The sequence below is a fragment of the Lonchura striata genome, chromosome Z (genome assembly GCF_050655825.1).
Source record: "Lonchura striata isolate lonStrDom1 chromosome Z, ASM5065582v1, whole genome shotgun sequence".
Classification (NCBI taxonomy): Eukaryota; Metazoa; Chordata; class Aves; order Passeriformes; family Estrildidae; genus Lonchura; species Lonchura striata.
The window spans coordinates 39,148,653-39,220,741 of record NC_140740.1 but is presented as its reverse complement, the minus strand read 5'-3'; positions in this window follow the sequence as shown (position 1 = coordinate 39,220,741).

The following is a 72,089-nucleotide window of genomic DNA, read 5'->3' as shown; positions in this document are numbered from 1 at the left end:
CGGCCAAGAACCCCGGCAGGTCGGTGTGTGACCTGATATGCATCACATAAAATGGTTGCTCTCGGTGGGAGACTAGCCTTATCAGCTTTGCGAGCAACTTGCTAAGGGCATCGTTGGAGACACCTTGCAGGATTGCATCCTGTGCTCTAGACACTACACCCGCTACATAGGCCGAATCGGTTACCAAATTAAAAGGTTCAGAGAACCGCTCAAAAGCTCTAACGACTGCGGCCAACTCAGCTACTTGAGGGGATCCTTCCACCTCAACAACATCCGCCTCCCACTGCTGAGTTTGAGGATCTTTCCAAGTCACTACTGACTTGTGGGACCCTCCGGACGCGTCTGTAAAAACTGTTAGAGCCTTTAAGGGTTTTTTTCTCTGAATCTGTTTTGTTGACAAAGTGAATTGGATTTCCGAATTGAAAATTTTGTGGGCCGGTCTCAAAACAGAAATTTTTCCGGTGTAGCTGTCCAGTGCAAACTGCAATGATTCATTCTCTTGCAGCAGGTGTTCCAACATTGCCTTTGTGAATTGGCCCGATTCCAATTTCAAAGGAATGTGGATGTGATCAAAGTCACACCCCGCCAGCTCCCGAATCCGCGTTCTTGCCTTGCGGATTAGTTCCGCCACCAGCTCTTGTGGCCGTGTCAACCTTTTGGATCGTGAATGACTCAGGAATACCCACTCTATGATGGAGAGTGGGTCCCTTTTGTCCTGATCCTTGCCCTTTCCTAGGGTGTCTGCCCACTGGAAGATGACACCGTGGAGGTGTGGCAGTCTGCCCAATATGATGAATCGGAAGGGCAGGCCCGGGTCATACCTGTGGGCCTGCCTGGCAGACATTGCCTCCTGAACCTTCTGCAAAGCAGCTTTGGCCTCTGGAGTGAGTTCCCTGGGAGAACTAGGCTCTTCCCCCCCTTTCAATAAATTGAAAAGAGGGGCTAGGTCTTCGTTGTTAATACCTAACCAGGGTCTCACCCAATTTAAAGACCCACACAGCTGCTGCACGTCGGCTAGAGTCTTAATTGAATTTTTTATTGCCAATTTCTGCGGAACAATGGTCCGCTTGTTTATCTCCAAACCCAGGTACTTCCAAGGTGGCATTCTTTGAATCTTATCTTCTTGCAGCTCGAACCCTACAGCAACCAACGCACTGGTTGTCAGTTCAAGCGCGTGTGTAAGGAGATCGCTGTTGGGGGCACAAATAAAAATATCATCCATATAGTGCTGGATGATCACGCCCTCGGTGGCTGCACGCACAGGGGACAGCAATGAAGAGACGTACCACTGGCAGATGGTTGGGCTGACTTTCATGCCTTGGGGAAGAACTTTCCAGTGGTATCTCTCCATTGGGGCTTCTCGGTTGATGGAAGGAACTGAGAAGGCGAACCGTGGCGCGTCATCAGGGTGTAGGGGAATTTGGAAAAAACAATTTTTGATGTCAATGACAGCTAATTCCCAATTTTCTGGTAACATTGTGGGGGACGGCATCCCTGGCTGGAGAGGACCCATGTCTTTGATTACGTTGTTTATGGCATGAAGGTCGTGGAGGAGGTGCCACTCGTCTTTGCCAGGTTTTTTCAGGACAAAGACGGGGGAATTCCAGGGGGATGTTGTTTCCTGGATATTCCCTTTGGCGAGTTGCTCCTTCACGAGCTCCCGAAGCGCTTTTAATTTCTGTTTATTGAGCGGCCATTGCTCTACCCACACTGGTGTGTCTGTGAGCCAATTAAGTTTCCGGGTAGGACGCTCCTCAGTGACCGTTGCCCGAAAAACCTGAGGGGTCGGGATGTCAATTGTGACCCCCCACTGGGCCATCAGGTCTCTCCCCCACAGGGGCTCTGTATAGTCTAAAACGAACGGGCGTAAATAAGCTGATTGCCCGTTCGGCCCCTCAAATTTTACGATGTTTTTTGACTGTCTTGCCAATTGACAACCCCCTACACCTTGAATTTTCCCCGCCACGTTTTGCAGCTCCCAGCGTGACGGCCAATCCCATGCGGGGATGACCGTCACGTCTGCCCCTGTGTCCAGGAGACCGCTTAGGTGTTTGTACTCCCCATCCTTCCGCATATAGCAGGAGAGCTTTGGTCTTTCCTTCCCTATGACCTGGGCCTGGCACACCTGGTAGCTCTTCTTAGCTGACTTCTTCCAAAGATCCTCAGGGTGTGGGAGGGGACTTGGGAAACTGTCCCCCCGAATTACCCTGGGAGGTGACAGGTGTGTAGTTCCCCGCCTCCCCTGTTATCAATCAGTATGTCTGTCATCCCTTGGTGCTAGAAAATTCTTTATTCTTCATACCCCCATTGGTTCCTTCCCTGAAGCCGCTCTTTCCCCTTACCCTCATTGGTTATAACCCTGTCACTCGACCCTGACTCTGCCCCCGAAGCCTTCCTTCACTGAACGCTTCATGCCTGGACCCTCCCTCTCTTGTCCCAGTTATAATCCCGATTCCGCCCCCTGTTCGGCGCTCTCAGAGCGAGCTCCCTCCCGGAGAGGTTGTTTTCCCTTCGCTCCCTGAATTGCTGTTCCTCAATAAACCCTCCTGGAATTAAAGCCGCCTGTGAGTCGTCCCGCCTTCATAGAGGAAGATTTCATTACGCTATCCGGCTTCTGAGGACTCGGCTCTCTGACAAGCAGAGTGGTCAGAGACCAAGAAGCCCTCAACTGGCGCCCGAACAGACTGGCCCCTCTCAGGAGTCAGCCGCAGAGCGTCTCCTCGGCTGCCTCGGCTCTGTGATCCGGCTGCCCGAGGACTGAAAGCGCCGTTCGCCGCCAGTTCCACGAGCGGCTGCTCTTCGTTGAAGAAGATCGCCTACCTCGCGGGCTGCAGACACCTCGTACTGGTTCGACTTCGAGTTTGGGAGCAGACTCCGAACGGGACGAGACCTGCAGCGCTTCCTCTCCCCCTCAGAGGCTTTTTCGTTTTGACAGCGGTCTTTTTTGTGGTGAGTTCCTGGTGCCCTGTCTGGCACCCGACCCTGTCTCTTTTCCTTTTCGTTTCTCTCTTTGTCTCTTTGGGGATTTCCTTTTTTCTGCAGTGAGAATGGGCAATCGCCTGTCTCCTGCCCGGCGGGATTTTTACCTCCACGTTAAATCCTCCCTTGTTTCGGGGAACATTTCTTTTAAAAAGAGGGGCCTTAAGGCTTTTGTTAATCTTATTTTCGATAACTTCCCTGACACCTCCAGGGATGATTTTTCTTCTCTTATTTTCTGGGGAAATATTGGGAAACTGTTATACGCATTACAAGTAAAGGCGAATTTTTCTGTGGGGCATTTTTTTCCACTTTTTCATTCTATTTACACTTTATTTAAACAAAAGGGTGAGAGTTGGGTCCCCGGTTCTCCTAACCTTCATCCCGCCCCCCCCACTCCTAACTCGGTTTCCCCTAAGGGTGGGTCGGGCAGCAGACCCTGCCATAACCAGGCACAGGGCTGCCACCGTCTCCCTGCTGCTCCCCGCCCCACTCTGTCCTCTCCTCGTCCTGGGACTGGCCATCCCAGTGCGACTCTTTCCTCTCCCCAAAGCCCTCAAACCCCTGTACCCAGTTTAAAACCATGTTATTCGATTCCTGATCTCTGTCACCACACCTCACAAAATGGCGCCGGCCACATGGCCGAGCAGCCCGCCACCGAGGGACAAAATGGCGCCTCCTCTCCACCTCCTCACTCCCTTCGGGCCCCTGCCAGTCCCCCTCAGGCTCCACCTCCGTCGGGTGCCGCCCCTGCGTCGGGTCCCGCCCCTACCACCGCGTCGATTGTTACGTCGTCGGGACCCGCCCCTCCAGCCCCCATGGCCACACCCCTGGGTGGGCCCCCGGTGGGAGGGACCGGCCTGCAGGAAGGGCACGCCCCTGTGGGAGGGAACCCCCTGCCGGAATGCCACACCCCGGTGGGTGAGCCTGGCCACGCCTCCCCTCAGGCCTCTTCTGGTTCCCACGCCACCGGAACCGGAAGTCGGCCTGGCCGGAAGCAGGCCATCTTGGCCTGCCGGGCTTCATGCCACCGAAGCCCACTGGCCAAGGGGAAGGTCCGAGCCCTTGCTCGTCCTGCCTCGTCCTCCGATGAGGATGAGGACAGCGACAGCCCCCGGCCCACACCTAGGCCGGGAGGTGGGTGGGCCCGGATCACGGCAGAGGCAATTAAGGATGGGGATTTGGAATTCGCAAGAGATCTGGGGCCGTTCGCAGCACCTGTGGTGAGGACCAGGGGGCAGCGGCCACACTGGGAGCAACTCCCATATGTGGAGATTAAAGAACTGAGGAAGGCTGCCAAAGACTATGGTCGAGACTCTCCTTTCTTTAAGAATGTATTAGACCTCACTTTCTCGGGCCATACATTGGTCCAGCATGACGTTAAATATATTGCCAAGTCCCTGCTCACTCCCACCGAGCTTTTATTATGGGACATTCAATGGAGAAAGCTCCTCAAGCCTCTTCTGAAAAAACACAATTTAGCAGAGGCAATTGGAGAGGGAGAGGAAGCCATAGAAGCCCTGGCAGGGGAGGGGGAGTTCAGCCAGCCAGAGGACCAAATACTGTTACCCACGGAGGTCCTAGATGACATCAAGGAGGCTGGCCGAGCGGCACTGTTAAAAATCCCCGATGGGAAAACCCCGCTCCAGAACTTTTCAGCTATTACCCAGGGCCCAGAGGAATCTTTCATAAAATTCGTGGACCGGCTGAGGGAGGCCATCGACCGGCAGATAGACCATCCTGCAGCGAGGGAAGAGCTCCTGAGAAAGATGGCCATGACCAACGCGACAGCCGAGACAAAGAAGATATTAAGGACTTTACCTCAGGACCCCGAACCCACCATCGCACAGATGGTGGAGGCCTGCACGAAAGCCGCCTCCACCGAGACCACTGTCGCCCTTGCAGTAAGTAAGGGGATTGGGGAGGCGATGTTGACGATGAACACCATCCGGTGCTTCAGGTGTGGCCAGATGGGCCACATACAAGCCAACTGCCCATACTGGCCCCCGGAGCAACCACACTACTCGTACACACCCTCCCCAAGACCAATACCCAGGAACCCGATGCCCTACCATCAGCAGGCGGGAAACGGGTCGCGGAGCGCGGGGAGGGGCCGCGCGAGGACAACAAGTGGCCCCTCACAGCGCCCAGGCCTCCCCACCATCCGGGAGGACCGGTGGCCCAGCGGACAGTTCCGGAGGGTTGGCGGAGCCACGACGACGGGCTCCGCCTCTTCCGTAGAATCCGCAACTTAGATTCAGACACTCACCGGGTCCTCAAAAGCTCCATCACTGTGACTCTCCAGGATGAGGACCTGGTGAGAGTTCCCGCTGGGTTCCTGGAACCCCCTTACCGCAATTGTGAGGTGACAGTGTTAATACTCGGAGATTGCAGGCTCACACCAGACCGTGTTACCGTCGTTCCTGAAGTGGTGTGTTTTCAGCCGGGGTCCGAGGTCACCGTCTCGGTCGTCTGCCATCAACCACCTTGCACCATCACCAAGGGGCTCCCCTTCGCTGCCATGTACCTCCTCGACGTGACCGACCTCACCGATCCACCAGTACAGGACTATTTCGCTGGACATGACTCCGGGGAAGACAATTTTGTCTTCCTCACACAAAATGTTTGCAAATCCAGACCAATGATTGAGACTGTTTTATCGCTTCAGGGAAAGTCCATCAAACTGGACCTGATGGCAGACACCGGGGCAGACGTCACCATCATACCCCGGTCAAAGTGGCCCCGCGACTGGGAGTTGGTGCCCCCTTGTGGCACAATCTCCGGAGTGGGAGGAGCTGTCAACTCCATGCGCAGCAAACATCTGGTAAGTGTGGAGGGCCCTGAGGGACAGATTGCCACCATTCGGCCTTTTGTTGTTTCATCTAACATCATGTTATTAGGCAGGGACGTTTTGTCCCAATGGGGTGCCCGCCTCGATATCCCTAGCCCTGCATGGGATTTTTAGTATGGGCCACTGCGGAGCGCACCTCCCCACCGCTGAATTGGAAGACCGATGTTCCAGTGTGGGTGGACCAGTGGCCCCTTGTGGAGGAGAAATTAAAAGCGCTCCATGAATTAGTAGAGGAGCAGGTCCGCCTGGGGCATTTAATACCCTCCACCAGCCCCTGGAACACTCCTGTCTTTGTTATTAAAAAACCTGGCAAAGACAAATGGCGCCTGCTCCAAGACCTGCGCAGGGTCAATGAGATAATCGAGGACATGGGCCCCCTGCAGCCTGGCCTTCCCTCACCCTCCATGCTTCCCCGGGATTGGCAGCTCGCAGTCATTGACATCAAGGACTGCTTTTTCAACATCCCATTGTATCCCGGAGATGCCCCCAGATTCGCGTTCTCCGTCCCTTCCATCAATAGGGCGGAGCCTTATAAGAGGTACCAATGGACCACTTTGCCCCAGGGAATAAAAAATTCTCCAGTGCTCTGCCAAACTTTTGTGGCCCAGGTGCTTTCGCCGATCAGGAAGCTGTTCCCTGAAGCGATCATCCTGCATTATATGGATGATGTCTTGATCTGCGCTGAAACACAAGCTTATCTGCAGATCACACTTTCCAAGACTGTTAAGGCCATTAAAGCTGCAGGGTTTGAAATTGCTGAAGAAAAGATCCAGCTGTCAGCGCCATGGAAGTATTTGGGCTTTCACATTACGGGAAGGACTGTCGCGTCCAATCTGTCACCGTCAAAGACGACCCACGGACCCTGCGGGATCTCCAGCAGATCTGCGGTACCATCACGTGGATCCAACCTCTCCTGGGACTCACCACGGAGGAGCTAGCGCCGCTCTTCAACCTGCTACGAGGAGATGGCGACCTAGCTTCCCCTCGCGAGCTAACACCTGCCGCCAAAGGAGCCCTGGAGAGAGTCGCTGAGGCCATACGATCCCGTCAGGCCCACCGTGTGGATCGGCTCCTTCCCGTCACCCTTGCCATACTGGGTAAGTGCCCAAACTTCCATGGTCTGCTTTTTCAATGGGACGCTGGGCGGAAGGACCCACTCCTTATCATTGAGTGGCTGTTTCTCCCGCACCAGCCAGCGAAAACTATTTCAACTCCTGCAGAGTTGATGGCTAGAATAATAATAAAGGCCAGACAACGCCTCCGGACCCTCGCAGGGTGTGACCCGGCGTGCATTTACTTACCTCTTAATTTGGAACAATTGGAATCCCTGCTTCAGACAAACGAAAGTTTGCAAATTGCTTTAGACAGTTACCCTGGACAGATTTCCATTCATTACCCTAAACATAAAATATTCAAAGACACGTTATATTTGGCCCCAAAGTCATTCAAAAATAAAACACCTATTAAAGGTGCTCTCACGGTGTTCACCGATGGGTCGGGAAAATCCCACAAATCGGTGATCACTTGGAAGGACCCGGAGAGTCAGAAGTGGGAGTCTGACATCCAACTGGTTGAGGGTTCCCCTCAGATCGCAGAACTTGCTGCGGTCGTGAGAGCATTCAAAAAATTTCAGCAACCTTTCAATCTGGTAACAGATTCGGCTTATGTTGCCGGGGTAGCAGAACGGGCAGAACACGCCCTGCTCAAAGAAGTTCAAAACAAACAGTTATTCGATGTGCTCACGGAATTAATCTGGCTGATCTCCCACCGAGAGCAACTCTATTATATTATGCACGTCCGGGCTCACACAGACCTGCCAGGAGCTATTGCAGAGGGGAACCGGATGGCCGACCTCCTTGCAATGACATCTCATTACTCTGCACCTGCACTCTCATTAACCTTACCAGACATCTTTGCACAGGCAAGGCTCAGCCATGCGTTTTTCCATCAAAATGCACCTGCCCTTGCCCGACAATTTAAAATATCAAAAGAACAAGCCAAAGCCATACTAGCCACATGCCCAAGCTGTCAGTCCTTCGCCCTTCCACCGCTGCCAACGGGGATAAACCCCCGAGGGTTGGCAGCATTGGAGCTGTGGCAAACAGACATCACTCACTATAATCCTTTTGGCCGCCTGAAATACCTGCATGTGTCCATAGACACATTTTCTGGGGCCGTGTTCGCGTCACTCCACACTGGTGAGAAAACAAAAGATATCATCAAACATCTATTCATGGCATTTGCCACATTAGGAGTCCCAAAAGCCATCAAAACGGACAATGGGCCTGGATTCACCTCGACAAGATTCGCACAATTTCTACAACAATGGGGAATTGCCCATTCCACCGGCATTCCCCATAACCCCACAGGACAGGCAATAGTGGAACGCTCCCACAAAGAGTTAAAAAGGCTGCTAGAACAACAACACGATTCGGCTCTGGCCATGACACCAGTTGAAAGATTATGCAAGGCACTTTATGTTCTTAATTTCTTAAATTGTTCTGACCGGGAGCCGAATCCCCCTGCACTCAGACACTTTTGCAATAACACCAGGGCAGTTTTGAAAGAGCGTCCGCCAGTCCTCATCAGAGACCCAGAATCAAAAATCATCTCAGGGCCGTACCCTCTGATAACGTGGGGGAGAGGGTACGCTTGTGTTTCCACAGCCCAGGGTCCCAAATGGATTCCTGGAAAATACGTCAAACCGTACCTGGAGAGCACTACCGCGGACCCCCCAGCGAGGAGCAACCCAGCGACCCCATCACAATCACCACCAGATAATGCAGTGGCGTGGCGACGGAGAAAAAAGAAGAGGACCGGAAGACCACCCAACATCGTCTCCCGGGTCCTCATCACAAGGACATACCTACCTCTGCAGGACTTAACAACTTCCGCCACCCCATCCCCTCCTGTGCCGTTCCCTCTACCCTCATACCTAACCCGTCATCCCTTTACCCCTCCGTCCTGAAATTTATTTTTATTTTAACCCAAAAGGGGGAGCTGGGGGAGGGGAGGGAACCAAATGTATGTTGGTAATATTGTTTTGTTTAATTTTAGTACTAGGATGGCTGCCAGAACATCATTCACCCAAAAGAAACAACAGAAGATGTCCCACTGCGCCCAGCTGGTTGCAGCCACGCTTTCCATCCTCCTGTGGCTGCATGTAGCAGATGGCTGGGTGGTACCATAGCCGAAAGAAAACATCTGGATCACGCTGGCAAAGTCCTTGCAGCAGGATAACCTATGTCTGGCCATGGGCAACGTGGACAATCCCCTGTCCACTTGCCTGGTGGGGGTCCCCTTGGTAGCTGATGATTGGCCGGTATCCAATTCCGACCTGCTCCGAACCACGGGTAGGAGGCCTAACCCGGTCGATACTTGGGATGAGTGGACCAAAATTTTGCCCAACAGCAAAGAGGAACCCCAAGAATTGGACTTACTGGGGTCCTCCACAGCTAGATATTGTGTCAAATTCTATTATAGGAGGCCAAGTCAAAATTGGCACGGAATTGACTTGGCCAAAGACACATACCGGAAAGATGTAACACCTATCAGTAAAAAATATAACAGCCAAACCTGGTGCAATTATACTAGCCAGGTGATTTCGGTTTCATCCACTCATCCCAAGACATTGCCCAGGGGGATGTTTCTTATCTGTGGGGACAGAGTATGGTCGGGAATTCCATCTCGGCTCCAGGGAGGCCCATGCAGCCTTGGCAAGCTTGCTACCCTCACTCCAAACAGAACTCAAATTCTAGATTGGAAAAAAGAAAGACAATTGGCACGCACCAAAAGATCATATGCTCAATTCGACGAAAATTGTGACTCCGAAATTTACGATTGGGGAAAAACAAAGAGGGTCGCTGTATCCATCTTTTTACCATGGTATGCAGCAGCTAAGGCCCTCGGGGAGCTTTCTCACCTGGAGTGTTGGATAAGCAAGCATGCCAACGCCTCGTCTGCCGCCCTCTCCGATCTTCTGGCAGACCAGCAAACCACCAGGCAAGCCACATTACAAAACAGAGCGGCTATTGATTTCCTGCTGCTCGCCCATGGCCACAGCTGCGAGGACTTCGAAGGATTGTGTTGCTTCAATTTAACATCACGGAGCACTTCCATCCAAGCCAACATCCAGCGGATCCGGACCGAAGTACAGGACATCAAAACGAAAACTTCGGCTGTGGACCCCGTCCACAAACTATTGATGCAGTGGGGCATTCCCGGGTAGGCAGCCTCCATTTTAAAAGAACTCTTTTGGATTTTCATAATTGTCCTTCTCATTTCAGTTGCCTTAACCATCTTCGAAAAGACGCTTACCAAGACTTTGGCAAATATTTATTTAATTAACAAGAACGGGGGAGATGTGGGAGGGGACTTGGGAAACTGTCCCCCCGAATTACCCTGGGAGGTGACAGGTGTGTAGTTCCCCGCCTCCCCTGTTATCAATCAGTATGTCTGTCATCCCTTGGTGCTAGAAAATTCTTTATTCTTCATACCCCCATTGGTTCCTTCCCTGAAGCCGCTCTTTCCCCTTACCCTCATTGGTTATAACCCTGTCACTCGACCCTGACTCTGCCCCCGAAGCCTTCCTTCACTGAACGCTTCATGCCTGGACCCTCCCTCTCTTGTCCCAGTTATAATCCCGATTCCGCCCCCTGTTCGGGGCTCTCAGAGCGAGCTCCCTCCCGGAGAGGTTGTTTTCCCTTCGCTCCCTGAATTGCTGTTCCTCAATAAACCCTCCTGGAATTAAAGCCGCCTGTGAGTCGTCCCGCCTTCATAGAGGAAGATTTCATTACGCTATCCGGCTTCCGAGGACTCGGCTCTCTGACAAGCAGAGTGGTCAGAGACCCAGAAGCCCTCATCAGGGTGTGCCAGAGGCCCAGATGCTGGAATGGCCTGGGCGATGATTTGGCCCTTGGGAAGGAAGACCGGAGGATGGGGGCAGTGCAGCCACACCACTAATTGCTCGGTGTTCCTGGATGTCAGGGATGGTGCAATGGTGACTTTGAGAGGCGTGAATTTTGTGTCCCCAAGAACGATATACTTACTGTGGAGGTTCTTCCAGGTTCCCGGGTCCTCTGTGTCGACGGCGACGGAGTGCCAGTCGCTGTCCCTTAGATGTAGAGCCTCAGTCAGGGCCAACCTATATGGGGAGAAGTCAGATGGGGTGTTAAGTACCGGCTTGGGCTGGTTCGGGCCTTGACCCAGCCAGGCAGTGGGAATGAAATCTACATCCTCCCTCATATAGGCTGGTTTGTCAGCCATAGTCCGGTGTGTCAAGTCCAGTGAAATGTCCTCAGGTGGGCATTGCAGGTAGTCGTCCCTCCCCTCCTCTGATGTTATAGAGCCCACCATATTTATGTCCTCGCGCAGGGAGGGACTGCGCTGATGACTCAGTTTTTTTGTTTTCCCCCCGAGTTGGGGGCACTCTTTTCTTGTCGCTGCTGTTTAAACCTAAAAAACTCGTCCCTCAGTGGGCATTGGGAAGCCCAATGTCCCTTTTGCCTACATAAATTGCAGGCCTGATGGTGTTGTTGTCCCCTCGGGGGTGCTCCTGTGGGGCGGCGATCTGGAGAAGGGGTGGCTGGCGGTGTCACGGCTTCAACGAAGGCTACACTCCTAGTAGGTGGTTTAGGAGTCCTTGGAGTGTCCCCAGCAGGAACCGTCACCTTTCGCGCGCAGACCTGAAGCATACTTTGAAGGGTAGGCTCAGGATCCAGGGGCAGGCTGAGGATGGCTTGCCGGCACGTGTCGTTAGCGTTCTGCCTCGCAACTGTGGCAAGCATCCCCTCTCGCAGCCTCTCGTCCGGGACCTGAGCCTCCATCGCGTAATGCAAGCAATCCACGAACGTGACAAAAGGTTCTAGGGGTTCCTGCTTTAGGGACAAGAAGTTAATCGCCGTACTGCTGGGTCTTAACTTAAAAAACGCCTTTTCTGCCGCCCTAGTGCTGACCTGCAGTGCCTCTCTTGGGATTTTTTCTGCCTGCTTGGTCCCCATTTTCCAATCCCCCTCCCCGCACAAGTGGTCTAGCAATATTACAGCCCCATCCTCATCCCTAGAGCTATCTACATTGGCCCAGAGGTCAGGTAACACCTCCCTGATCTCCCGCTTCCACTCGGACTCCCAGATGAGGAATTCTCCGTGGGTAATTAAACAGGAGAAGAGAGTTCGAATGTCCGTGGGGACATATTCTTTGGAGGAAAGGGTTGCTTTTAATAAGCCTCGGAAGTATTCACTTTCCATCCCGAACTCCTTCTTGGCCTTGCAGAGCTCTTTGATGGTCTGCTGGGGGATGGGGGACCACTGTGCAAGGGGCCTACCCCCCCGCCGCGGGGTACAGGTGACAGGTGCGGCCGAGAAGGCAGGCAGGGATTGGGGTGGATCGGGGTTCCCACGCTCCCCCCCCTGGAACCGAAAGCGTGGGAACTGGAAGTGGGGTCGTGGGAACCAGGGGACGAGGCGTGGTCTGGAGCAGGGGGAGTGGTATGGTGGGGACTCCCCTCCCCGGGGGTGGAGCTGAGGGGTGGGGTGTTGAATAATTCAAGGGAGGGGGAGTTGACGGGGGGGTGGAGGAGGGAGGTGGGCGGAGAAATCCGGGGAGCAGAAGGGGTTGGTTTGTCGGAAGGGATTATGGGAGGGGGGAGGACAGGGATCATGGGAAGAAGGAGCACAAGTGGCGGGAAAAGCCATGCGGTCACCGCCATCTTGTGTCCTGGGGAAGGGGGGAGAAGGGAAGCCATTTTGTGGGGTTTGGGGATGGAGGATAGGGGATGAGGGATCTTTGGGGGTCTGTGACAATTTAAAACGAACTGAACTCTTACGGGACGGGGCTGTACAGAGCAGGGAAGAAGGGGAACGGGTAGAAGCAGAGACAGTGCCTGCACCGTCCTGCGGGGAGTCAAGGATATTCTCAGAGGGGCCAGAATCTGCCTGCGGGCAACACCGGGATGCCTGTCTGAGAATACCCGACTTCGGGAGAGAGGGAGAGGAAAGCGGAGTAGGGTTATTCGAACTAACAGCCGAACTGGGGATCGGTTTGTTTGCAGCTGGCTGTGGAAGACTTTCGTAATGATTTTTAATAATATCCTGAATTTGGAGAGCCAAATGGGTGAATTTGGAGAGAGAGAGATCCGACTGTCGCAGGATCTTTTTCCCTACCTGGTTCCAAAAGGGCACTTGGTATAATTTAGCTGCCGAAATGTCAGGGAAGGTCTGCGACAACCACTGAACAAACTTCTTAACTTCAGATTTTTTAACCTTAATTCCCCCCACTAAAAGGATACCCACAACTTGGGAATAAATGCTCTTCTGCAGCACAGACAGCTTTGCACCCATGGCTGTTAGATGTTAAATCGTGCCGCAGCGCCTATGATTGGGAAAACACGAACGAAAAACAAAAGACCACACTTCCAGCTTTGCCGCAGTCCTTAAGCTTCCCACCTGGGAAGGGAAGCACCAAAACCAGGAATTTTTTCCCCGAACCCCGGGGAAAAAGAAACCCACCAAAAAGGGATCCTTTCCCTAAACCCTAGGGGAAAGGAACCAACCAAAAAAGGACCGGGAAAGCCCCAGGGACCCCTATACTCACAAACCAAAGGGGTCCGAGAGGGAAGGGTGGAAAAGAAAATCCAATCGTAGAACTCCTCCGCGAGAGGACCGACTCCGGAGGTGCGTTCCAGAGCTGCCGGTCCTGTCCCCGAGAGTGCCACCCACTAGAACGTGGGTCTGCTGCTACCGGGGTAGCTGACGGCCAGGGAGGACGATTCTTCAGGTCCGCACGACCCTACAATCCTCAAACGAGGGGTCCAACACCGCAAAAACGGGGCCGCTCGTTGGGCGCCAGCTGCCGCGCTCCCGCCCCAAATCCCTGATCTCAGCCCCGGCTAGCTCTCGTCCTGGGGCGAGGGCGGGCGATGGAGGCACCCTCCGCCGCTCCCAGCTGGGGTTTGGAGAGTGCCTTTGTGGGTTCCGGGCAGCGCTAGCAAGCCTCGCGGTGATAAATGAAGAGCGGATCCTGCTGGGGGCTAAGTCCAAGTTTATTGTGGCCAACGGGGCCAAATATCCTAGAACGGTGCCAGCCAACAGGAACAAGCACAAGGTGCTTGCACTGGCTTATAAACTGTAAGGGAGGGGTAACCGACAACTGATGGGGATAGGGATAGGGAGTGGCTCCGGGATGGGGTGATACAACGTGGTCCAATGGGGGAAGGATATGGGGGGAGCCCCAGGTCCTCGCCCAATCACCCGGTGCCCAAGGTGGAAGCTTCTGGATGGATGGGAAGGGACACTGAGTGACAGACAAGGCACCAGGGAGGGGTAAAATGCCTCTTTCAGGGTGATGGATAGATACTGGAAAGGCGGGAAGGGAGGACAAGGCGGGAAAACTGGGGATAAACCAAGTTGTACATGGGGGTACAAAGGAATAAACCAATACATAATACAGGGATAATAAAACATACAAATAACACAACTCCACAGCAGATTCTCTCTGGGTGGTTGCCGTGTGTGACATGGAAACACAAGAAGTGGCAACTGTGTTTTGCGGAGGTCTGTGGTGCAAGGGAGACTCCTCACTCCCTCGATGGACTCAGTATTGATTATCTGAAGGGTGATAACTGGATTGAGGGTCCGAGTTGTGTCTCATGGTGGCTTGTTGGAGTTTGGGTGGAGGAGGAGGAATGTTTTGGAAGGCTTTCATTCTGGATTTAGTGTGTCTTTTGTCATAATACTAGCTTAATAAAGTTCTTTCTCCTTTATTTCTCAGCTCGGCATGCTCTGCTCTGTTCCTGATCACATCTCACAGCATTTATTTGGGAAGGTGTATTTTCATGGGGACACTGGCATTGCGCTAGTGTCAAACCATAACAATGTGGGACATAGCAGAGGAGGACCAGAAGCACAAAATCCTAGGGCTGTTGAGGAAAAATTATGTCATAGCAGAAGATTGGCAAGGAAGACAGACAAAGATACCAGACAAAGAAAAGTCAGAAATTAAGATGAACTGAGACAGTCTGGTGGCACAGGAGTAGGGATGGCTTTGAGCAATGTGCTTATTCCTAGAGACCATAAAAAACCTCAGAGTCCCAGCATCCCTGTTGTGTCAAGCAACAGTTAAACACCCTGGTGTCTTACACAGCCAGCTGATTTTGATGGCAGAGTCTGCTACAGACACCATCTTCTGTTTTATCAAAGTGAGTATGGGCAATGACTCTCCAGACCTTCACACTTCTTGTAATGCTGCTACTGGGGGCCTCTGTAGCAACCGAGTGAACGACTGTGAAATTAAATCATACTTTTCCTTCTTACCAGGATACTTTGCAGCTAGTGGCAGGAAGTTAGGGCTAATCGTCTGACCTTATTCTGGCATGTATTTTGTCTCTACAGCCTTCTAAGTTAGTTTAAAGTAGTCATTACAGCACCATTTCCTGTCTAAGAAGAAAAAAAATTATCTTCCTGGTTGCTTGACTCAACTTTCCTGCAGACCATGCAGCTTTGGATCAACACAGTGCCAGCCCCAACCCTTCAGTGTCTGGCTCGACTAACAGTGTCTCATTAATTAATACACAAGCTGTGAAACGGGATTGGAGCCAGGTAGCTTGAAATTCTGCAGCCTTTGAGGGGAAATTCTACATTGTGTAAGGCTGAATATCCTGATGATCCCAGCAGAAGAGAAAGTGAATGTGTCTGTCTACAGTTGAAACTATGCCTGGGATGAAACTCTTCTGTTTGAGCCAGGGAGGTGATTTAAGAGCGCCATTACCTGAAGTGCAATTTAGTCAGGAAACAAACCTCCACTTACAAAAAGCACTTGATGATCTTTAATTATCACAGCAGGCCTGGACCTCAGCTTTCAATCTCATCAGATAAGTGTTTGCCCTCTGATATCAGGCTGAGTCAATGGCTGAATGAAGAGGTCAGAAGAAGGAGAAGGTTTGTGCAATGCCAAAAGACAGAACCTCTTACAGAGATTCTCTGTCTGAAGGGAGACTGGGACCATTCACAATTAGTAGTCTGCATCCCTTGAAAGCAATTTCACTGGTCCTGTAGGATCACTTGTAGCATTTGTAATGCTTTAAAAGTATTCAATAATTGCTTATTTGTTCACCAAGGAAATATATACTGGACATTGTTCTGTATTGTTTCTTTGTTAAGTCCTGTGTTACAACACAGATTTTTATTTGTAAAATGTTAATAAAGCTCTTGTTTTCCTCAGTGCATAGAAGCAGTTTCTTGCATACCAATACCTTGTGTAATAAATTCATGAGTAAATGAAAAAAGGAAGCAAGGTCACCTTTGGGCTTGCTGTGATATCTAGAGTGAGCACTGTGCAGAATTTGTGTTGCAGGGCCTTTGCTGAGGTGGTGTGATCTTTTGCCAGATGGGTTATAGTGTGACAAAGGCCCAGGCTCTTTAGATCACATGTAGTCTGAGTCTTGCTGGTACAGTAGAGCAGGCTTAAGGTTAACAGATTTGTTTTGCAGAAGGAGCAAGAGCCTCAGGTGTCAGCCTGGCCAAATAGATATCTTGTGCTCACAGCTATCCTCATAGTCTAAATTACACATGCATTCCACAAACCCACATATTCTGGGAATTATGTCAGCTGCAGATAAAGCAATTAGGCTAATTTTCTCAGTGCATATGGCATGTCAGCAGCTGGCAAACTGTTTGCAGGAGGGATCCTAAAAGTGCTACCATTAGCCAAATTATTGTCATGGATAATAAGAGATCAGTTTCCTTACATTGCCAATGTAATGCATTGTTTTGTGCAGCTTTGAGATGGGGAATTTAATTGCAGCAAGAAACCTTTTTCATTTTACAGGGATACAGTGATAAAATAGTTTATCTATGAGTGGTAAAGGACTCCCTTACCTGTGTTAAATCTGATATTTGGAAATAATAGCCAGAATTTATTTTACTGGTAGCAGTTGTCTTACCCCCTCATTTCTTCTACAAAATACAATTTGCTCACCGTTTTGTCACCTAAACTGTGTGACTAATGTTCTAAATTAAAACACTGCCCTGCTATCCTAACAGCCAAAAATTTCATTACAGTTATAAGTGTGATGCCAGAGGACTAAAGTTAAAAGTATCTCTTTCTTTCTCTTTCCTCTGAGATCTTCAATCCACAGGGATCAGATCCCATATGACAAAAGGTGCTGGGCTCAGCCTTGTTAAACCAAAAGGGAGGGAAAGCGAAACGTGGATGGGAGGCATAGCTGCACGTGTTATGTGGGTTGTGCTATTAACTTCGAAAGGCATTGCTGTGGAAAAGAGGAAGTTTGTTACTTAGAACACAAGTCTTGGTCAGTTAATGATGTGACTGGGGTCGAGGGAGCAGTGAAGAGCACTCCTGGAAGGATGCTGAGCAGCACTGAGTCACAGGAGCAAGGAGTGAAGAGAGAGTTCTACCTTGCTTCAAGGATCCATCCAGAAATGCTTTTTGGGTGCTACCTTTGGGTCAGGCCTTCATCAGTTGGCTTTCAAATGTGGTGTCCAGTGCTGCAGCTGTGAGTCAGTCCAAGCAGCAAACAGCTCTCGCCTGGTGCTGTGTCTTTACTAGTATTGATAATTGCAGACCTGTTCATTCACAATACAGAATAGGCAGGCTGAATTCCTCAGTATCTGTTTGATGGCATAACACTCCATACATTTTGGGTGATGACTTGCTAGTCAGCTTGCCACTTCTTGTGCAGTGTTGTGTAACATTCTCACATGTGGGATCTTGTTAGATGATGGGGTGACATACAGTGAGGCATCCTGCAAGCCCCAGCCAAAGAAGGCTGCATAAATTATTGCTTTGAGTCCAGGCAGGGAGAGATAGTAAAACGCAAGCTCAGAAAATACAAGACTTTAGGTTGTGCCTGTAAGGGCAAGATAACATTGATAGAATAGGATTTGTGCATAGTTTTAAAGGACTTTGGAATTTTACACACTGGGCCAAATTCAGCTCTGTCATGCCATTGATCTCAGTGCCACTATTACATGATAATAATTGCTTGGGCTCTTTGAAACGGATTTGGGGCAGAAAATAAAAATGCTGTCAGGTTCAGCAGGTATACATTCAGCTACAACACTCTATTTGAAAAGGTCTGTTTGTCATCCTGGCCCCTAGTTTTCTCATGGCTATTTTGATCTTCAAAGGACTTTACATGTATTGATTAATCTCTGGGTGGGCCTGTAAAATAGTTGCAGTGAGTAACTATCATGTATGCTGCAGAGGCTGCAAAACTGAAACAAAGGAGTTTTGACTGCACAAGCAGCTGAAGTGGCCACTGTGAGATCTTGGCTATCCACCCTGGCCTCAGACCTCTTGATCATACCTGTGTCAAATAAGTATTCTACTCTTCCCTCCCCTAGCAAGTATTTATTTTGGATTAATTGTTGATCCCATGGGGCACTGAATCCAATATCAATCTACTTTTAGTAGAAGAAATACCATCTGGAATTAACTCAGAGTGACTGGCTAAGTTACTTGAACCAGATTGCATTGCTCCTTCTCTGTTTACAGGAAGAAGTGTGGGAGAGCACATACACAACCAAACAGAAAGTGATGAGGCTCATTTGGATTGCCATATAAAATGATCTGCCAGCACCTTCTTTGCTGGATATACAATAAAACTTTGTACAAAGGAGGGAAATATACACAGAATGATCTCTCTCTACTGAACTGTGCAAGCAGTTGTGTTAGGACAGATAATGAGAAACACTATGAAGCACTATGATATGTGATTTGGTAAAGAACCACAAAAAATATGCAGACAGCTGTCTTTTGCTGAGAAGCAGTTTTGCAGTGACCTCAACTGATTCAAAATCTTCCATGTGGATGAAGATATGGGGAAGTGAAAAAAACTAGAAAAAGGAGCAGAAATATCAGTGTTTGGAATTGACATTTTGGAAGAGGTGCTGGTCTCAAAACATAACTAGATTTTACTTAGAAGAGGAAAACCCAGTCAAAATGACTCATCTGTGGCTTTTTTATTGTTTCCTGGAGAATTCTGCTATCTATGTGTTAGCATTTCTGCTGTGGGGAAGACATGAGGACATCTCACTTTGGAAGTTTTGACGTTAAAGAATGAATAATATGAAGATGCCAAGATGTATCTTCCAAGAAGAACTTTTAGCTAGTAACAAATTTAGTTCATTTGACAAATAACAAAAGTTACCAATCCAGCTCCAAAGAATGGCAGTTCTGGTGTAGATAGTATTTAAAAGTGATATTTCTTAAACTGAAGCACCCTACAGATGTTTATAATTTCATCTTTCATCTAAGCTAATGCCCAGAGAAAGCTAGTGCAAACTTTTCCTTTGAGTTCCCTTTTCAGGATTCAGATAAGTAGTTTGCATTAGGTGATGATGAGTGATCTTTTGCAGCCAGCATACTACATTGAGTATATCATCTGTGTTTCAAGGATCCATGCTAATTATGGCACTACAGAATTACTTAAAACTAATTTTAAGGAAACACGTATATTTTTAAATAATTGGGGTAAATCCTGTTGGTCTAATAGTGGTGGAGAAATCTCTCAATAAGTGAGATTTGGTGATTTGATTAAAAAAAGTTTTCTATAATCCATGAAAGCCTTTGAAGTCAGAATGATAAAAATCTAGATTTAAGCTACAAGTAATCCTCTAAGTCTTTTCAGGTTTTATAACTCACAGTAGTCTGTGAGGTTTTTGACCACATTTACAGAAACTGATTTTGTTGGCAGGATATTATAAAACTAAAAATATTTAAAGCTGGCAGCCTAATACTTTCATTCAGATATGGTGATGAGATCTCTGGATTTAATAATTACATTCCCAGCAATCACAATTATAAAAGTTATGCTTAGAGATAATAATGTGAGGCAGATACCTGAATTTCAGCTCACTCTGTATCATTAAAGTTGAAAAATATTAATTAAATGCCTTTCCCTAACATTAATTTCTCTGAATACATTTTTGTCTCCATTTTTGTTCTACTTTTTAGGAAGTATCAAATGAAATATATTAATAAATTCAGAAACAGATGTTTTATTAAGGGTATTAATAATATAGAGTATAGCTGAACATAGTACCACAGGGGGAAAAAAAAATGAAAACCAGGTTTTGATTTTAGAAAAAGAAAAGAACATTTTTCATTTATTTTTTTTTTTCCTAGAAAAATAATATTTTTTCCCTCAAGGGAAATAATGTCAAAGGATCCATGCATTAAAATAAGCTTTTTAGATTATGAAAAGGAAAAACTACTCAGTGAGCTCCTTAAAAAAGATGATGATATATTGGTAAAACAGAATTAACTTTTTCTTTTAGTGCCTATTCTTTTGTTTCTCAACAGAGTAAGAGATATGTGGATCTTCAAAAATGGTGATATGCACTTGAATCAGAGCACATGCATCAGCTTTCTTCAAGGACCTAGTGAACTAAAAGGGTCACTCTGCAGCAATAGCATCTCATTTTTTTTTGCAGAGCTGTCTGATTCATCCAGGGTGCCACAAAAAGCTAGTGCTAGAGTCCACTTGCTGTAACCATTTGTAGGCAATTATGGAAGTGTAAACAAACAGCATATTAAAACAACCTTTCAGTGTGATTGAGCAACCTCTGGTGTTGCGTCCCTCTCAGCAGCGCCACTCACACACTTCACTTGATATTAAGTGAATTGCTAATGCTGAAATTTCAGTGGGTAGAGATGTTAATTAACAACAAAACCAGGATTGCAGTGATGGGTAAAGACCTGTATCTCTTGGAGCTCACAGGAGCTCCTTTGAGTGACATCTTTCTTGCACAATGTTTCTAACTTCTTCTACTATCCATCTTACTAACCATACTTGTTTTCTCTTTTTTTTTTTCTTTTTTTTCCCCTCCAGTCAGAGGCTGCACTTGTGAGCCCAAAATGACAAGATTAAGAGCAAATACTGTGACTCTCAGAAAAAAAGACCTTAATCCAAACTCCCCAGCCATTACAACCAGCAGAAATTTCCTGTTGGTATAGAAACCTCTTTATTTGATAGCATTTTTTTCTTTCTGCTGGGGCTCATTTCAGCATCTAACTCAAGTTTAAAGTAAAGAAGAAGCTTCCCCCATTCATCGCAGGAAAACACTGCAACATTTTTTTACCAAAACTACCACAAATTTGAAAGGATATTTCTCTCTATGTTCCTTTGACACCTGGTGTTTGGTCCCATATGGAAACTGATTCTGTGCTCACTACTTGGTTGCTAAGTGACCCATGCAAAATCTCTGAGCTGATTTTTCTTCTATTTTGACCATGAATGAGAGAACCACGTAGTCAAAAGATGGATTTCATTCATATGCAAGATTTCACAAAAAACATGAGAATCTTTTGCTATACTGCTTTCAGGGCTGCAAGAGAGACTAGCAGCCTGGCTGCAAGATAGGGCAGATATGTGACAAAGATAAGCAGTGCTCACCTTCAGTGGTCTAACTCCATTTCAGAGGAAAACAAGATAATAAAATTTGGAGGACAGTCAAAGCCCTACATTGTCTTTCTAGGGGGATTGATAAATGGCTGCTGATTTTGCCCATGTGTGTCTGGTTTTTAAATAAAGCCTTGCACTAGGGATACCTACCAAGTAATTTGCTAATTAGGTTCAGTAAATGATTTTATGAATTTGTTTAAGGCAGAAAAAGTGGGTAAGGAAATCAACTGCTATTGTGCAATCTAGTATTTTTCTTCAGAGTTGCTTTGACCTGTCTCTTTCCTGTTTAAAAATTTCATTTGAACAGGAAGGCAGTGACACAGAGAAGGGGTGGCAGAAGGGCAGCAACCTGTAGACACACTTGTAACCAGGAGAAGATGTGTATTCACAGCCTCAAATCATGCTGAGTGGCCTCAAGCCAGCTGTTTGCAATGTTATGCTCCAGTAGGATTTGAGGATTAAAGAATTATCTGCAATGCAGATCAGATTGTCTTTCAGGGAGCAGAAGAAGTCACAAAGTACAAACAGGTGCAAGGTCCAGTCAAGAGGGCTCTTCTGTGATCAGGATATGAGAAACAAGACTGCCACCTGAGTTAACTCACTAAGCAGATCCATCACTACTATTTTACTCTCTATTTTATTAAAAAGGGCAATGAAGCAAAACACTGCCAAAATGCATTGTATTAACAGAACATTGCCACAGCATTACCTTATAATGGGAATCAAAATTGGAGCCAAAGCACTATGTTTTTCTTCAATAATACACTGCCATCAGTACTTTTCCCTGCAGACAAGCTGCATCTTCATGCATCTCATGACAAAGAAGATAGTTTGGCACAGAGACAGTGCCATCCTCTCCCTGAATCACACAGACCCTTTTAACCAACAGGAAAAAAAGCTGGATTATTTTGTTTTTGTTCTTTTTAGATGTGGGGCACAGCTGTGTAGACTGCAGGCAACAACTGCCTGCTCTGATGCAGCATCCTGCACAGCAAGAAAACTAAACACTGTTGCTTCTTTCCTTCATTTTGAGCATTGGCCTGTGCATTGGGAGCATCAGTGTGCATCTGCCTGGTTGTGAAACACTCTCTGGATCACCATACAAGTCTGGTGGCAGCCATGTGAAATGAGTTGGACTCATGATTTACGACGGATATTTTTCACTACCAAATCCCAGGGCACTGCACATCTTTAAATTAAGACACATGCCTCAATGTCTCTGAAAAATAATCACTAGCTCTGGAGGGGAAGTAACTTTTCAGTTTAAAAGGTTTATTTTCACTATGGCTTTGATGCTGCCGTCTGGCAGAGCATGAATGACTATAGATTACTATGAGCCAGTGACTGTCTAACAGCCTTCTCTGAGCAGGTGTCTTGGTGTAAATGTCTGAAGGTGGCAGAATAAGGCAGTGCTGCAGTGTGACAGATCCAGAGTTCATTCAATTTCCTAAGGAAGTATACAGGTGGTGGTCAACAGTATACCAAAAAATACAGTTTCATGTCAAAAGCTGTTCCAAGGAAGCAAAGAAAATTCTGTTGGTTTTCCTTTTTCTTTTTTCCATGCTGCAAATTCTCCAGATGTGTTTCTGATTATATGAGGTCCAGTGAAAGTGGAACCTTCATCCTTACTAGAAAAAGGATTTGACAAAATTTCTAGACTGATAAGAATTTCTAACTTTATCTCAGTGTGTTTTCTTGCATATGGATTATGATTTTCATTTAAATTAATATAACATTTTTTTTTATCTGGACATCTGACACTTCTTCATAAGCATCAACAAATCTTATTTATAACTTCCATACTTGTTATTTTCAAATAGACTCCTGTCTGACCTCCTTTTTAGGATTACTCAGTTGTAATAGATCTAGCAGAGTATGGTAACAACACAGAGCACTGTCAGTGAATACAGGGGTTCTTATGTTAACATAGGCCTGAGTGGAAAGCTGACAGGAGATCCTGCACAAATTACATTTCTAAGTTCACTTTGGCACATTTGAGAAATTTGAACAAGATTTGTAATTTCTCTTGCTTTCATTCAGTCTCTACCTGAGCTGTATCTTACAAGTTTAATAAAAATAACAAACCAAATAGTTAAAAAAAAAAAGGAATGACATGAATCACTTGAAAATTAGTCTGGATTCAAATCAGTACAGTAAGAACCAACATCCCTAAGTATTAATAAAGTATTTTCAAAGAAATAAATGGACGCAAAGAATCTACATACCACTAAGGTTCTGGGTGTTAGATTTTGCCTTGCAGTTTCTTGCGGTGTTTATACAGGTGTGGAACTTCAGAGGAAAAGGCTGATGGCATACTAATTTTCATGTAACATGAACAACAATGAAATAAATAGTTATTATTGAACATCTATTTACAGGCCTCTGAAGTTAAGAATTGAATAACAATGGTAAAATTTTGTATATAAAATACAAAATGGGTTCAGCTGAAGGCAAACTGCATGAGAAATTTCAATAACAGTTGAAATTTCAAATAAATAAAAAAATAAAATTTCCACAATGTTTGTGGATTCCTTCCTCTCTCTCTCTACTTTTGGATCCAGGCTCTATAACACAGGGCTTTTTACAATCAAATAAATATTAGTATTTTATATTTTTATATGCATATATATATTTGTGTGTGTATATAAAATATGAATATAGAAATAATTGCTGTGCTATATCTCAGGCTTGTTTGCATAATTTTGTCTACAGGCAGAATGTACAGCAGTCACAGAAGGCCGCTGAAAGACAGCTGGGTTTAATGTCCAGCCTGAACACACATTTGTTTGGTCTGGCTGAGGATGGCGAAGTGTCCTCCCTGTCATGCTGTTGGGTATGAACTGAGAGCACCCAACAACACACCAGGGAGCCAGAGATGGGGAAAGGAACTGGGACAGCTGTCAACACTGCTCTCTCCTGTTCTAGCAGCAGGATAAGAGTCCTGAAATGGGAATTTTTTTTGCATCCCCTCAATAGTTCCTTTCCATTCTCAAAGTGGGCTCCAGAGGTACTTTTGACAAGAAGAGTAAAATGATCCCACCAGTGGGGCTACTGGATGAAAAGCTGCCTAAACCAGTGCTCCAGCCTGGAAAGATCCAACAAAAGCCCTCTAGTGCTCTTGGGTGTTTACTTGGCAGGAAGCAGTGGAGGATGTTAAGCAATCACCACTGTGCATACATACATTATAAATGCAGAGTATTCAGAGCACTGCCTGTGATGCCAGATGTTCACAGTTCTTCTCTTTATTTTTCAGTAAGGGTTTTCCATGCTTTACAATTGTTTATGGGCTTTGCTCCCTTGGTGTTTGGGGGTTCCTGCTGTGTCTAAATTCTGCTAAGGCATCAGGACAGCAGTTTGTTGGTACCAGCAAATACCTTCCCAGTGTTCATAATAAAGAGAAGGAAAGTTAATTAAAAAAAAAAGTGAATTTAACACTTCCTAAATTCAAAAATCTTTTGATCACAGAAGAATCTGAGATCCTGTGGAATTAGAAAGACTTATTTTCAAAAGAGTAAATAAAATTCTGCAGAGAATTTCTGGTACTAACTGTAAGCAATAGGAATGAGGAGCTTGGAGCTTAACTCACCTCAGCCTTTCCCTTCCTACATTTTGCTCTGTGTAGAGCAGTGTGGATGCTGATTTGGCATAATTTTTATACTCTGCATATGGGTGGGGGCAGCCTTCCACGCATCAGATTGATTCGGCAGGGTCATGCACCTCTTTCTTCTCTTCAGAGACTGAGAAATCCTTAAAGGAGGGTGGGCAGAGAAGGTTGAAGTTCTTTCTGTAGTGAAGTCACTACAGAAAACATACAGCTTCTCTATTGTGTTTTGCTGACTATCAGATTTGTGTCAGCTTCAAAAGCAGCTTCTGCTGAAAGGGACTATTCAGCAGATGGGAAAGACACTGAGAGGGTGTAGGTGTGAGTGATTTGTGCTAAATTTATATTTAGCCCTTTAGCTTAACAAGCTTTCTAGTGTTAATTAAGCCTGTGAATTTTTTTGTGTGACAGGATTCAACAGACATTCTCACTTCATGTGGGGGCAAGTATCATGGGAAGGTAAAGATGTCCAGTCATTAAACTACTGAAGAAAATGATTTTGTTTTCAAGGGTACCATTGCCTGTTGTGTAAAAACCAAGATGTTCTTTCAAAGTTTATGTGCTCATTGTGCTATTTATTTACCTGTCCCTGGCGCCCCCCCCCCCCCCCCCCCCCCCAATATATAAATAAAATCATTATATACTTCCTGACAGCTTTGACAACTCAGCCTGGGATATTGAGGTCAAGCCTGGTACAACGTGGCTTGCATTGTGTGTTCTGTCTTCTGACAGGACACCATATAGGGATAGGTAGATTACACATAAAAGGTCAGAACAAAGCAAAAGTTAAGCTGCTGAACTTTATTTAGCAATTTTCTAGCTTTCCCAAACTATGTTTACTCACTAATGAGACTATTTTATCAGTATTTTAATTTAATTTTAAATATTTTTGTAAAGTCTTACATAAATATTTTATATGAGAATATTTTGAATTCTATGTCTCTATGTCTTAGGTATTTAAGAGGGTAGAAATTCTGTTGTTAGTAAATAAATGCATATCTGGGCAATTCAGAGCAGTTTTATGTTTTCAGAGGTAACAAGTAGAATAAAAAGCTATTGTGATATAATGCAGTCCCAGTTATGTAGCACAAAAACCAGTATTCATATCACTAGGGTGGATGAAAACTCTGGGCATCATTACTACTTGCACCCCTGTAAGGCAGGATTGACTGTGCTGCAGCCAATCAAATCTCATAAAGGTAAAATGGATGTGTTGGGCTGGTAATTTCTGCATAGGCAAATAACTGAGCTCAGCTTGCTATGACACTGCTACCTGGTGTCAGCTCAGAGTGCTCATTTTGATAAAGACAATAATCAATATTTTTCATGATCCATAGACAAACAACTTTACTAGGTGCAGACACAGATATAAAACAGACGTAATTGCAGCTATATACAGTACTTCTACAATACTGCTATTCCTAGACAGGACTGATATTTGTTATAGCTGTGCCTGCAAGAGGTTTCAACACTGTTATCTACTATAAGGAATGAAGCAGATCCACTCTTTCAGAGCTGGGCCCAGAATTTTTCTCTGTGGAACACCATGAAAACTATATCCAGCGTATTGCTGTATCATCTTATCTCTTGCTTCCAACAGACATTAATAGCATAGAGAACGAGGTGGCAGAGAAGCAGACTCAGAGAAGAAGCTGGAACAATAAACACACCTAGAAAAATTATCTGCTTTTCTTCTTTCTTTTTTCTTCTACCCCTCTCTTCATGCCAGCTTGTTTTCTGCCTGCAGTGAGTACTTGTTCTCTAGGGAACTGCGGCAAAAACGGTAATTGCCTGGTTAAATTGCCTGGAACCAGGTAGTTTAAACAGTTTAAATTGTTTCTGAAACCAGGTAAAGTGCTGCCCCAGACATTGTCCCGAGGCATTAAATAGAGGGGGAATATAAGAATAATATGCTTTCTTCGTGTCGTGGTTTGACACAGAAAAAGAATTTTCTTGGAAGGAAGAGGTCAATTTGGATATTGACCAATTGAAGGTGTACACGCCTCTGAGAACAAAGAGGGGTTAAAAGCAGAATTCCCAGGGGAACTCGCTCTCTTTGGTTCCGCTCAGCCGCAGTGCAGCCTCTCCCCTGCCCGGCCGTGGCTGGGTGGGGAGGGGAAGGCCCATGGCCTGACTGAGGTGGTCCCAAGGGGGGAGGGACTGGAACTGGGCTGGCCCCTGCAGATGGAAGGGTGGAGAAATCTGGAATGTCTCCATTCCTCCTGCAGAGTCTCTCTCTCTCTCTCTCTCTCTCTCAAGAGGCAGCGGCGGCTTGTCAGCAATTTCACCACGGGGAAGGAGAAGAGCCGGGGGAGCCACAAGGTGCCCAGCTGCCTGTGGGAGCTGGAGAATCCAGGCAGAAAGCCAGCCAGGGAGTCGGGACTTTTAACCCTTCCTGAGAAATGAAAGCTTTGTGAAATTTTTCTCCTCCTCGGTTTGAAAGAGAGGAAGAGAGACAGCTTGGACCCTGGGATGTTAGAAGGAGAAATTCTAGGTGGAAGGAGATGATGGAGTGGCTTTTGGCTGGACTTTTTCTTGGTAGCCACAAACTGAATCAATTTTTCTCCTTCAAGAGAGACTGTATTTTAGGAGGATGCCGGTGAGCCAAAGAGACCATGCTTCAGCTGGGAAAAGACAGAAGTAGAGTAAACAGAGAAAAGTTAGGGGTTTGTGGTGGTGTCCCCTGTCCTCAAAGAAGGAGAAGAGAAGAAGATCTCTGTTCTTGGACCCTCGGCCCCAGGGGAAAATGGGGGGGGGGGGGGGCTGTGGTCCCAAAAATGAAAAACCGAACTGTTGTTTTCTCCCCTCTTGGCAGGGCATCCTTGAAAGGAAAAATCCTAAAAGCAGTCTGTCCATCCATGCATTGGTGGTGAGAGCACTGTGCATGGAAAGGAGAAGGGTCACCATGGCAAACTTTTTCTCCGGGCGGTGCCATGTGTGACATGGAAACACAGGATGTGGCATCTGTGTTTCTTGGGGGTTCTGTGGCACGGGAGAGACTCCTCTCTCCCTTGATGGACTGAGTATCGATTGTCTGGAGGGTGGAAACCTGATTGGGGTCCAGATTGTGTCTCACTGTGGTTTGTTGGAGTTGGGTGGTGGGAGGAGGAATGCTTTGGAAGGTTTTAATTTTGAATTTTGTGTGTGTTTTTTTCCTTTCTTTTTCCTTTTATAGTAGTATAGTAGTAGTATCTTAATACAGTTTTTTCTTGTTACTAAGCTTGGGCCTGCTTTGCTCTGTTCTCAATTGCATTTCACAGCATTCAATTGAGAGATTGCATTTTCATGGGGGCACTGGCATTGTGCCAGTGTCAAACCATGACACTTCTACTTAAAAGATTTAAAATAGCACAAGATTCTAGCTTGCAGAAGCTTCACTTAGCCAGGCTTAGTGAAGAAAGCTTGTTCTTTAGGGTAAAGGGATTTAGTTCTAACATTACAGAAGCTGGGATGGTTTTGCTCTCTGATTCCTTCATCTTTTACCAAAGGATGCTGGCATGAACTAGATTTTAGAAAGAGTTCTTGCAGATTGCAGAAATTCCAACAAAGAGATATTTCCTTTCAAAGACGCAATATCACAGTTTAGCAGAACAACAAATATATTTTCGGTAATGGGTGTTGTCCTCAACATTAATGTCAGATTTAGAGTTTAGTTTTGATGCTTCTGTTATTCAGCTTGATCCATAACGGATGCTCTGTAGGTGGTGCTATTTTTTTTTTTTTTAATAAATTGTCAGTCTTGTCAGAAGTTTTCTCATCTGTTCTTCAGATAGGAATGCTCTTTGTCAATAGGAAACCCAGGGGTCCTTTCTGACTCCAGGCTTCTGAGCAAAAGAATCCGTTTTCATCCCCTGGGTAAATGAAGTCTGGTGACCCTGCTGCAGTCAAACAATCCTAGGGAGCACTAAATGAAATGCTGAATTGCCTTACCACATTCTTTCATCTTCTTGGATATCTATGTCCATTCACAGTTCATTCCCATGCCCGGAGGTGTACAGGCGGCAGAAGTACGTCAGGGTGTCTCACTCAGGGTCACTCTCTTCATACCCCCAAGAAGAGGAGCAGAAGGTCTTCCAAGTGCTCCTGCAAACATGCCAAACCATGTGTCTTATGGGCTCAGCCTGTCCTGTTCCCAGTAGAGGCCTAATGGCCTAATAGGCTTGAAGTGGTCTTAGAGGTTTTTTAACTGTGAAGGAAAAAATCCAGGATTTTATACTGGCTGGCTGTTTTCTCTCAGGGATCAGGTGGTATGCAGGACTGGATTCAGTTTCGAAGGATAAAGGCTTATTGATACACTCATTGTAGGGGTCAGGACTCCATTTTGGGGTAGCCAGCCCTGATGTCTGGCAACCAGATATCAAGCTGAGAGAAACTGCTGATTGCCAAATAAAACTATTTATTCTGAGAGAAAGCCCATGAACACTGAGAGACAATTAATTACATCCCCTTTTATCTATTGTGAGATTCCTTCATTGCTCTTAGAAGTCTTGAACATATTTTGTTTATGGACAGCCAAGGCCATTGCTGTCATCACCTGATGGAACTCTTAATCATTGGAAAAAAAGGTAAAATTCATTTATACACAACCTTCTAGAGTAAGGAAATTGGAAGATATTACCCTTTAACTAACTAATTTAGTTTTCACTGATGTTTGGAAGCAGATGAAATAGTCCAATTTTTCTCCACTATAATTGTATCTCATTCATTATTGTTACATAATTTATACAAAAAAAAATAGTAAAAAAGCCTCCTTAAAATTAATGCTTCAATTAAAAAAAAACCCAAAAAACCCAAAAACCCCAAAAAAACAGCCAAACAACAAACACCAATAAATTAGGAAGAGTCACAAATCTGCAATTCAAATATCCCAGCATGCCAGAAATGTGATCACCTGCATACAAGGGTTGCATCCACTTCATTCTCACAGATAGCAAGCTGCCCACAGAGAGCACACATCCTCCCACTCCTTCTCCTGTTTAAGTTGATGAAATGCTGCCCAAAACCAACAATACAAAATTTGACTGAAACACTTTTTCAGTGTGGCCCCATTGCTCACTTCAAAAAGGACATTTGTTGCCACCTGAATGTGAATTGCAGGACATCAGCAGCAGTATCTTCAGTTGTTTAACTAGTTTCTTGACTGGACAGAGCATTCCCAAAACAGCATCATCATAGTTTGATCCCTCTCATCCCTGTGATGAATGCAGATTAGAAAGGAATTAAATAACTCCTGCCCAGCTAGGAAAACCACCCTTGTTTATAGGAGGTTTGTTTTCATTGGTCCTGAAAAATCTGTTACTTCTCTCTTTTAATAACCTTTCTGCAGAGATGCAATTTTAACAAAGCTCTGCAAAATGGCTGCAGCTAGAGGGACAAGCATGTATGTGAAGGTGATATGCTTCAAAGGGGTATGCTTTTATTATGAGCCTTCCCTGGTCTCCCTCTGATTTAATTTTCTTTTATGCTCTGGGTCACTCTTGGTTTATTTCTAAATTTATTGTCTTCCCCTTCTCCTCAGTGAAAAATAGATGTAATGCAGAATCCAATTTGTCTTGAAACCTATTGTTTCAGGTGAAATCTGAACACAAATATTTTACACTGATACTTTTTGCTGGAGCCTGTTTTGTGGAGGAAGGTGAATGCACATGGGATAAGACTTTGCCAGTGTGAAGCAACATCACACAGGCTGAGAGGCTCATTCTCCTCTTCCACCTGCCTTTCTAACACTGTTAATATCTGTCAGGGGAGAGGACTGTGTGTCTTTAAAGGTAGGTCCTGCTGTGCACCCCTGAGTTAGAAAATGAGTGACTGTGAGAGACATTTATCTTCCTTGGCAGTTGCATTAAGCAGGGAGTGGGCCTTGAACCTGATGTGTATTTGGTCCTCTATGTGTTGAGCCAGAGGGGGCTGGAGAATCTTGTGCTCCTACAAACCCATGGCTTAGTGAGCTGGCTCACTGGGTGTGGCTTGCTGACTTCAACATGTAACCCTGTGTGAGAGCCGGCTGTGCTGAAGCAGCCTGGGTGATAGCAGAGGAGGAAACAGCAATGAAGTAATCTTTCAAGGAGTCTTCCTCCAAAGAGCTCTTCTAAGGCATTTGTGTTTCCTCACAGGGTTGTGCTGATGCCCTTTGCTGAATATGGAGAGCCTGAAATAATGTGTTGATGGAGTTGTCTTTTGCCACTCACCCTGAAAAGATCACCTCTGGCTCCGTGGTGGCCCCTGTCTTAGTTCTCCTGCTAGCCACGATGCTGGGATCACTCTCTCCTTTGGTGAGAAATCTGACATCAGGAAGCATGTCACCAGCTTTTATTCAACGGTGGAGAGTGGTGGGAGGGATTAGCTGCAGGCAAGTGCTCTGTTTTGCTGAGCTTTTTGAGCTTCTCATCCAGGAGAAATCAAAATGACAGCTTTTGATCTACTTACGTGGAAGACTCTTAGCATTTTTTGCTGCCTGCAGGGAGAAAGAGGCTATAACCAGAGCCAAAAAATCTGGTCTGGCTCTCCTATTACTCTCTAGTTCTCCCTTAATGGAAAGATGATTTCGCAGACATTAGCAAAAAAAACCTGAAAACATCAAATTTTCTCGTAAATTTGACAGAAGTGGGAATAACTACATTTCTGTTTGTGAAATGATTGCCAGATTTACCTGCTGTCTGAAGTGCATGGGCTGCACCTCCTGGACCGCTCATTTCCAGGACAGGCTGAAGGCAGGCAGTGGCCAGAGGGGACTAAATGCACCTCCTACACACTTGAAGCAGCTTAGTGAGCTGGTCATTGCAGCCTGTCAGTGAATTTCAGAGGCCTGATGTGCCATGGCAAACATACATTTAGACTATGAAGTGTGGAATTGATAGATAAGTTAATTTGCATCTTGGTCAAACTCCCATTTTACTCCATTTGCTTCCTAGATTTTTGTGCATATTCACTCAAAAAAGTTGACTCCTCATTGTAAATAAAAATCTAGACCAGAGACAATGGGCTGCCTTGTCTGAATCTGTAATTCAAGTTGTTGTTAAGGCATGGAAATGTCACAGATTCTTTTGGACAAACCATGTCTGCTCTGAGTTAGTCCTATCAAGACCCAGCTATCCATAAAGCCGTTCTCTTCTCATCCTGTGGGAATACAAGAAAGACTGGCAAAAATAAGGCAAGTGTCATCTCCAGAGAACTGCAAAGCATTTAGAAATTGAGTTTGCTCTCTGATCAGCTAACATGAAACATTTCAGAACACTGCTACAAGGCAGAACTTCGCAACACAATTTGTTGAGGCCAAACACTTAATGACCATGCATCCAGCTGCCAAGTGGAATTGTGATAAGCACGCCCCATGGTGCCTCCCACAAGCTGCAAAAGTTCAGGAAGGGTTAGGCTTAACTTCTGAGATTTAAATATTTTCTTTCTTTTCATAAACATGAGGATTAGCAACTGCAGTGTTTATACAGGGTTTTAATAGGTAAAAAAATAACTGGTTCTGTTTGTGAAGCAAAATACCGTGAGCTGGGAGAGCAGAGGCAGCAAAACCAAGAAGAAGCCACAAATGCACCTTTCTGATTCTGATTCTTCAGTTATTGAAATGTAACTAGGCAAAGACAGAAATCAGACACAATTCACACTTTTTTCTGTTCCATCCAGGAATATCAGCCCGTTCACAGATGCAGTAGGTGGGAAACACCTCAGGACACAACACTGTAACATCCCAGCATATCTGTGCAGTACAAGGCTGAGGTAGAACAGACACTGGTGGATGCCATGTTGGAGAAGCCTCAAGATGAGAACAGGAATAAAGATAGGACCTTGAAATATAAATCAGAAGTCTAGTGGTGAAACTGAGGAGGAGGTAAGTTTTGTAGCTGCTATGAGAAAAAAAAAAAAAATCTACATATACAGGGGTCTGTGGATTAGTGTTGTATGACATGGGAATGATTAATTTATTTTTTAGCCCAAATAAATAGGACCCTTTTTTGATTCCACTGTCTTCCCTGTTTATAAGTCTGGACCAGAACTCATTGCCTCCCAGCACTCTCAAATGCAATTTTCTTGAAATAGTGGCAATTTGTTTGTTTCCATTTACTTGTAAATGTGAGAGTAATCTGTAGAGAATTAACTTGAACAAGTTATGTAAAAGTAGCTGAAATTTTTGTCCATTTGTATTTGACATAATTCAGTGGATTCCCCAGGATATCCCAGAAGTTGCCACAGCAGCTAAGGTGCTGGTCAAGGTGGGAAGCTTGGCTAAATGTACAGGACCATCATCCTTAGATCAGAGACTACAGGGACATATAGTTTAGCTGTGGTCATTGTGTTCACCAAGAAGTGACTATTCTTAAGTTTTTACAGAATAAACAAAGCAAGCTGCTTAGTTCCCTGTGCCTTCACACCCATCTTTAGAGTATTGTGACAAAAAAACCCCACAATTATTTGTTTCAAATAGTGAAGAAATTCAGAAAAAGAACTTGTTCTTGTTTTCAACACATTATTTGTAACATTTGTCCAACAAAACCAGTAAAGTGGGTCTAGCTTTAATTATATGCCATTCAAAATATTAATGGCAAAACATGTTGATCAGGCATACGAACATACATCTTCTTTCTCTCATTTGTGACTTCTGTGCACAAATGCATAATTATCATTGCATCATTCTCCTCTTAGCTCAATAATCTTATTTTTAGCATGCATACATACGTACATGTGTGTATATGCTTTTAAATAAAAAACACTTTTCTTCAGCATCCACTCTTTCTCCTTTCCTAAGCATCTTTCCATGACTTTCTCTCAGATAATTAAGAGGTTTTGCTCTAGATTTTCACCACTTTTTCATTGGAAGGTCTCTCTGTCTCTGAGGTGTTTTCTTCCAGCAAAAATGAGCCAAATCCTTTGCAGGACTTCAAGTCTCTTGGCTTACCTGGAAAGGCCAGGGAAGTATCCCTATTAGTTACTGGGGAGGCACCTGAAGGCAGTTGCATCTTTCGTTGACCCAGCTGTATCTACAGGGGACATGCATCCATGGATTTTTAACCCTGTGCCTTCACACCTTTGTCTTTTTGGCTGCTTTTTCACAAGACTGTGATGTTACGAGGACTGCTGTATGCTCAGCATTATTCTCATGCTAAGCCCATCAAAATGTTTTCCTGCTATGAGAAGAAAATAGCATGGGCTATAGCATGAAAATAGCATGAGCTACTCCTATAACAGGGACTCAGTCCCAATTTCAAGATAATTATCTACATACAAATGCATACACATAAATTCCAAAGCACTTTGTAACATTTTCTAGTAAAAGTCCCACTTCTCAGTTTTACCTCAATGCATTTCAGCCAGTGTAATAAATTTCCTGCACTCTTTGCTCTAAGTTATTTAAGTCCAGGGTGCTATCTTCTCATTATTTTTCATTTACAACTGCTATTCACCATACAATTCATTCAGACTGTTTTCATCTTCCTTTAGTATATCAGTTCTATGTGCTGTGTGAAAGCACAGTGAGGATCAGCACTCTTCCTGCCTAACTACCTAAGAATGTAGACATTTTCATTAGCTATGAACATGCTGTCTCCAAAATATACATAGACCTAACTTAATTATATTTCCCTTAGGCTATTCAGAAAATGCAAAACTAATACTAATCCCCCTTCTCTCTCTTCACCCATCTCCACAGTCTAATCAAACAATTTTGTTGTAACACTGAGTTTGTATTCTCTCAACAAGATACATGCTAAGTTCAAATGCGCCGGGTGTCATTAAGGCTTCTTGCAAAATGCAAAAATGTGAAGCCCTCCTTCTAATGTTTTTAATTATCTCATGTGTCATCTGAACTTGCCCAGCACTTAGCTCTATGAAAGCTCCAAACCCAGATTATCCTGGCTGATTCTGCAACCCCTCACAATCTAGTAATGGGGTGATTATTGTCTCCCATTGACTTTGTATTTTAATTGGTATGTTGTTATTAACAACTGACAGTACAATGTGCTGACAAGAATATACTAGATGGCTAATATTTATTCATATAAGAGGGGAAAAGAAAATAACTTAATCCCCAGACTTTGTCTGACATCCATATTATCTCATACTTTCTTATGTTTCTTTATAAAAATATAAAGAAATTAACCTTTAAAAAAAGAATAGCTTTGAATATCCAAATCTTTAAACTTCACAGTCTTTCTTTTTTTTTTTTTTCCTTTTTAAATTGAGAAGGTTCTTTTTGAAGTTGAACTAGTAAAAACAATATTCCAAAGACTTGTGTTTTGGTTTGTGTTTTTTTTTTTTAATTTAATTTTTTTTTTGGTTGGGTTTTTTTGTTTGTTTTTTGCTTTTGCTTTTGTTTATGTTTTTGCTCTAGACTGTATCTTTATTAACTTAAATGCTTCTAATGCTTCTTAGAAGTCTTGAAGAAAAATGAGTGAATTTTCTTGTTTTACCCAATGGTTCTCTGTCCAAAAATAACCACATCACATTTACAAATCTTTTAAAGATTTTCCACATTGACAGAGATATCCAGATGAATTTAGATCACATGAAGAACAACAGGGTAAGGAAGAAAACTGTTTTTTTTTTTTTTCATGGCACATCCAAACAGGGAAAATTCTTACCACATTTATAATACATTTCTAGAGATGTTGTTGTCCACAGAATTATCATTATTAACATTATTAATGAAAGGTTTTATCAAAAGATGTTAATGTAAGTTACTGATAGTATCTAGGCCTGTGGATTTTGTGGCATACTAGAAAGTGTTGTCAAAATGAATTTCTGTCTGACTAGGTGTGAGCCATGCTGTGCATGAAGGCACCTTCCTCAGAAATACTCCAATATAAGACTGACATTGATAATGGATTGATGAGAAAGTCTTCATTCTGAATAGTCATTGTGTTTCAGCAATTTAATCTCAGGCAGTTTTTTATTTATACTTACACTACAAAATATAATCAGTTAAAGTGTTTTTTTATTTCTTCTGCAAATAGGTATAATGAGCTTTTTGTCCATCCTTTCCCCAGAAACCTTAGACTAATTAAGGAACTTTGAATTGACAGACACATGCTGGTACCAAAGAAAATGTCTTGCTTAAAAAGCAGAAAATAAGAAAAAAACTTTTAGGAGGAAATTGTGCCTAGAGATGCAAGTGCAGTGTAGCAACCCATAATAATACAAAGTTTAACCTAATTCTCAATTCATTTGGCTATTAGTATGTTCATAAAAGATTGATTAAAATTCAGAAGAGGCTGTGCTTTGGTCCTCTGCAGTCAGGATTGCAGTCAGCCCTTCAAGGCTGAACTGTCTGTATCTGTTTAAGGATGCTGTTTTGGTTTTCACCTTTTTTTTCTTTAATATATATTGTCTGTATTCTTTACATATATATTTGTAACCTATTGTATTAGTGGCTAGAATCCCCAGTAGTTTTTCATGCCCTTTCCCTATGCAGAAAGACAAAACGTATCCCAAAGCCCCTATTCTGTCTTGGTTCTCCCTGGCTAGCAAGACAAAAAAACACCTCTTCAAGACACATTTTCATCAACAAAATACAGTCCCATCTAAGGGAGGATAATTTAGAAGGGGCTTGGACTAGGGGGGAATTTCATCACCATTTGTGCTCCTAATTTGTGCTTTTCTGTCAATTATGCTAATTTACCAAACTAATAAAATTTTATGCACCCCCATGGGGGGATGGGCTTTTGTGGGCGTTTTCCCATAACTGCCCCTGGAGGCCTTCAATGAAGATCCACTTTTATATTACCTCCCATACCAATATTACCCCAAAAGTGTGTGCTGTTTCATTTCTAGGTTAAAAAAGGTATTACTACTTTAAGTGTTTTTCTCACCTTAGATTTTCTATTCTGCTGTGCGAATAAGAGCATATGGTGCTCTTTTCTGCTTTGTGTTATGAGTTCAGCATGCAAACAGAAGTCTTGAGCATCACAGCTGCCTTTGTAAGTGAACGTGTTAAAGGGTATGCAAGAGGCAGCCATGAAGGTACACCTTGCCAGAGGGAAAAATCTGCAGTGGAATGCTGGGGAAAGTTAGTGGTGCTTTCTACAAGCTGTCCATGTATAAGTAGACTTGGTACTGAGAATCTTAAATGTTTGTTAGAGAAGGAGAGCATCTGCTGTGGGAACTGGAAGGGTTTTGCCTGACTAGTTGTCAGGCCAGAGGTTCTATGTAATTGTCAGAAAATTTGAGCTAACAAAAAGTCTAGTGATATTTAAACTTTTCCCCGCTCTTCTGTTTCAACCTTTTGTTTCTTGGAAGAATAGGAATGAGAATGAGCTTTCTCTCTGTATTTGTTGAACCTCTCTCTCCTTATCCTCTTTTTCTTCATAGCTTTTCCCCTTCCTTTCTCTCCTTTCCCCCTATTTAGGATCTTTTCCCAAAGCTGATGTTGCTTTGAGGGAGCTAGACTAGATGGCCTACAGAAATCCCTTCTCATCCAGCTTGTTTGATAGCTTTGTTATTCAGTCTCTGTTGTTCTGAGATCAGAGAGGCTGGTCACACTGGGAAGAAACCTGGGGAAGATGGAGATGGCTACTGAACACCATGAACACCAGCCAAATACTTTAATGCATTTTTAAAAGTGAAAGCTTTTAATTTAGGCATTGTGGAAGGCAGTTTCCTGGGAGTGATGGGAAAGGAATTTCCTATCTGAAATTATAGTTTTTTGGGGTTTTTTTTGTTTGTTTGTTTTTTGTTGTTTTTTTTTTTTTTTTTTTTTTGGTAGAGAGAGCTTCAGGGAACAACATGAGGAGAGAGACTTAAGACACGAGCCTTATGGTGGTTAAACTCATGTGCATACTGGGAACACTGGGAACACTCAACAGACTGAGGGGGCTGGATGGAATGGCCACCATGCTGTGAATCAGATACTGGTAAATTCTCTCCCAGAGAGAGATATTGGTGCATTCCCCCTATCCCCTGGGCTGGAAATATCACTAACCTCTATGTGAAAGTAGCAGAGCAGTCTTCACACTCTTCAAAAAGTGGGATGGCTTCAGTTTTCATAAAAACAACTAGGGGTTAATGTGACTGAGAACAAGAGAGCAGTATTGAGATATATCACCTCTGATGTATCATATGAAATGATGGGAATGTGGGCATAGTCATACAGAAATGGACATCTTCTTTCATGTTACTGGAAGCTTGTCAAGGTGTCCTTGGGGATCTTATGGAATGAAATTTAGTTATTTTAACCTTACATTGAAACATGCACTGCAATCCATTTTTCATGGAGTCCCTAGCAATACCCTTAGCAGTGAATTGCAAAACTGTTATAACAAAGTCCCTGACATGGAAAAGGACTGCTAGTTACATATCCATAGTAAATGCTATCTTTCAAACAGCAACTTTATGGGTGGGAAAACACAGAAACTACTTTCCTTCTATTACATGTTTATCTTGTCATTAGTAATGTATTAATTGTAAGTTGCTGACTACATTCATTTCAGAGAATATCTATGGAATATTTCAGTTGGAACAATGCTGATGTTTGTGGAGAATTTCCTGCTTCCTAGCATGATTTTCCCATCCAGTGGTTAATTCAATGGAAATTGCTACTGCACAGAACACTAATACTTTCTTACTTATGTCATTGATAGATATAGAAAGATTTGCGCCAACAAGACTTTTATTTCAAAACAGTAATATAAAATTCCATTGCTATATCTTAAGGAATAGTTAGGCAAAATTTCCTCATTCATTCCAAATATGTAAAGGACTAAAAACCAGGATTTAATTTCTCTGACCTGTTAGTAACCTCATCAAACCCTTGTAGCCTTTTCAGGGTGTGTAACTATGTCTAGAGGGCAAATGGATAGATCACTTCTGTATTCAGATACATGAACAGGCCCTGAGTAAATGGGCAGAAGGTCATATAAAAGAGGGATACATTGGGTGACATACACTGGATTAGTCACCAGACTAGCTGGCATGTTCCTGAACCTGATGCTCTCACCAGCTCTTCTTCTGCATCTCCTTGACTCTGTCCAGAGTTTGTGCTGAGACTGGGCTGTGAAGACTAGGAACCCAAACTTGATGTGTAAACCTGATGTTTTCCTGTACTAAACCTGAGAGGTGCTCCTCCATAGATGTCAATCTTAATGACTTCCTTTCATGTTTTTCCATGAAGCAGCCTTCAAATCATGCTTATGTATTAGTGGGAAAATGGAAAAGAGAAAAAATCCTACAACTTAGTTAAAAAAAGGTCAAATACTTAAAAAAATCACTCTGCATCTTTATTCTGCAGCAAACTCTTGGCACTGTGGTTGTCAGCAATTTTGCTTGCTCACCTGTGAGACTACAGAGGGCTCTCTACAAGTAGATGAACTTACACCTGCTCAAACTCGTGATCTTCTGCTGGAAGGGAGGAAGAAAGGCGTAGAAATGGGGAGGTATCAACTCTAAAATCCTTAGCTGCTTTTCTTTCATGGAAAAAATCCACAGAGACCTTAGTGTTTATTTTCCCCTCTCTCTTTCTCAAGTATAGTATAGCAAGAGATGCTTTGGATTGTGTCTCTGAATCCTTGTTTATATTTCCACTCAAGGACCCCTCTGTGGTGTGGCAGGATCTCTGTGTTGGGCACTGGCCTAGTGTTCCCTGAAACACTGGAAATAATTTTCACAAAAATTCAGAGCTCTAGGAGGTGGCTGCAAACCACACTAATGCATGCTGTGGGATATGAGAGTGAGCAAGCCTAGCTGCTTTGCTGTAGCAATAATCTGTTATTCCAATATAATTTAAGACCAGATGTCTTGGTTTGGAAAGACAGGTGTCTGCTAAGGAAGGCGGGAGCCTCCCCTGAAATGAAAAATGTAGACCCCTTCCCTCTGAATTGTTATAAATTTGAGGGCGGCTCTCAGGCAAAAATATGGGAGCGGGAATAACAATTCTTTATTAGGGAAGAAAATAAAAATAAAATAAACAATGCAGTAGACAAAAAACACACTGACAGAGTCAGAATACAACCTGACACCCTGTTGGGCAGGGTGTTGGCTGCAGTTGAATTGGAATTGTGGCTGCAGTGTGCCTGGGTTGTCAGGTGTGGTTCGATTGGAGCAGTGATCCTGTAGAAACTGGTAGCTCTTGCCCTCTGGAAACCAGTGGAAAGAACTGACTGCTCTGTCCCAAACCCAGGATATATCTAGGTCGGAGTGCTTAGGCGGAGCATCTCACCATGGGCTGATGTAATTCTGAGTCCCTGGGTGGGTCCTTGATCACTCGCTAAACAGAAAATGGCCCTGGAGGGAGTTATCTCTGAGTCATGTGGCAAGACATTGATGGGCCCATTAACAGGAGATAAGGAGAAGAGAAGAAAAAAAAAACAAAAACAAGCCAGAAAAAACCCAAAACCAACCAACCAACCAACTAACCAACCAACCAACCAACCAACCAACCAACCAACCAATCAAAACCCCAAAAAACCTCCAAACAACAACAACAACAAAAAACCAAAACCACAAAAACCAAAAAAATCACGAACAAAAACCAAAGTCCCTCCTGGTTTCAACAGTTCTTAATGATGGGAATAGAATACATTTTTATATTGTAATTTAGGACACCAGGCTGGTGAAACCAGTTTGGAAGGGCGCTACTTCTAAGTACTTCTTCTAATGCTCAAACCTCTTTGTGAACTGAGATGGGGAAAGATCATGTGTGACATTATGTTGGAGCTCTGAGGTGGCAGTAGCCTGTGATGTGTAGGAGGAACAAGCAGATGAAGAAAAACTGCTTTACCTAGACCAGCTGTGCTGTATTCAGTACATCAGACTGTGACAACTAATTCTTCCAGGGTGGCAGGGAACTTCTTGGGAAAATCATGTTACTCTGGTATCTGCTTGCACTATAAAAAGCTTTTAACCTCACCTGTTTAAAAAAAACCAAGTCCTCATCTTTCATATGTGTGTTTTCACCTGCCCCCTTCCCTCCCCAGGAGTGCATTTCTTTAACTGTGTGGTTATGAGGAGAGATCTTTGTTGTTAGCAAGAATAGCAACTGCTGATGTAGAGTCTTTCTGAAGGGATAGAATCTTAATTGCTCATTCTAAGTTTGTCTTTTCCAGGTACAAAATAAATCAATCTCAAGCTGTGTAGCTATTGAGAGGAGACATTTCAGTGTAATGCAGAATGCAACTTTATGTGTGAAAATGGCATACCTTGAAAATCAATTCATGTCAAAATGAGGTGTTGATTATTTTTCTTATTATATTTATGGGGCACTAAAGGGCAAGCCACAGTATGTAATTTGGTCAACATTGGTCTATTGCATGTGCATATAGCCAGTTACTTATACATTGTACTTTGCAATGCTAAATGTACCACTCAGGTCACATAACTGCTGATAGATTGTATCGTAGGCTGAAGAATCTTGTATTACAAGATTAATCCACAGAATTAAGACAGGTTCAGAACTGTGGAAATTGGTTTTGAAAGGATTTATGAAGAATGTTTTATGTCATTTTCCTCAATAATGATATTGTACTTACTTCCTTTGCTGCATAAAACATTTCAGGATGTGAATGTGTTAAGAGATTTATATCATTACTGTGCCGAATATATTTTAAATAAGAGTGAGAGAAGCATACTGAGACCAATATGCTTTTGATTGTCAAAATGTGGAACCATTTTGTACACAAGAAAAAAAGGAGCCACATTATTGATACTGTTGAGGAAGAGGATAGAACTGTGCATTGAACTCTTCATAGCCTTACCAGTACCAAAAGTGTAATGAACATCTGTCTCTGTTTAAGTGCGTATTTCACGTAAGAAATTGGAGAATGCAGGTCACTCTTTGCATAGACATATCCCAGGTGCCAGTACAGTTTGCTTCTGCTCTGCTGATATTCATAACTTCCTAATGTTTGGAGAAAATTGATGTGCAGTTTTTCTGGGTAAATAATTATCTTTATTAAAAAGCCCAATTTATTTTTTATCTTATGAGTGTTTTAAATCTTTCCTTGAAGAACATAATGAACCTTCATATCTTTTACAGAGTCATCAGACCTAATCCTCTGTTTTCATTATTTCTACAAGTCCAAATATAAGCACCAACTATGCTAGCATTAACTCACAGATACTTTAAGTAGAAACTATGAAAACTGAAGGAAGGATGGTGATAACCCTGGTGCACTGGAGACAAGAAAAGTCAACTGTTTGATCTCCCTGTCTGCTGGAAGAGGAGTATGGCTCACTACCACATACCTGTGAAACAAAAACTTTAAGGAATTTAGAGATTTTAGAAGAGCTAAGATTTCAGTTAGAGATAAGTCTTACTAGAGTTAATTAAAATGAATGAGTAGGCCTTGATGAAGTTAAGAGTTAGTAGTTGACTAATAACTGATTGCTTGTCAGCACAATGTTTAGTTAGCTGGGTTTATAATGAAGAATATAGAAACTGACAAATAGCTTTTAGGAACATAAGACAATTGTGGGCCTCCTCTGTTCTGAAAACAATTGAAGACAAGGAATGGGAGTTCTACCAAGAGTTCATTTGTCATATTTGTATTGAAAAGGTAGAAAGGTGAGAACGAGGAAGACATCATTTACTTCCTCATTTTGGGACCCATCCCCATGAAAGAGACCACCGACCCATTTCAAGGAACAAACTACGCATGCTTAATAGCTTTTGAAATTATTAGCATACGAAGCAAGGAATGGGATGTACCAAAATTATGAATATGTATTTGTATTTTGGTATTCAATACTTGTATGGATAAAAGGGCTCTGTAATCACTTGAAAGGCACGGTGTGGATTTGGGAGCTATCCCACACACTGCCTGGCATTGCAATAAACATACACTTTCTAACTTTAAACTGCTAGAGAGTTTTTGTCCATCACAGTTGGATATTGGTACTAGATCAATATCCATATTTCTTTAATAATTCACCTGGAGTACTTAATTTCACTCACTTGATAGTCAAATGGCCCTTCTTACCTTCTTAATCTCTTCTGGAGCACAAGGATACCCAAAGAATTACAGCAGGTTTCAGCCATACAGTGAACTCCCTTGTAGACTTCTTCCTTGACCCTGGACAGGTCGCACAGGCTCAGTCTCATATCGTACATGGCATTCATGGAGTATTTTTCTCCTGTGACTACACTTCAAATAGCTTCATAAGACCATGGGTGTGGTCAATGAATTTCTACCTCCATGAAACACTTCTGCCACATCCAGTAACCTTACTTTTTAAATCTATTTTTTAGTGCACTTTGGGTTCCATCAGGAAGCAAAACTCATTCACATTGCAACTTTCTGCAGTCCTGGCAGATTGATAGGTGTTGACTGGCTCTCTAGCCTTTAACTCCCTGCTAAAAGGTGAAAATACGTACTTTAGAGGTATATGCTGTTTGTCAATGCAGTGCCTTCTCTGTCTTGCCCACAGATATTAATAATTTCACAAGGCTAGAAGCCTCAAATGAATGTCTTTAGAATATTAATGTGAAAAAACCTTAGAGAATTCCTTGGGATCTACTGAATTTCAGTGCGCAGGTTTCTATTTCAGTCTGTTCTTATCCTCTCTGTTGAATTTTATTTGGCGCTGATGACTTATCTTTTTGTGATTATTGTTTGTACTTTCCCAAGTGTGAGGTTGTTTAGGAAATCTGTTTGTGATGCTATTCCTGAAGATGTGGTGGTGTGCAGCAGCATACTATACATATCTCTCTCTGTTCCTCACCACTCTGACCTCCTTCCAACAGTGACACTGTTCCTTTTAAGGTTTAGGAAATTACTTTTTTTTTTTTTTCTTCCCTATTACTACATAACCTGCTCTGAGAGATGTTGATGTGTAATTTTTCTGGGTAAATAAAGACTATACTGACTCTAAAACCAGACATCCCACAGAACATGAAATCCTCTTCTCCATTTTTTCTTGAATGTTATCTGCACACCTGGAGCTGAGTTTCAGAAAGAGCACTGCACAGAAAGAGCACTGGGCTTGTGGAAGGTGGTGGTGGTTTTTTTTTTTTTGTTTGTTTGTTATTTTTTTTTTGTGCATATTAGGACAGGTGAACCTTTGAATGTAGACCAGGTTTTATAAATGTTATGATGAGCTTTACCATAAAGTCACATATGCCTGCTCCCTTTCATTTCACAAGATTTTTGCAGGACTTCTTTCAGCCTCTACAAATATAAATATATTTTGCACCCAGTCACCCTTGTATTTCTTCTGGTCCCTTTGAGTAGTTTGATAAATTCTCATCATCAGAATCTCTCATCTTGGAATCATTACATGGGAATACAAAAGATGCAGAGCTGGTTCATCAGAAAATAGTGAGTGACTCTGTCCTTTTCTATCCAGAAAAAATTCTTGGGGAAGTGCTAGACATCTCTGCTGTCAGCTGACATTATCACTTTAAATCAAGTGAAGCAGACATTGCAGATAATGTTTTACTGCGACAGAGTCTTACTGACACAGAGCAGGTAACCTTGACAAACTTAGAGGTAACAATATTAAGTCAGGACTGAGACACATACTGGCAAGACCTGTAGTAAAGAGAGTCTGGTCTTGAAGCTGTCACCTGTGGCTACAGGCATTTGGACATATGTCTCCAGCCTGTGACTTGAATGACAGCCTCCATGAATACGAAATTCTCCTTTCAAGTTTTGGGACACTATTGATGTAGAGCAGTTTCAAAGCCCTTCTCCTATTTTCTTTGTTCTTCTCCCTCCTACAGCAGTAAGTAAGTCTTCCCACAATAGCATCCAGCCTGTTCCTTGCCCTTACAGACGCCTTTTGGGGGTCTCCCAGGATATCTGGGGAGAAGTTTGCTAGTGTCAATTAAAAGTGACATTCACTGCCTGATTTATTCTATTTCCTTGTGAAAGAACTTGGACTACAGTGTGTTAAAAGCTAAAAGAAATCTGGACAAATGCAGAGGAAAGTTGGAATTAAGAGGATTATGAAATTCACTTAGTTTCTGAAATAAAATTGGCAGGTTGGTATGTTTTTTGACATAATTGCAAATCACGCTCATAACAGACTTCTAAGCCTTTCAGACATTCCATATTCTAACTGTCCACACTATCATGCTCTGTATGCCATTGGAAAGTGCAGCCACTGTAAGGGAGACTGGCACTAGCACAGTCTTGAGCAATGTCTCCTTGTGGGATTTATTAATGCAGTCCTGATCTGGAAAGATAGGGTTAACCTTCTGGAAGACACAGTATCCACACAATACATGGATTACAAAAGGAGTACTTCATATCACTCACTTCATAGACTAGTGGCCCTTTTCACTCCCTTTTTGAGCAGAAGAATACTTGAAGAGCTGTTGTAGGTCTGAGTCATGCTATGAGCTCCATTCTTGCTTGACCCTAGGCTGGTCAGACATCACGGCCAAGTTGTGGGATACATGCTTGCCCACAATAACTTCCTGGCCATGAACATGAATCAGTTGGAATGAAACTGATCTTTTTACACTAACATCTATTTGAGCCTGAAAGGCCTCCTGGCTCCATGTGTTCACGGCAAGCACTTGATTAGTTAGTACCACAGAATGGCAGCAGCATGTTCAGGCATTGAAGGTCTGAATCTGTTTTCTATTCCCACAGCTAAGAAAAGAATAATATTAGTATTACACCTTAGAAAAGTGTTGCTGTGTTGATAGGGAAAAAGTCAATCAATTTCACTTGCATAGAGGTGTAAGAATGGCATATGGAGCCCACATAATAATTTATCTCATATACCCCATTTCATGTAATGGCTGCTACCAGGAGCTCTGTGTTAATTTACCTGGAGGAGAATACCCTTCCTAAATATGCCATGGTTTAAGCTATCACTGAGTGAAGGGATTTGAATAGCAAAGAGGCCAGACTTGTTGACTATTCCAAGTAGTTTGAGACAGTTGGGAAACATAATGGTAAATTACATTCATTGTTGCTGGCTGCAAGGGAATACAAATCAGATGGAACAAATTAATCTCCTTATAATACATTGATGGCTTCTGAATTAGTTGTCACCTCCCAGGAAAAATAAGCTAAGGTTTGCATTGTGAGAAGTTCAATGAAGATGTCTGCTCAATTTTCAGCATCAGTCAGAAATTAATAAGCTGTTGAACAGCTGTAAACTGAGGCTAGGGAACACCGCAGCAGCAATGTTCTGCACTACATATTTCCTGCTTTGTGTACATGTATATTTTAGACTCCTCTCATTGCCCTCTTAAAAAACAGAAAAAGTCAAATTCCTGAGAAGAAGTCACGGAGACATGCTGGATAAGCACAAAATGGGGCAAAATTGATAGCTGCTATACAAGGAATAGTTGTGCAGGGACCATTTTTTCCCAGAAAGTCAAGGAAGCAGTTGCATATCTTCAGACTGTAGTCAGCTTTTGATTGTTGTGATTTGCCTTGTGACAGTCAGACTCATGGCTGAGGTAAACACCCATGCCCAACTCTACATTTTCAGTTATGAGGAACATACTTGGTTTGAACTATAATACCATAAAAAAAGGGAATAAAATTCCTTTACTTATTTTTTTAAATGAAAGCCTTTACTATTACCTTTCTCTAAAAAGATGCATAAAATTGTTTCATTTTATCTGTTTGAATCTCTTATTTTAATTGTTAGTTTATGGTAAAGAGCGTTGACCAGTGCTTAGATGAGGTACATTCCTTGTAATAATATAAGTACATATTTTGTTGTAGCATAATGTTTCTCTTCCCCTGAAGCAGTATGCTTTGGTTCTCTCTAGTGTGAGACATTTTGACAATTCTTACATTTCTATGAACTGCAACTTCATTACCGTCTCTCTGGGAAACGGATGAGCTTTCATACAGGATGTTTGCTTTATGCTCTCAATGTTCTTTCAAAAATTTTGTTTTCTGGCTGTCAACCAAAAAACATAGATAAATTTGTTAGATTTTTTTTTCAGCTTTATTTTATTTAAACACAGAGAACATAAGGTATTGTGGGAGGTGGTCCTGAGGAAAGCTGCCCTGGGATGCCTGGGAGACCACAGTTATATAAAAGATACTGTTCTAGGATTCCCGCCTTCCCCATGTCCATCACATGTTGTATCCTCCCCAGTTTATGTCAATCATTGTTTGTGCCATCCTTCAGTTCTGGGAAGATCTATGTTCTTTGTTTCCCCATTGGTTCCCTTGAGTAAACCGCTCCTTTCCCTTGTTCCTGTTGGACGCTGTCACCCCATCCCTTCTCCTCCCCTGAGCCTTTTCCCTACTGGTCCCCATGTACCCTGACCCCTCCTATTGTTCCCCTGTATATGCCCTATCCCTCCCCTGGAGGCGGCTCTTGGAGCCAGCTCCCCTCTTGTGTGGTGGTCTCCTACTTCCCTAGTTCTGCTTTACCCTTCAATAAACCACGAGAATTGAAGCTAGTTGAGTGTCCTCCTGTGCTTTGGTGGAACAGTGAATTACGCTATCCAGGGCTCCTGTAGACCATCCCTACAGAGGTCCTCCCTATGGGACAAAGGTCCCGGGCAGCCTCAAGGTATCAAATAAGAAATTATGAGTGCCTAAAGGTTAAAGTTTGAAGTATTCCCACAGTATAATGACAGTTCACAATATAATGACAGTTCGCTGGCAGGCTAAGAAGAAGGAAAGTTAATGGATTGTGAGATTAAATTATGCATCTAGAGAGTGCTCAGTTTATTACTGATAGGTATTGGTTTCCAAAATAATTGTTCATTTTTAAAGGTATTTCTCTGCTTTGTGCTGAGCTGATCAGCTTCCTGGAAGTGGTCATTTAAGGGCATCAGCATGTGAGTTACTTTTTTGCATATAGAAGATTAGTGATGTAATAGGATAGCTGGTTTTCATGGATTTTTAGTGAACAGTACTTGGGTAGAATGGCAGATTTGCTATCAGACATATTTTGAGAAGGTTATGTTAAATAAGAATTGAATTTCATGACTGACATCAAGAAGACTGAATGCTCTCAAATCAATGGGATTTCAGGATGCTTATTCAACCCTCTTTAGGGAGAAGCTTTCAGTGATTTTCATAAAAAGATAGAGTGGTGGAAAATAGTCTCTGAAGGTCCACAATATAGCCTTGTGCTCCAAGTGAGATTTCTGTCAGCATGTCTGTCTTTGCCTTGTCAAGCTGCTTTCTACTATAATTTTTCTTTGGAAGGATTGGACAAAATCCATAGGACTCATTCAAAAAGAGGGGACTATGTCTGCAATTTAACTCTTCTTTTGCTTGTTTTGCATGTATAGATTAATTTTCTAAACTGGTATATTGATTTGTTCAGTTAATTTCTTTTAGATACATATCATGCTGCTTGAGCTTTCTTTATTCTCACATAAGGCTCTATTACCTTTTAGCAGGGATTTCTGTTTATGAATAATGCAGAAATTGAGCACCTAATACAGGTGGCAGTTGGATTATTACCCTTATATATCCATGTTTTGTAGAAAATGCTGAAATAAGAAATACAAAAGCCCTGCCCCTTATCTGTAGTGATGCTGACTCATGCTTAGCATGCAGAAAGACCTGCCATAAATGTACCTTTTCCATTCAATAAATCTTGAATTCCTCTTGAACAAGTGACAAAGATTTACCTCCATGCTTTGAATTGCTCTGATAATGGGATGAGGCCATGCAAAGGGCTGTGGTACTTGGTGGTTATAGGGGAATCTCAAGTAATGCTCTCCTGAGGTGGTCCTGTTGTACACAGTTTGTCTGTTTCAAAGGAGACTGCATTCCAGCACCTTATAGGTCCACTGATGTTTAAGGATGTGCTGGAAGCCAGGGTCACCTGTATGCACTTGCTGCAGAGACACTGGTGGCACAAACCTCCATCAGATGCTGTGATACAGGGACAATGCAGGTGTATCCTCTGTTAGTGCATCCACCTTCACTGTTTTCTACTTGCTTGGGGCAGATGGGGAAAGTGCTTCCTCCTTTCTGATTCAGTGTCTTGGTCTGTCCCTGCATAAAACCACCATCCCTGCATAAAACCACCATCCCTCTTATTTTCTCCTCTTTGTCCTCTTCCCTGACTTTTGGTATGGATGCAGCCAGGTAATAATCTTTCCAGCATTGCTGCTGTGTTAGCAGCATGAGACAGAGGGAAAGGGCAGATGCAGAGCTGCAATTCTGCCTCTTCTACCGTGCTCCTGGGAGGGTGCATTTGAGCAGTGATACAGTGGCCTGACTATCTTCCCGTTTTAGTTTTTGCTCCCCTGGATGTTACATTAGACCTCTAATCAAAGTGCTTATACAGCCCCTCTAGCCAACCTGATGGATTTTGCACTCCCACCTGCTCCATTGTGATGTTTCTTAATGATCCTCCAAAGGCCTCTGCAGAGACAGCATCATTTAACTGGGACATCACCATGGCCTTTTCAATGTACAAAACCAGGTGATTGATATGAGGGGAAAACAGCAAAGCAGGTAATACACCAGTTCTTCTGAACCCTCTGCAGCCCTGCCTGAGGAAAATAATCTCTCAGCTTGTCAGGCACTGTGGAGACATATGAAGCATGTATGGGTGAGCCTCTAAAGGGACTCCCTCTGGAAAGACAGACGAGGAATGACTAGGGGTGGGACTAAAGTGTGGCAGCTGTATTTACACTAGCTTGCTCTCAGTATTAGTTTTATGACTTGAAATTACAGGGCAATACTGCTGTGAGGAGGAGATGTCTGAAAAGCTAAGCGGGGCTCTTTTTAAAAACAGCTAACAGCAGGGGATGTTCATTGCTCTGTGACTCTGTGTTTGCTCTGAAGATAAATTAGATATTCTGAAAATCTCAGACTGGGGGATACAGTTGCATTTTTTCCATAATTTTACCTAAATATACACATATATATATATGTGTGTGTGTGTGTGTGTGTGTGTGTGTGTGTTTGTGTATAAGCATGCATTTAAAGCTTTGCTTCTGCTCTCAAGATTATTCCCACTTTAGAGTAACAGTGATGTACAAAGGCATGTGAAAGCTCGAGGGTAAAATTCTCTGCAATTAAGATGTGCTAACATTGCTGTCACCTCTCCTTTTCTCCAGCTTCCCCATTAACTTTTCTGCTTCAGAAGTCAGCTGTGGTTGTACCTCCCGGTGGAGAAAGGCACTGGGTAGATCTGACAAGTTCTGCTCTCAGGGAGGGGGAGACTGTGGGGCATCTCACTGCAATGAGATCTCTCCTGTCCCCAGGAAGCCCCTGCTGGTATATCATTACATACTGTACTTTGGTGTGTTGGTATATTCTTACCTTACTGTCTGGAGTGGCTGTGCAGCCTTGTCTGTGTGTGCCTCATCTGCAATCTGCAGTCTGGCCCAAGGCACTTTGCTGTGTTTTACTGCCTGGCAAAATCTGCACTGATAAGGTACTGAGATTGCACAGTTTCATGGATTCAGCTAATGGGAAGAGGACAGGATTACATCCAGTGTAACTGATAATAGCTTGACACTGACCTCTTTTTGGGAAGACTGAGGGTGAAATGCAGAAAACAGGACCACAGACAAACTTAGTAGGTTTCTAAATTACCTTGTTTTAAACCATATCTTTCAGAACTTAATATGGCAGAAGTATTTCAAATGTTTAAGGGGACTGTGCCATTTTGCCCCACATTGCCCCTTTCTTTCCTAGGATTTTGTAATCCATATTTTTGGAAAAGATAATTTCCTAAATAAATCTTCTGTCTGCATTTTCTCAGATGTAGTATAGGAAGGTTAGCCCAAATATAAACTGGTATAAATAATTTAAACATTTCTTAAACAGCCTTTCAAAGATCTTACTGAGAAGTTGCAGATTCAGCTCAGGAAATACTACTATTAAAACTGTGACAGAGCTAGTATTGACTTCAGTGGAAGCGGTCTGGATTAATACAGTTTTAGCCAGCCAGCTCTTTTTTGAGATTTACATATGACATTATTTTTCACCAAGCAAAACCTCTAGAAGTTTCTGAAAACCTCCCTTCACTAATTTCCATTTTGTCATCATTCTTATTTTACAGGCAGAGAGCTGAGACAGGCCAGGCAGGTGAACTAGAACTATCTGGTAGACAGTGGCAGGCTTGGGACTCCTCTCTCCCATGTTGCCCTTCATATTTTGATCCAGAATTCCATAAGAATGGGTGATGAAATCATGGCCCATTTTACCAAAATTTGGCTTCTTCTTGGTTGGACAGAGTTGATATTTGGAAAATAGTATGGATGACAAAATCTTAGTAGGTGAACAGAGGTGAAGCACTTCCAGGAAACATAAGCAAAAGAAAATCAAGACTGTAAGTAATTGTGAGCCCGTTATTGGGGAAGGATGAGCTTGAGGCAAAAGTAAAGGAGTATTCTTTGTCCTGCTCATTAATTTATGAAAGGAGAGTGGTTGTTACACAATGAAGTTCAGTGAATTTTGGTAGTTTTTTTTTTTTGTGTGTGTGTGTTGAGGTGTTTGCTTTTAATTTCTTGCAATTCAAACTTCAGAGCTTTTGTTTGTTTGTTTGTGCTTTTTTTGGTTGTTGTTTTTGGTTTTTTTTTCCAAGTAATGGCTTGTCTTATCCTGAGTGTTGGAACAACTGCTGCAATCCCAGAGTTTTACAACCAGCCACAGTCTCAGCATGAGCCACTTCATCATAGTAAATTTTAAGCTTTCCTCCCTGGGATTCTGGGCAGGACTGGGTACGATGCTGTGCCTACGAAAAGCATTAAATGGGGCAGCTTGCAACTTTATACGGATTCCCCTTCTTATGAGAAGCAATTTCATTCTGGACTGAAGCATATCAAGAGAAAAATGAATACGAAAAACAAATTCCATACCAAAATTAAGCACTTGCTAAAGTCAGGGTTCTCTAACTGCAATGGTCCTGATACTCTTCCAACTTCTTTTATATCACTGAATCTTTACTGATTTTAATGTCATTAATTCTGATTTATAGTACCAGTGTAGGGACAGGAAATGACATTATTAGCTTGCAATATCAGGCTGTTCCCTGAATTTGCACCTAAAATTGTGTTTTTAGAAGCAAGTTAAAGTTTCCTATTATATCCACAGCAAGATCTATTTAAGAGATAGTGGTTGCACATAAAGAAAATTTATACCACTGAAAAGTGAATCAGCTTAGAAAAAAGATAGAGAAGATCTGTATCTCTTTTCATCCTCACAACTCCCAGAGTCAATTTATCAGGTTCCAGCCAAGCTAAGAGCTTGATTTTCTTTCTCTCTTCACATAAGAAAACCCCTCACTTTTGTTCTGTATCACAATTCTGAAACATGGTGTCCTGGAGCTTGATATTCTATGTGCCTTGCAGAATTCCATTAATCTGATCTTACCTAGTAAAATCCTCATGAGCTCCAGTGGAATTCAGGATAAGAGTAGAAGCAGATGGAACAAAAGAAAGTGTGAGCTGGTGTGTGTGTATGTCAGAATTTTTCTGTGATAGCTGATGCTGGTAGAGGAGCAGGTGGACAGGGTACCCCAAATTCTCTTATGTCACCTCATAAATCTACTTTGGAAAGGCTGTTCACAGAAAATTTTAAAATAAGCTGACTTCCCCAAATTTCAAACCACAATGTTACTGTTGGGATAAAAAAAGCTTTTACTGCTACTTAGATGATTTCCTTGAGATTTCTTTTTGCTGGAAACAAGTTCAAACACCTTTCTCTCATTTCTTCTGTTATCATTCTTCTTTCCAAAAATTGATCATCCAGAAATATGTGAATGCTTTAAACTTTTGGGGCATCAAGTCTTTAACAATATTCTAGTTTGGAAATATTTCAGTTAAACAGCTGGTGTAATTCCTATCTTTTTCATGTAGGAAAAACCTATTTTTAACTAATTTAGTCTGGAAAAGAGAGAAATTTGTAATGTGTGTCACAGATAGCTTTGTGCTAAGGCCATATGTGTTTGAGCAATAATCTCAAAAATTCAGCTTAAGTTCTTTCTAAAGACAGAGGGACAGTTTGTAGATGAGAATTTCCCTCCCAAAGATTACAGGTACTGAAATATCATTACATAACCTATAGCCTCATAGTCTGACATTTTCCAGAGGAGGATTTATTTTAAGGTTTTCTGTCTGGTAGTACTTTAGCATTTAGTTGTCTGACTTATGAGTCCAGAACTATTTTTATCTTACATGAATCTGTAAAAATTAAGAGGTCCTAAGTAGAGCAGTGTCTGGAAAATGAATGATCTTGCTTTTAAGAAAATTCAGCTGACCTGTGTTCTCCTGATCCCTGTTCATCTACCAGGAATGGCAGTCCTTGCTGTGGTGACAAAGGTTCTCTGAACAGCCAGGCCCTTCTCTGTCCCTCTCTACCCTCCACAGGGCAGGCAAGCTTTGGAAACCTCTGTGTGTACAGCCTGAATGTATCTCACTGTCCTGCCAGTGGCTGGGCTGTCAGGGTGTCAGCTGCTGGGTACAAACCTCCCTGGCTCCTGCAGATGTCAGCTGGGATTCAGTGCTGCTCTGTGGATTTGACCTATGGCTCAACAGATGCATCATAGGATCAGCCAGGAAGACTTATACTCTTTCACTGTTCTTAATATTCAAAAGAAGCCTGATGATTAGCCAATCCTTTTTTTGATGTTCACTTGTGGGACACATATCAGCACACAACAGGGACCTTCTTCATGTGCTTTTATCCCTTGGCTGATGCTCTAGGGGTTCTGATCTGAATCTGTCTACATATAAAAGCAGGGAAGGGAAAAAGAGAGTTACTCCCTAGCTCCCATCACAGATGGCTGGTAATTAGTGTACTGGTTCCATCTCCTTAAAAACATAGCAAAGATAGTTTTCTAGTGACAATGTGATTGACTTCAAGCTGTTTTGCATCATAGTAATCCTCTTGGAAAAACACAGAAAGAATTTCTACCTCTGAATAAAAAAGAAAAAAAAACACTTGAAAGTTTATTTTTATTTATTTATATTGGGTCAAATATTATACACCCTTCAAATTTATTACATGGGAAATTTTTGTCTGAGTGGGCTCTGCAGACTTATGGAAATGGAGATATATTAGTAATAACAGTCTAATCTTTTAGATATGAATATCATAATAGACCTTAAAAGAAAATATATGTTAAATTAAAAACCACAGATAGCTGAACCATGACCCAGTTTTAGATTCTGGTTTAACACTCTCATCTTAACTCATGCTTTGCTCTCATAGTCAGGAATCACATTCTACTGTGGTGTCTTCTCATTTAGTTGATTCAGTTCCGTGGCTCCGGTGTGCACGGTCCATCCCAACGCAACCCTACTCACAGGCAATGCAAGGTGTTAAATCTTCTAATGGATAAACTGGTAGCTATTCTAAAGTATCTATCTCCACCTTCAATACTTCCCAGACAAATAAAATCCCCAAACACCCTATATATGGTTTATAAAGTTTTGTGGATAGCACCAAATTCTCCAGTGAGGCAGGACATAGGACCCCATTCCAATCAAGCTCTGTTTTCCTTTGCAATGCCAGTCTTGATCACATCCTTCAGCCACCTCTTTTTGTCATCATCTCTCCCCATGTTAAAAATGATGTCTTATTTTTTTTTTTTTTGCCTCACTTTCTTAATTACGTTTCTGCTAAAGGGAAATGGGAACCTTTTATCACCAATAGCTTTGATGAATGATGAGGCTAAGCCAGATCCTGTAGGATGTTTATAGACAGTCTTGGAATTTTACCACTTCTACAATTCTACAGTCTTGGAATTTTACCAGTTCTTAAGCCAGCATCTCACTGTTGGGAATTACTCCTTTTCCTTGCTGCTGTTCAGTTGAAGAAAAACAGAACAGCAACCACTTGGATGAAAATGCTATTAAACTGGTCTTCTGTATGGTCAAGAATTATCTAGATGTTACTGCATCTCTAAGTAAAATCTGAAGTTTGATGTGAAAGCTTAATTTTAGTTAAATATCTGTGGGGCAGATTCTGACTTCACATCTACTAAGAGATCAGCTAATGCCAAGTGAGATTAAAAGCTGTCAGCCTGGTCTCCCTCAGTGAAGACAAAATAACCAGACTATGCTGCTTCTGGGACTTGTGTATTACTCTTGCAACCTCAGTAGTGAGGCATAGACTGGTGCTGTATGTTGTGCAGACAACACAAAACACAGTCTGACCATGCCAGAAGCAACCCTGGATCTGACCTCACTTGGTAAAAATCATCTGTGTGCCTTTGTGTGTGTCTCTGTGTTTCATAGATTTCCTCAACAATCCAAAAAGGTTTGTACTGAGGGTTAAGTAATATGCTTTGACCCTGTTGTTGTGCTTCAAACACAGATATAAAACTAAGCACCATGCAGCATTTTGGTCAGCTCTTCATTATCAATTCCACTCCACAGAGGGATAGGGAGGAGAATCAAAAGTAAAATTTGTAGGTTGAGATAAGAACAGTTTAGTATTTAAAATCAAAGTAAAATACAATAAAAATGGTAAATAATAGACAAAGTAATAATAATAATAATAATATTGTGAAAGAGAAAGACCCAAACAAATTATGCATAAAACAATTCCTCTCTCTGCTCTGACTAATGCCAGACCCTATTGCCACAACCAGAATGGCCACTCTCTGGGTAACTTCCTCAATTTACATAGTGGACATGATGTCTCATGGTATGGAATATCCCTTCAATCAGTTTAGGTCACCTATCCCAGTTGTGTTCCCTCCTGGTTTTGTTTGAGACAGGGAAAAAAGAAGTCCTTGATTTAGGATTAACATGACTCAGCACAACCCAAAACATCAGTGTGTTATCAACACCATTCTCATTCTGAATCAAAAAACATCTACTGGAGAGAAATTAATGCTACCCTCATTGAAATCAGGACACCTATACATGTTCTGAGTAGGACTGAGATGTGACCAGATTTTCCCAATGAAAGAACTATTGTCATACCAATTTTCTGCAGTGTCTTCTTTCTTTCAGCATTTTATCATTTATGACAAGTGCAGCTGATGTCAGTTAAAAGCCTTCTTTTTATTGACTTAATATTGTCCTAAAGTGCCTCTAATTCATAATGGTCAAATTTTTAAAACCTTCCTTGAATACAAAGTTTTAGTAACTGAAGAGTACCATAATCATCATCAGATTTTGGAACTGAAAATCTCTATTAAACATTATGACATTTGCTTCCATGCACTTATAATACATCAGACTAGTAAGCAGTAACAAGGGACAGGTTTTTACTTCTCCAGAGTAAGACAGGCATTGCTATAAAAAATGAAGAAAAAGTCTCTTGGTACACCTATGTATCAGCTTGCTGGCAGTCTCAAAACCTTTCAATCTTCTTAATTTATGTGTTTAAAATAACACTGTTATCATTTTGGTTGGCTAATGTTTCTGCCCAATTTTTTGATAAAACATCATATGGGAAAAATACATATATGTCAGAAAAACTCCTTGCCAAGTTGAGCTGAATTTACTGTATGTTGCCAAAACACGAACCAAACAATTAAAACAGTGCTTAGAAAAGGTTTTGGGAGACAGATTTTTTGAGTGCCCATACTTTTGTAAATGCAATGAGGCGCTGGACTGAATAGAGAATATTACTGAAGAAGGTGCTTTCTCAGTGTGGGTGTATATAGTTGTTTCTTTCTCAGAGCAATCAGCATTTAGGAAACTACCTCCAGCTGGGGAAATGACTGTGTAGCTCCAATGTGGCACTGTTGAGCTGGTTCAGATCAGAGTCAGAGTGCTGCAAACACCGAGCTTGTTGCATATAAGAAGACTGTTGCCTGTCTTTGAATTTTTTGTTTTAAGAGTATGACAAACAAGTGTCAGCCTGAAAATTTTTTATTTCTTTTATTTATTTTTTAAGCTGATCATTTTGGATGGTTTTGGCAAACAGATGCAGGGGAATAACAATTTGCATACTCATTTTAAGCAAGGGTGTTTAGCAGACGGCATGAAAGTGAGAATTGTTCAGTCAGTGCAATTTGAACACAAAGGGAGTGCTCACCATCAGGCATTAAATATCCCAGCTGTTCGCTTGTGAATCACATAAGGCACCTTCTAAGCATTTTTGTCATTATCAACTTACACTCATTACATTGGACAGGAACTGAAGAGATTGAAGTAAATCATGCCATTAGAGTAAAAGTAAGAAGCAGTCACGTGATCCATTTCCAGCTCTCAGTTTATGGACCTGTCTGTTCCTGAGGACATAATATATGTTTTGTGATGCAGCATCCTGAAGCTCCACTTCTCTCAGTGGAAAAAGGATAATTTTCTCCTGTGCAGATAATTTCAAGCTGGTATGAGTGCCTTTTACTGTGCTGCTTTTCCACTCAGGTATAACTTAAGCTCATTGGTTTAATGCAGGTCTTGGAAGACAACTGGCTCACCTTGTGCCAGACCTGAGTCTCTGCAGAGTGAGCCCTCCATCAGCTGCAGCAGGTGGAATTGGCATGACAAACTGTTTTCAAGGTGACAGTGTGATTTTTGTCTTGTAGTGCCTCATAGGAAGGCTGCAAAGCCTCTCATTTCCTGCCATGCTCCCCAAGGTTCCTTCAGGCCCTGTGCCACCAGCAATAAAGCCTGCAACTACAGTGCAGCTCTGCAGTCAGACCTTTTAGAGGTATTGGCCCACCATTAAGAACTCTGCAGGGTATTTGAATCTTTCTTCTGTAATGAAAGGAAAGAGTCACCTTTAGCTGACTTGAAAGCAGTAGATGAAAACTGGCTCAGTTTTTCAAAAACTATAATTGTGACATTCTGCATGGAAAGTTCCACTTGCAAAGATGAATGTTTCATTAATTTTTAAGGATGTGAAACTGTACTGGAACATTAACTAGAGCTTTTGCTGTCTAGCCAATGCACTAATACCATGCAACAGTCATATTATTTTACTCTGTTAAAATAGTCATCAAAAATTTAGCTAAACTTAAAATGGTGAAATATCAAAGTACAATTTTATTCTTATGAGTGATTACTTAGAAGAAATTACTAGTTTTCTCGCTGAAAAATTATTGTGAACTCTTCCTCAAAAGAACCTTGAATAATGTAAATCTCAATCTAAGATGCTGCATAAAAGAGAGTAAATTCTATTATTCATAAACAGTGTTCTTTCTCTGGAAATTATCTCTAAACCTCATTTTTCTCTATTACTACTGAATACCCTGTTGGCAGACAAACAACACCTGGTGGCTAGTTCTGACCACTGTATTAATGCAGTGTTTTCCTCTCTTTCTTTGAAACTAGTTTCTCAGATAATGCTGGAAATAACAGGAGGAAAGAGAGCTGATTGTCTTTTCCCTTACTTGAGATGTTGTGTAGTCATCCATATAGTCCAAGAAAATGCGTTAAACTATCTGACCTAAGGGGAATTTGAATTCCTGGTTTGAATTTCCTAAGGGAAATTATTAAACAAGGCAGGAAGAAGTCAAAAATAGTATTTGTAAAGTTGGCCAGAAGCTTGTTATCTTTGAAAGTTTGCTGAGTACATCTGGTTTCACTAACAGCAATTTTCCTAAATTTTTCGTGTTCTTTTCAGATTTTCAGTTTCTATCTCCTATCCTCTTCTGGTGCAGCATAACCAGTTTTTGCCAGAGAAAAGCAAAGGAACTTGGCAAACTAAGAATGCAGAGTACTGTTGATACATCCAGGAGAAAAGGCCACTGAAGAATTTTAGGGGAGGATTATTATGTTTTACTTGGGAAACTTTTCTGTTAAAAGAAAGTCTGTGTTACTTTGATTTTGGTATTCAGTTCCTTTCTAGAGTCTTAAAAATGAAGAACCACACATGATTTCCACAATAACACTTGGAGTAGGATGGAAGCAGTATATTCCTGAAATGTATATTTTATCAGTTGAATGCCAGTGCAAAAGGCCTTTTGTGTTTATGCTATACCCTTGCATCTTGGGTGCTGCAGAGACCAACTTAAATATTAACTCATTCTGTTAAGTGTAATGACCCCAAGAAAATTAAGGCAAGGATTAAAAAATCCAACAAACCAACAATAAAGCAACCCAGAACATCACAGAATTGGTGCTTTTCATCTCCAGGTGTGGGGAATCCATGTATGATGTACTGCACACTGTAATACAAGCATGAAAGTTAGAAATATCTCTGGGAAAGGCCAGAGGATGATGTGGTTTATATGTGCTAATGTGGGTATCTAACTGTTGTGCAAAACTAATTCAAGAATGTTTTGTAAATCAGGAAATACCACAAAAGAGACACCATCTAATCTGCTGTCTGAGGGAATTTTTTTTCAACCAATCTACAGCATCCTCAGCACTGCATAAAATATCTTCTGTTCCCTTAGTACATTCTACTTGTTTAATTGTGCCATTATTTGTTAGCCTCTTTTGTACTTACTGGCAGGTAGAAATCAAAATTGATTAGACTTTCATAAAGCTAGATTTTTTATTATGTTCATACTTCCTGCAAATATGAGAATGCAGCCTGTGTAGGAGGGAAGAGTACAGCTGCACTGCAGGAAGATATGAAATGCACTTAAGAAAGGTATAATACTACTTCATCCAAACCTACTCATATTCTCCTGCCTTCCTATTTCTGCATTTTAAATATATGTTATCCCTTTTCCAGAAGAACATTCTAGTGGTATTCCGAACTCCTCTGTTATTGAAATAGAAGCCTTGGAAGAAATTTGTTGCTGAAACATATTTTCTGGTTGTCTTATGATGTTATAAATTTTTCTGACCTCTAGTATGAGCATTGCAAATTCTCCAAAATAGATTCTGCCACTGAAAAGTTGCTAAGCAACTAATCCTGTTTGATCTATTGTAGTTCAAATAAATGAAACAGACACATAGAAGAGAGTTTATAAACGTAATGGGTTGTAAAAAAAAAACCAAACCTAAACCCATAAACAAATAGATATATAATGTATTTAATAGCAAAATAAATAACTGAAGGAAAACAAAAGAAAACCACCAAAATCCCCCAGCTCACAAGAAACATTTGAAGACATTTTAAACAAAAGCAGAAAAGGGTCAGCATTGTCACTTCATAGGTCCAGATTAGCTGTCACTTCTGTCCACTCTTTGGCATCCTTAATGGTTGTTTAATATCCTTTTTGTTGGGATAAAAATATTTCCTTGAATGATATAAAAAGTGTTACTTATATAGTTAAAAATAAGATGTTATTCATCTTTCAGATGAGCTGCCATGATTTTTTTTTTTTTTTGATTTAGCTCTAGAGCCAGGGAGAAGCTTTTCTGTGCTTCCATGCTCTACTTTCCACTGTACCTCCCATTGTCCTGTTGTTGCAGTTTGGCCTCTAGAACTGGGCAGTTAAACCCAGAAGGAGGTGGAGATGCAGCTCCTTGCTGAAACTCAGAGGAGGTGCCATTGACCTGGGGTAGCCCTCCAGACACCCATCCTGTTTGCAACCAAATAGCTTTTCCTGTAACTATGCACATTTTTTGTCAGCTAGGGTGATTGTGAGGTTTTTTTTTTCCTATCATGCATTGCCTTTTGCAGGTTCATATGTTTAGATGGATAAAATTTTAGCTTTTATCCTCAGGCCAGGGCCCTGACAGCTTCAGATAGTGCCACAGTTTTCTCCCTTAATTACCTGTGCCTGTGATTTTGAGTCTCAAACTTCGGTAATTTATGGTAATCACTGTAAGATTATCCTTATCACTATAAGCCCTTAGACACTTTCACCTCTATAGCACATTGTGGATTCTTCCCCTCCATGACCAGGACTTCAGTCACAAATTTATTGCACTTTCTTAAGGAAAAGGAAGCTTTTTTGATGATACTGAATCTTCTTGCAGCTTGATTTCAGTTCTTTCAGGCTCCCACAATCACAAATGCCAAGATGTCTGTGGTCTGGTTGTGGTACTTGGTCAAAGCACAAGGATAAGGGGTTCTGTCTGCATCTTTTGGCTACTGCTTGTCTGGGAACAACAAAAGATTTTTTAGGCAGATGTTTTACATCCAAAAGGAAACATCGGTTACAATGTGCTAATTCTTTGTCTCAGTTCATGCTTGCTTCACTTTTCCTAAATCTTGGGTTAGGTTGCTATCTGTTGATTCTTCTCTCTCATTTTATATATATGAGACATGTTTATAGCCCTTTCCTGTTGGTCCTATGGGCAAAAAAAAAGAGGTATAAGGGATACATCAAAACCTTTTAGCTCTTCTGCTGGTAGAAGGATGGCAGGTCTTCTGCTGATAGACTGTCCTGTGGGCTCATCTGCCCAGGATTCATATAAACTCTAATTCTACAAACAGTTACATATTTCTGCACTGATTTATGATCACAGACATGGTTTTTTACTTACAGACTGTAGGCCTGGGAGGTGCCTTTGAGGTGAAATGTTGGTAATACGAAAACAGAAAATAAAACTTCACAGTTGTACTGTGAAGTTATGTATTTATGTATGTGTTGCAAAAGCTACAGAGGTCTTCAAAGTCAGTATTAGAAGGACATTAGAAAACTAAAAAGCAAAAATAATGATTTTAGAAAAGTTAATGGAACACAAAAGAATCCCAGTAGCCTTCTTTCACCATATCCAGTAAGATGTTTGTCCTTTTTAGGCCTGACTCAAAGCTAGAACTTTTCCACTGACTTGTTTGGGTCAAGCCTGTTTTATTTTAGTGTAAAAGCTACTTGATCTAAGATAATACATAAGTCAGGCTAATACATAAGTCAGGATTAAATAACCACCTCAAATCACATCATTTTCTCATTATTATTCACTTGAGAAACAACTTCTGTTCCAGCCTTGTTAAGTTGTTTGACAGAGAAATCAGTCACTCCTCAGAAAAAAAGGAATAGAAATGAGCTATTTCTATTTTCTCCTGGTGTTTATGCACGTTTTCCCTGAAGCACTTACCAGAATGAAAGCTTTTCATCTAACACTTTAATTCTGTGCACCTTTTCCCTGGCACCAAGAAAATAAAATAATAGCAGCACTTAATGAAAGGGAAAAAGCAATCACTGGAGAGGAAACACTCCAGGAGCAGGTAACTCTCACAACTTATTGAATACAGTCAGCATAATTATTAGACCATTTTAATGACTATCATTGCATGTGAACTCTTATAATGGAAATTCCAGGTACTCATCTGGAAAAAGTTTCTCCCATAATGCAGGGAGAAGGAATAGGGATTTACAAAGTAGGGTTTTTTCCTGGTTTGAAAACAAAACCAGTGAGAGACTACAAATCAGAAATACAATTTATTAGGAAAAATGAAAAAGAAAACAAAACACATGCAATAATACAAAATAAAAACCACTGTCAGAATCAGAATACAACCTGACACCCTTTTTGGTCAGGGTGTTGGTAGCAATCCAAATTGGAAAGGCTGCAGTCCTCCTGGAAATCCAGTAGAAAAGGCTGAGTCTGGTGTCCCAAAAACCCAGATTATATCCAGTTAGGAATGCTTGGCTCCTCCCTCTGGGCAGAGCATCTCACAATGGGATGTTATAGTTCTTACCAGTCATGCAGTGACATTCAATAGCCCATTATCAGCAGATGTCTCCAAAGAGGTAGAATTGGTTGTGAAAGATATAAAACTGCCCACTTAATAGAAGACAACTGCCATACAGTTGCCTTTCAATCTGGAATAATTTTTTAAACAGGTTTTCTCTCAGCATGCCAAATGTTATCATTTTAAGGAGATCTTAGGAGTGAAGAGCTGGGCTGAAACTCAGATATGTATGAAATTCTTATGCTTTGCAGATACTATATTTTGCAGTATCTTAAAGAAACTTTTTAGTCTATCAGGTATTTCACTTACCAAACAAATGTCACACTGCTTTCTCCTCTGGTGCTGACCACTCTGGGCTATTCAGTTTGCTACTACTTTGGGAAAGGACAGGTTTTCGTTGCAAAAATCCTTATCCTTTTTGTGCCTTCAGATTTGATCTCACAAAATGTTGTTCATAGACCAGTGAGGAAAGAGTCCCCATTGGTGCAGCATCTGTGTGAGGCTGCGCAGGGAGCAGAAACACATGATGGGCTTAGTATGGGGGATTCTTAGAGCCTCTCTCATGTTATGCCTGCAAACTGTTGTCACCACACTTCTTACCAGCAGTGCTCATGAGGATTGTTCTTCCTGCACTGGGGAGATCATAGCCTGCTTGAAAAGTAATCTGTTGAAGCCAAATGAGTTGAAGATGTATGCCAATACACTTTTGCTTTTTTCTCACCTCATCTAGATCTTGCTTACTCTCATTTCATAGTATCCACTGAACCGGTGTTAATTATTTTCTTGGTGCCTTTCAGATCCATTTCATCCAGAAGAAGGCCCCTGCAGAAAGCAAACACATTATGCTTTCTGCCTTCTTTCAAGCTTCTGCTTTACTCAAATCTGTAGCCCAGTAGGTTTTCATTTCCTGAAGACTTGCAAATGACAGCAAATGACAAACCAGCAAAACTTGTTTGAAGAAAACTTACCAATGCAAGCAAAGTTTTGTGGAGTCATAATTCAAGCAGAACACATGACTTACAGACTTTAGCTCAGTAGTACTGCTGTTCCAGAACAAATGAGCAATTATGTTTCTTGACTAATGAGCAATTATGACTCTTGACTAAAAGTCCTGCATTTAGTTTCTCAGCACTAGGCAGAAATTGTGCTTGATACTCAACTTTTGCTTGAAAGCTGTATATTAGAAATTACCCAGAGACTGGGTGAAAACCATCTGCTTTCCTTTGTAGCATGCACTGCACGCGGACTGTTATTGTGTGATGTTTGGTTTATAGAAACTGACTTTAGTCTTCAGGAAGAACATGTTTTGAAATTTAATTTCTCATGTCAGGGTAAAACTTCTCTTAGGAATTGTTGATCTGTCTTTTGGTGCAAATAATTTAGATTAGTCTTGTCTTGGCAGTAGAGTATACTTTCACAAACCCCAACATGAATGTTTTCTTCATGTAAAACCTCATTCCTGCTGCTTTCTACTAAGAGGACAGCAGGAGTTGTGAGACAATGGAGCAGCAGACTTCAGCTAATCCTGCTGCTGCATTTGCAACATTAGCCCTTGTGTAAACCAGTTAATTCCCACAGTCTGTGTCTATGTCAGCCCAGAGTGCTCAAAAGACTCTGCTATGGGCAGTAATAGAACTTGTTTTAAAACCTGAAGGTCCACATGGAAAAGAGGGTAAAAAGTACATAGCCCACAAACAGTATCATATTGGAGATAATCAGAAGCTTCTCAAGAACTCTGCCCTGAATATGGGGCATGGATATTTTCTAAGTGAGGCTGACATCCAGACCTTGCATTTTTCTGAAAATAAACCAATCCATACATCCACCCATCTATCATAGAACAGCTGGATACCAGAACCATGCCTGTGTGTGAACACAGTGTTCCTAAGTCACTAATTTGAAGATAACCCAGGAGCTTGCCATCAGAACAGAGACAATGGACTGGCTGAAGATGATGAAGCCCCCTGGAACCAAGTGAGAGGCTCAACTTCTGGGCACCTTCCCAATTTGTTATTCAACTATAAAATGCAGGAACCCTCCTGGTATAACCTTCTTCTTGTCCAATTAATATGCTTAAAGGTACCACTCAATATCCTGGGGGGACAATCTGACTTTTCTGTCCAAAGGTGGTCCTGGTTGCAAAACTGATTGAATAAGCACATAGCTAAATCCCTTGTAAGCAGGCATTTAAAGTTATTTGTGCAGAAGAAGTAATGCAGCACAGCCTATTGTACATGGTTAAGCTATTTAAGACACTTTGTGTTTGGTTTATAAAATACATAGTGATGGATTATGCTTGTGCTCGAATGATTTCATAGGAGTGCAGCCAGCTGGGCTATAGGGACTAAGAAGGGCAGAGGTATGAATGTTCTCACTCGACCCAGCTCAAGATGCTACTGCAAGGGCTTTTGCTGCAGAGATAGCTCTCACCATCCAGAAAACAAGCTACCACATTATTTGGAAGATTTGATTTCCTGAGTGAGCATTACCTCTTGCCAAGATCTCAGTAAATTTGTTTTCCTCTTCAACTGGCTTTATGTGAGTGTTTGTGGAACAGCCCTTAGGTCTGAGTCTTCATTTTTTTCACTTTAAACTGGTATTGATCTCTTCAGACATCATGGCTCTCCTGACACAACAATATAACAGCAGACACAAAGCTGACATAGTTCATGAAAAAAATTACAAGAATCCTGTTCTAGATTACTGGCTTCTCTGTCCTCCACCACCCCAGCCATTTTAACTAATCATTTTGCTAGATTTTGTATTGAAGGAGGAAGAGACAATAGCTTTCTCAATGAAAGGAAGTGATTTAATAATAAATGAGGAGGAGCGGAAGAGTTGGGTTAAATTATGCAGCCATTCTGCTGTTACAGTTAGACACCCTCTGATGGGCCTCAGTATTTACAAAGACCCCTGCTGTTCATATAAACAGCCAGAAAACAGAGCCCTCACCCATCCACAGTCTCTCTAAAACAGCATCCTACTCTCCAGAGGGTCTGAGGACTTCCAGTTGAGATGGGTACCAGCTTTTGTCAGCTGAGAGCGGGAACAATGGTGACACTGAACTGGCTGAAGAACAGCCTGTGCAAAGTTTGGTCATGCAGCAAGTACTGTGACAGGTGGTATCTGGAGACGCACTGGTGTCAGCTCTCAGTATCAGCTCCAAAAATTTCTAAAAAAGTTTCTCTTTTCCTGCCAGGAGATGGGGCTTGACCTGGGACCAAGTGAAATATCAACAATCTTGCCTTGCACATGGCATATTCAAATGATGCATTTCACTTCTGAAGATATTTCTTGCTGCTTTCAAAATAGTTGGAAGAGGGAGAAAAAGGAGCACAGAGCTTTAAAAAGAGAGCCAAATGTCTTTCATACCTGCTAATATGTCTTAACCTAAATTGTACCCCAGAAACAAACAAATTAAGCTTTTTACAGAGTGTAGCCAGTGCTTGCCAGGTTGCTAATATTTTATTTAAAAATACAGCCCTGCACATGAGACACAGTAGCTCTGAGACCATCCTGGTAGAGCCAGAAGTTTCCGTTTATTCACAAAATTCACACAAGCAGCTCCACAGACAAACAGGAATATTTATAAAATTTCTTAGCTAATCTGGCCTCTGAGCTATGGTGAGGTGTTTAATCACCTGGTGTCATTATGAAATGTTTTCAGATTATTTGTGAGGTAGCTGAAGAGCTTCATGAATGTCCTGAAAATTTTATGTCTAAACAATGACAAGCAGTAGTCTTACTTTAAATAGTAGCTTTCTGTTGACTTAAAAAACTGAATTCACTTCACCCTTGGTGATAAAAGAACGTGATTAGGGGGTTTCAAGGCCAAACACTTAAACAGCACAGAGTGTCAGAATTATGTCTCCAATCTCATTTCAGCTGCCACTTTATATCTTCTGATACTGTAATTACATGTACACTTGTTTTTCTTCAAAGTAACCCATGACCAGTTGGTGCTTCGTTATATGAGCAGTTATTTGACATTTATTTTATCTTTGTTGTACACATTTCAAACTCTACTGTGAAGACAGAATAATTAATTTCTTCACAGGCCTTTTAAAAGTCTGTCAATGTGTCACTCTTTCTAGATGCTTTAAACATAAAACATATTTCTGAGGGCTTCTTGGTCTCTGACCACTCTGCTTGTCAGAGAGCCGAGTCCTCAGAAGCCGGATAGCGTAATGAAATCTTCCTCTATGAAGGCGGGACGACTCACAGGCGGCTTTAATTCCAGGAGGGTTTATTGAGGAACAGCAATTCAGGGAGCGAAGGGAAAACAACCTCTCCGGGAGGGAGCTCGCTCTGAGAGCCCCGAACAGGGGGTGGAATCGGGATTATAACTGGGACAAGAGAGGGAGGGTCCAGGCATGAAGCGTTCAGTGAAGGAAGGCTTCGGGGGCAGAGTCAGGGTCGAGTGGCAGGGTTACAACCAATGAGGGTAAGGGGAAGGAGCGGCTTCAGGGAAGGAACCAATGGGGGTATAAAGAACAAAGAATTTTCTAGAACCAAGGGATGACAGACATACTGATTAACAAGGGGAAGGGATGACAAAATGATTGACAACAGGGGAGGCGGGGAACTACACACCTGTTACCTCCCAGGGTAGTTCGGGGGGACAGTTTCCCAAGTCCCCTCCCACATCTCCCCCGTTTTTGTTAATTAAATAAATATTTGCCAAAGTCTTGGTAAGCGTCTTTTTGAAGATGGTTAAGGCAACTGAAATGAGAAGGATAATTATGAAAATCCAAAAGAGTCCTTTTAAAATGGAGGCTGCCCACCCGGGAATGCCCCACTGCATCAATAGTTTGTGGACGGGGTCCACAGCCGAAGTTTCCGTTTTGATGTCCTGTACTTCGGTCCGGATCCGCTGGATGTTGGCTTGGATGGAAGTGCTCCGTGATGTTAAATTGAAGCAACACAATCCTTCGAAGTCCTCGCAGCTGTGGCCATGGGCGAGCAGCAGGAAATCAATAGCCGCTCTGTTTTGTAATGTGGCTTGCCTGGTGGTTTGCTGGTCTGCCAGAAGATCGGAGAGGGCGGCAGACGAGGCGTTGGCATGCTTGCTTATCCAACACTCCAGGTGAGAAAGCTCCCCGAGGGCCTTAGCTGCTGCATACCATGGTAAAAAGATGGATACAGCGACCCTCTTTGTTTTTCCCCAATCGTAAATTTCGGAGTCACAATTTTCGTCGAATTGAGCATATGATCTTTTGGTGCGTGCCAATTGTCTTTCTTTTTTCCAATCTAGAATTTGAGTTCTGTTTGGAGTGAGGGTAGCAAGCTTGCCAAGGCTGCATGGGCCTCCCTGGAGCCGAGATGGAATTCCCGACCATACTCTGTCCCCACAGATAAGAAACATCCCCCTGGGCAATGTCTTGGGAAGAGTGGATGAAACCGAAATCACCTGGCTAGTATAATTGCACCAGATTTGGCTGTTATATTTTTTACTGATAGGTGTTACATCTTTCCGGTATGTGTCTTTGGCCAAGTCAATTCCGTGCCAATTTTGACTTGGCCTCCTATAATAGAATTTGACACAATATCTAGCTGTGGAGGACCCCAGTAAGTCCAATTCTTGGGGTTCCTCTTTGCTGTTGGGCAAAATTTTGGTCCACTCATCCCAAGTATCGACCGGGTTAGGCCTCCTACCCGTGGTTCGGAGCAGGTCGGAATTGGATACCGGCCAATCATCAGCTACCAAGGGGACCCCCACCAGGCAAGTGGACAGGGGATTGTCCACGTTGCCCATGGCCAGACATAGGTTATCCTGCTGCAAGGACTTTGCCAGCGTGATCCAGACGTTTTCTTTCGGCTGTGGTACCACCCAGCCATCTGCTACATGCAGCCACAGGAGGATGGAAAGCGTGGCTGCAACCAGCTGGGCGCAGTGGGACATCTTCTGTTGTTCCTTTTGGGTGAATGATGTTCTGGCAGCCATCCTAGTACTAAAATTAAACAAAACAATATTACCAACATACATTTGGTTCCCTCCCCTCCCCCAGCTCCCCCTTTTGGGTTAAAATAAAAATAAATTTCAGGACAGAGGGGTAAAGGGATGACGGGTTAGGTATGAGGGTAGAGGGAACGGCACAGGAGGGGATGGGGTGGCGGAAGTTGTTAAGTCCTGCAGAGGTAGGTATGTCCTTGTAATGAGGACCCGGGAGACGATGTTGGGTGGTCTTCCGGTCCTCTTCTTTTTTCTCCGTCGCCACGCCACTGCATTATCTGGTGGTGATTGTGATGGGGTCGCTGGGTTGCTCCTCGCTGGGGGGTCCGTGGTAGTGCTCTCCAGGTACAGTTTGACGTATTTTCCAGGAATCCATTTGGGACCCTGGGCTGTGGAAACACAAGCGTACCCTCTCCCCCACGTTATCAGAGGGTACGGCCCTGAGATGATTTTTGATTCTGGGTCTCTGATGAGGACTGGCGGACGCTCTTTCAAAACTTCCCTGGTGTTATTGCAAAAGTGTCTGAGTGCAGGGGGATTCGGCTCCCGGTCAGAACAATTTAAGAAATTAAGAACATAAAGTGCCTTGCATAATCTTTCAACTGGTGTCATGGCCAGAGCCGAATCGTGTTGTTGTTCTAGCAGCCTTTTTAACTCTTTGTGGGAGCGTTCCACTATTGCCTGTCCTGTGGGGTTATGGGGAATGCCGGTGGAATGGGCAATTCCCCATTGTTGTAGAAATTGTGCGAATCTTGTCGAGGTGAATCCAGGCCCATTGTCCGTTTTGATGGCTTTTGGGACTCCTAATGTGGCAAATGCCATGAATAGATGTTTGATGATATCTTTTGTTTTCTCACCAGTGTGGAGTGACGCGAACACGGCCCCAGAAAATGTGTCTATGGACACATGCAGGTATTTCAGGCGGCCAAAAGGATTATAGTGAGTGATGTCTGTTTGCCACAGCTCCAATGCTGCCAACCCTCGGGGGTTTATCCCCGTTGGCAGCGGTGGAAGGGCGAAGGACTGACAGCTTGGGCATGTGGCTAGTATGGCTTTGGCTTGTTCTTTTGATATTTTAAATTGTCGTGCAAGGGCAGGTGCATTTTGATGGAAAAACGCATGGCTGAGCCTTGCCTGTGCAAAGATGTCTGGTAAGGTTAATGAAAGTGCAGGTGCAGAGTAATGAGATGTCATTGCAAGGAGGTCGGCCATCTGGTTCCCCTCTGCAATAGCTCCTGGCAGGTCTGTGTGAGCCCGGACGTGCATAACATAATAGAGTTGCTCTCGGTGGGAGATTAGCCAGATTAATTCCGTGAGCAAATCGAATAACTGTTTGTTTTGAACTTCTTTGAGCAGGGCGTGCTCTGCCCGTTCTGCTACCCCGGCAACATAAGCCGAATCTGTTACCAGATTGAAAGGTTGCTGAAATTTTTTGAATGCTCTCACGACCGCAGCAAGTTCTGCGATCTGAGGGGAACCCTCAACCAGTTGGATGTCAGACTCCCACTTCTGACTCTCCGGGTCCTTCCAAGTGATCACCGATTTGTGGGATTTTCCCGACCCATCAGTGAACACCGTGAGAGCACCTTTAATAGGTGTTTTATTTTTGAATGACTTTGGGGCCAAATATAACGTGTCTTTGAATATTTTATGTTTAGGGTAATGAATGGAAATCTGTCCAGGGTAACTGTCTAAAGCAATTTGCAAACTTTCGTTTGTCTGAAGCAGGGATTCCAATTGTTCCAAATTAAGAGGTAGGTAAATGCACGCCGGGTCACACCCTGCAAGGGTCCGGAGGCGTTGTCTGGCCTTTATTATTATTCTAGCCATCAACTCTGCAGGAGTTGAAATAGTTTTCGCTGGCTGGTGCGGGAGAAACAGCCACTCAATGATAAGGAGTGGGTCCTTCCGCCCAGCGTCCCATTGAAAAAGCAGACCATGGAAGTTTGGGCACTTACCCAGTATGGCAAAGGTGACGGGAAGGAGCCGATCCACACGGTGGGCCTGACGGGATCGTATGGCCTCAGCGACTCTCTCCAGGGCTCCTTTGGCGGCAGGTGTTAGCTCGCGAGGGGAAGCTAGGTCGCCATCTCCTCGTAGCAGGTTGAAGAGCGGCGCCAGCTCCTCCGTGGTGAGTCCCAGGAGAGGTCGGATCCACGTGATGGTACCGCAGATCTGCTGGAGATCCCGCAGGGTCCGTGGGTCGTCTTTGACGGTGACAGATTGGGGCGCGACAGTCCTTCCCGTAATGTGAAAGCCCAAATACTTCCATGGCGCTGACAGCTGGATCTTTTCTTCAGCAATTTCAAACCCTGCAGCTTTAATGGCCTTAACAGTCTTGGAAAGTGTGATCTGCAGATAAGCTTGTGTTTCAGCGCAGATCAAGACATCATCCATATAATGCAGGATGATCGCTTCAGGGAACAGCTTCCTGATCGGCGAAAGCACCTGGGCCACAAAAGTTTGGCAGATCACTGGAGAATTTTTCATTCCCTGGGGCAAAGTGGTCCATTGGTACCTCTTATAAGGCTCCGCCCTATTGATGGAAGGGACGGAGAACGCGAATCTGGGGGCATCTCCGGGATACAATGGGATGTTGAAAAAGCAGTCCTTGATGTCAATGACTGCGAGCTGCCAATCCCGGGGAAGCATGGAGGGTGAGGGAAGGCCAGGCTGCAGGGGGCCCATGTCCTCGATTACCTCATTGACCCTGCGCAGGTCTTGGAGCAGGCGCCATTTGTCTTTGCCAGGTTTTTTAATAACAAAGACAGGAGTGTTCCAGGGGCTGGTGGAGGGTATTAAATGCCCCAGGCGGACCTGCTCCTCTACTAATTCATGGAGCGCTTTTAATTTCTCCTCCACAAGGGGCCACTGGTCCACCCACACTGGAACATCGGTCTTCCAATTCAGCGGTGGGGAGGTGCGCTCCGCAGTGGCCCATACTAAAAATCCCATGCAGGGCTAGGGATATCGAGGCGGGCACCCCATTGGGACAAAACGTCCCTGCCTAATAACATGATGTTAGATGAAACAACAAAAGGCCGAATGGTGGCAATCTGTCCCTCAGGGCCCTCCACACTTACCAGGTGTTTGCTGCGCATGGAGTTGACAGCTCCTCCCACTCCGGAGATTGTGCCACAAGGGGGCACCAACTCCCAGTCACGGGGCCACTTTGACCGGGGAATGATGGTGACGTCTGCCCTGGTGTCCGCCATCAGGTCCAGTTTGATGGACTTTCCCTGAAGCGATAAAACAGTCTCAATCATTGGTCTGGATTTGCAAACATTTTGTGTGAGGAAGACAAAATTGTCTTCCCCGGAGTCATGTCCAGCGAAATAGTCCTGTACTGGTGGATCGGTGAGGTCGGCCACGTCGAGGAGGTACATGGCAGCGAAGGGGAACCCCTTGGTGATGGTGCAAGGTGGTTGATGGCAGACGACCGAGACGGTGACCTCGGACCCCGGCTGAAAACACACCACTTCAGGAACGACGGTAACACGGTCTGGTGTGAGCCTGCAATCTCCGAGTATTAACACTGTCACCTCACAATTGCGGTAAGGGGGTTCCAGGAACCCAGCGGGAACTCTCACCAGGTCCTCATCCTGGAGAGTCACAGTGATGGAGCTTTTGAGGACCCGGTGAGTGTCTGAATCTAAGTTGCGGGTTCTACGGAAGAGGCGGAGCCCGTCGTCGTGGCTCCGCCAACCCTCCGGAACTGTCCGCTGGGCCACCGGTCCTCCCGGATGGTGGGGAGGCCTGGGCGCTGTGAGGGGCCACTTGTTGTCCTCGCGCGGCCCCTCCCCGCGCTCCGTGACCCGTTTCCCGCCTGCTGATGGTAGGGCATCGGGTTCCTGGGTATTGGTCTTGGGGAGGGCGTGTACGAGTAGTGTGGTTGCTCCGGGGGCCAGTATGGGCAGTTGGCTTGTATGTGGCCCATCTGGCCACACCCGAAGCACCGGATGGTGTTCATCGTCAACATCGCCTCCCCAATCCCCTTACTTACT